This window comes from Elgaria multicarinata, chromosome 8 (genome assembly GCF_023053635.1).
Source record: "Elgaria multicarinata webbii isolate HBS135686 ecotype San Diego chromosome 8, rElgMul1.1.pri, whole genome shotgun sequence".
NCBI lineage: Eukaryota > Metazoa > Chordata > Lepidosauria > Squamata > Anguidae > Elgaria > Elgaria multicarinata.
This window is the reverse complement of record NC_086178.1, coordinates 37,752,431-37,824,519: the sequence shown is the minus strand read 5'-3', so window position 1 is coordinate 37,824,519 and position 72,089 is coordinate 37,752,431. Positions and strand designations below refer to the sequence as shown.

Sequence of the window (72,089 nt, the reverse complement as noted above, 5' to 3'; positions counted from 1 at the left end):
AGTAGTCCAAATGTGATATAACTAAGGCATGTGTTACCCTGGCCAGTCTCCAGGGTAACATAGCACATCAACTAAGATGGGCAAAGGCATACCTGGCTGCCACCTGATCTATGATGGGGGAGAGAGAGAGAGAGAGAGAGAGAGAGAGAGAGAGAGAGAGAGAGAGAGAGAGAGGAGAGCATCTCCTGCATGTGATGACACTGAACACCAAATCTTTGGGTGACCTCTTCCAGCTGATTCATGTAGATAATATGGCTTGAGTGTTGTGAAGGAGCCAAATTTCTTTTCTTACCCAGAAGATCTTGGAATGTTGGGGAAAGGAAATTTCCTCACAATGGGTGTGCTTCCGGGGGGGAGGGGGCTGAATCCCCCACAGGAACACAATAACAATAGCACATTTATTGTGCAATCAACAGGGATTTAGCTTTTCAACTGATCCATATTCTTTGCACATTTGTAAATATTTCATGTGTTATCCTGGCACAAAGTACCCCTGAATATTTAGGATTATGTTCCATCTGCTTTCAGTGAAGAATCTGCTAGAGCAAGTCTATGGTTATGGTAAGATTTGAACTCTGGTTTCAGTTACAATAAAGCAGCCTATCAATTGGATCAAACTCTCAGTGCTCATCTATCATGTTGCAAGAAAACTGATCTTTCACTGAAGGGTTCCTTTGCTATTGTCTGTACACCACAGTGCTGACCATTTCCTTTGAAGATGCTGATAAAACTGGCGGTTTCACTTCACATCAAAGCAGCTGCTGCATTTTCCTCTTTCTTCCTACTGTACAAAATTGCTGCAGCTTTGGGGTCTTTTTCTGAGTCAGGAGCCAAGTTCCCTGCTTACCAGGGAACTGCACTTTGTGGGCTTGTGGGTTCCTGGGGGCAGACGAAAGGGGGAGGTGGTGCCAGTACTGAGGGGAAAAATGTGCCACCCAGCAGGACATTGTTGGAGCCAATGGCAGCCCCGATTAGTTTGGCGGGGTGGTAGGGCCAGAAGAGAGGGACCAGGATGAAAACTTTTCCAAGCAGGCTTCACTCTGGTCCACCTAAAGCCTTTGAAAGAGGGGGCTCAGGAGCACACATCATTGCCATCGCTGACTTCCTCACCCACCCACAGCTGATAGTAACACATCTTGCAGTGGACAGAAGTTAGTCACCGGTTAATGGGGCTGGGAAGGAATTTGACCTGCTCTCCAATTGGACAAGGGGGAGGGTTTTCACCTTCCCCATTGCAAGATTATTTTCCTTGTAAATAAGTTGAGTGATGCAGTTAGGGGATCATGTACAGTTGCGTAGTCTTGTTTGTCACAATTATGTGGGCATGATGGGCATTGGACTGGGACAACTTGGCAGGGGGAATAGGGTTGGACTCCTTGCTCCCCCTTAGTGGGGAACCCCTTAAGGGATCTTGGCGATGTGGCATTAAGATCAGGCCAGCTCGGTGGCTGCGAACCAGAGTGGTAGAAAATGTGTTCGTGCTAGTGGTCTGCACTGTAATGGGCCACTGACCCTGCCATCCACCACCAATGGTCCTGGCAGGCAGTCCAGGAAGGGGAATCGGACAGCAGGTGGGCTCTCTGATAACATGCTCCGTGCCCCATGCCTCCACCAATCCCATTCAGGCAAAATTCAATAAAGTTGTGGCTATTAATAACCCATCCAAGTCTGCATGTTTGGTTTGTTCCTTTCATTCACATGCACATTGTTATTCGGTGAAACTAATGAAGTCTTCCTAGCCGTTCCAACTATAGCTTATTGATAGTATTTTAAGATCTCGAAAAATATTTAACTCTGAAAAAGTTATACTGGTGGCCTGAAGTGTGTATCATTGAAACTTTCCTCTCAGCAGTTAGAATGTTCACGTATATCCTGCGACATCACAGTAGTTCAACTATTAGCCTAAGTACTGTACAGAAAAAAACAAAACTGGGGTCCCATTTGTTATTTTTAATATATGTATAATTTATGTGGTTTTCCAACTTGAAAAGGGTAACTGTTTTGCTCTCTGTACTTTAATTGCTTTAAAATTCCCTGGTATCATAACAAATCCTAAAATCATAAAATGGCAGCTGTTCCTCCAATAGAGGAGCAGGAGTTGTGATGTCAATGGATGGAAATTTCAAAACATTGGTAATATGGCATAGCAGATATCGGGAAAAGGATGTCTTTGTTGTTCAGGTTAAGAGATGTGGGAGGTGGGTGGCATCTTCTGTGCCACTCCTTATATGGAGTAGCTGAGCTAGCAGAATTTCATTAAGTTAGGGTATACAGGGCAGGAGACACTCTTTTAGGTAACCTGACCCCAACAGTAAGGCTTTAAATGTTAATACCACCACTTGTTAATGGTATTAAATGTTAATACCACCACCCTGTGGCTTCACAGGTACAGAGAGAAATGTTTGGTGCCACAGACACCCACTGGCACTGCATTGGGAGACGCAGTCCAATAACACTGGTGTGAAATGTCTTTTGCCTGGATGGTAAACCACTGTGAGCGTTATGCAAGCCGTTCTGCTTCTGAAGGGAAGAACAGACTATAAGTGCTACAACAGCTACTGCCTCTTAATCAGCAGACTCCAGACCCAAAGAAAATTGGAGGCTGAAATCTTCCAAAGAGCTAAAATGGTGACATTAAAAATAATGACCCTCTGACCTCTCTTCAATTAAAAGGCGAAAAAAGCTAACTGTACACTCAAATCAGCCTCCAAACAGTAAATGTCTGTGACCTTGTTCTGTAAGGTGATAGTTCTTTAGTAGACCTAGTGAAAGATGAAGGGGCAGAAATTAAGAAAGTGACATGCTCTCCATCACTTCACTGGAACAGCCACGCTGGTTGAATTTCTTCATAAAATCCAGCTGTTAAAGACAAAGAGCTCTGTAAAAAAAAAGTTGACAATCATCTATATAAAATACAGACCAAAGGCACACACACATCTGTTTCTCAGCACAGATTTCCCTGTCACCTTCCTTCATCCACTCTGCCTTTGATCTCCTTCTGTATTAGCTCCCTACCATTTGGCTCCTCTTTCTAATTTCTAGCAGTCAGTCTCCAATCAATACAGTAGCTCTTTTCCAAGGCCATGTGCAATGTTCTCTATCCTCAGTGAATTCTCCACTTTTTTTTTTACAGAAACTGTGTTGCTTCTGAACATTCTACTGATGAAAGTTTTCTTTCATCTGTTAGAGTGTGTGTGAATATACACAACATGGCAGCAATTCAGCCAGTGGGATAGGGTGGGATCTCTGAGGCAGTCTCTCAGGCCTTCTCTAAATGTGCTATTTATAGCACACTTGTGACTGGCCACTCATGGAAATTTCTCGGTGGATTACATTATGCTGTAAACCTCCAGTGCCTCTCTTGTAATTTAGAAACATTTCTGTGGGTTAATTTGAAACGGAAAAAAAAATCTAGTAACAAAACGACCCCCTTTCCGTTTCAGCATGTAAAGAGGAAATCGCGATATAAGAAGAGGCAGACTACAGCTCCATCTTGTGGCTATATAAATGAAACATATAGAACTCCTGGTTAAAGGGGGAAAAGGGGAGGCGGGAAGGGAAGTGTGTGTAAAGAGAGCACATTGTGATCATGGGACAAAAACAGAAGCAGAAAGCTGTGATAAAGTTGCGGGATTTTCCCTTGCATAGAAGTGCACTCAGTTTCTAGTCATATAAAGAGAGAAGAAGGAAGAGCGAGGCCATTACAAAACCAAATGAATAGAAACACTATGCATGCAGGTTGTAATCCTATACATGTAGATTGTCTTTCCTCCTATCAGACTGCATACAAATAGCTCCCTACTCACCCACCCACCTGCCCCTCCCCCCTCTCTCTCTCTCACACACACATATACATGTAATGTTTGATACTATTTTAATTTTAATGCTTGTGTGTTTCCAGGACAAAGAATTATATTTGAAGATTATGAATTTGTCCAGCCACGTTCAAAGAAACAAATCGGATTTAATACAAACACTAGTAGTTGTGAAGGGAGGCATTTATTTGGTTAATTTTATGTTCATTACTGCTATGAGTATATTAATAATCAAGACGGTGAGACAGAACTCCAGCATGAAGAAAGAAGCCAGATACTTCCTCCTATGCCATCATCTTCTCTGCTCCTCTTTATTCTGTTGCTTTGGCACAGTGTCCAGTACATTACAAGCATTTAAAGTGCAAGCATTGTGGATATGGATCATCTTTGGAGTACAGCTAGCAATTGGGGAATCAGTCCTAGTAACCTTGGCTTTAATGGCACTAAACACCAGCTTAGCAGTTTGCTGGCCTCTGAGATATTTGGCATTCGTCCACTCAGTAAAACACAAAGTTATAGTTAGCATTTGGATTGGGACAATGCTCAAATCTACATGCTTGATCATCATAGAACGTACAGAAGAGAATCCGGAGCACAAATTTGAAGTGGAACCCTCTTGCCCAAGTGTCCTGGGTGGCAATTTTGCCAAAATATCTGGAATTCTAATAATTTCACTTCTTGCAGCTACCATAGCAACTGGTTACTTCTTCCTATGCAGGGAAGGAAAGCTCACTGGTCATTTTAACTGTTCAAACAAGAAAGCCAGAAGAACAATAACTATTCATGTTTTACAAATGAGTCTTCATGTTCTTCCACCCTTAATCATCTTAGCTATTGGAAAGGGAACGGAACACATCGAGATAAAATTTGGAGCTTTTGTTGTTTTCTCATTTGCCCAAAGCTTTAGCCCTGTGGTTTATGGTCTGCGTAACAAAGAACTGCAGGACAAGATATGCATCAGACAAGAAGGAAGTCAATATATAGTAACTACTCAGTAAACAGTAATAAGAACCCATTGCAGCTTCAGAAGACAGGAAGTCCAGCAAATGGAGAGACCACGTCTCAGTGTACAACATGAATGCGTGAAAAGCAACAATCTGTCATTCTGACTCCTTAGGTTTCTAAATAGTGGATCTGAATTAGAAACCTTGAATAAACACAAACTATATCCCATATTAAGCAGTATTTCAACTCATTCAACAGAACTTTCCAAACCTTTATCTTTAAAGACAGATTTCCAACTCCAGAGTTGGAAGCCTTTAATGCTACATTTTTCTCTAAAGGATACAATGGGGTCACCAGTTCCAGACCACAATGTGCACGTCCAATGCCCCATGATTCGGGAGGGCCCCCAAATGTCCCCCTGACAAGTGGCAGCTCCTCCTCCTGCTGACCCACTGCTAAAAAGAAGCACCATGGCAACTGGCTGGCATTTTAAATTAATACTTTTTTTCCTGCTAACTTTGAGTAGCAGCAAGCTGAACCAATCAGACCTTGCCTTTGGAGAGATATAACCAATGAGGGCATCGCAGCAGTGAAAAGACAGCTCCTTTGCTGTTCTGTTGCTCTCATTGGTTTCATGATCACAAAAGCAGTGTCTGATTGGTTCAGCTCATTGCTACTCAAAATTGAGGTGGGGAAAAACCCTTTTGTTTTAAATGGTCTGTTGCAGAACTGCAGCCTCAACTGGGTAGCTGCTGCACTTCTTCCTTTTACCAGTGGGGTGTAGGGAGGGAGGAGAGAAACTAAGCTGAACCAAGCCTCCTCACCCCGTTAAACAAAATCTAGACTGGCTGGGGGAAGGGGACCCTCGCAAGCCTGGCGATGCCTCTGAAAGGATAACTAATGGGAAAGGCAGAAAATGCTTGTGAGCTTTTGTGCACTTGAAAATGTATGCACATTTTATAGGCATTTCTCCTAATATATGCATTTGTGCAAGTACCTTTCTGTAATATATGTCTTTTTGTACACAAATTTCCCTAATCTATGCATTTTTTAATTAGAGAACTCCATCATAAAATTCAGGCTGGTGCAAAACCTGAAGGAGGTGCGAATTAGGATGCTTTGTACGAAAATGCGAACCAAATAAATCTCACCCCCATCCCTAGTCCTATGCATGCCAACAGCTTTGACAGTCTAAACGTTCATGATTTTTTCAGCAGCAGAGGACCAATGTCAAAATAATAAATAAGCAGATGCTTTGTATGTGCATCCAATAGCTAGAGGTACGGTATATTGTGCCTGTAATGGAACAGTCCACTTTCCCTTCTCAACCTGGCTTAGGAACACTAGCTGTGGCTCTCACTCCCTCTGTCCCTCTGTGTGTATGTTGGAGTGAATAAATGGCTGTATGCGCTGCGCTGCCTTGCTGTTTTCATGTGCTATTCTTAATTTTAAAAGTAAGCTGTTTATTTCTGCTGACATGAGAGTAGAACCTACTGGGACATGGAAGCCTGAGTAAGTACTCCACCCCTGGGAGCTACAGGCAATCAGGAAATGTTTTAGAAGGGGGTTTCCAACACAGCACCCTGCAGTTAATGCAGCTGTTTTTCCTCTAGTTTTTGACAATGGAGCAAAGCTACACTTTTTTTTTTACAAGTCTATATGTCAGCGCATTAGCTTAATGACTCATATAATTCTCAAAAAACATAAAAATTGCCTTAAGACAGGGCACCCAACCTTTTGGAGCAAGTTGTTACATTTGTGATTTTGAAAGAGTGTCTCATAAAATGGTTGCCATGAAAAGAGACTTGTCCATTCATAAAATGGCTGCCGTGGTTGGCATGATTGGACACAAAACACTCATTAACTCCAAGGCAAACTTGTGAGACTAAAGGAAGCGTAACTTGCCCAAGAACCTACATATAAGTCAGAGGCAGGGTCTGAACTCCAAAAAAAGAAAGCCAGTCTTTTGATCCCCAATAAAGATGGTTCTGAGGGCTGCCCTTCTCTCTGCAGCATGTCATCTTCCCAGTTAATTAAAAATAGATTAAAAAAATCTTTGAGAGCAAATCCATTCAAGGTTTCAGTTAGAGCCAGGCAGAACTCTAAAGGTACTATCCAAGGTGCTGAACCTATTTTAAGTGGGACTGAGAAAATCTTTCAGGTCCTGTGCTGTAGACTAGTGTCAGCTTTTGCTTCTACTGATGTGCATCCTTCAAAGAGATCTTTAGATGAGCTATTTTGCGTTGTATCCACTTAATATAACATAATAATAATAATAATAATAATAATAATAATAATAATAAAGCCTATTTACTTAGAGATTGACCTTTTTACTTAGAGAACACATTGCTCATGCCCAGTTCCCTTAGACATGTTTCTCTTTGCATCCTAGCCTTACAAGAAAGGGAATTCAACATATACCTTGAGCACCCAATATTTAACAGTTTAGGAGACAATGTGGTGTAGTGGTTTGAGTGTTGGACTTTGGCTTCAGAGATCCATGTTTTCATCCCCACTTGGCCATGAAGCTCACTTTGGGCAGGACACTAATTCTCAGCATAACTTACCTCACAGGGTTGCAGTGAGGATAGAATGGAAAGGAGGAGGACCATGTGAGTCACCTTGAGTTCCTTGCACGAGAAAAATGGCAGGATATGAATGTAATAATAAATATATAAATAATATGTAAATAATGTGCAATGAAGAAAATGTTAAAACATTAGTGGGAAAACCAAAAATAATCATTATTGGAGCCTCAACAAACTAAAACTAGCGTGGGGGTGGGTATGCTAGAGCAGCAAGGTTTAATACTGTGTACTACTAAGCATAACCCATCAGTCCCTTAGTACCACTAAACGCTTTGGGGAAAGTGGCTTATGTGGATTTGGCACGGGAAGTTCCTCCCATCACCAGACTTCATGCATCTTCCATATTCTGAAATCTGCAAAGTGCTCCTGAACTCCCCTTACAGATTACAGCACCTTCTACCACATGATTTATGAAAAATCCTTAAATTCTATGGCTGTATATATTCTCTACTGTACATCCCATTATGTAAAGCTGTTCTCTACTCACGTAAATACCCTTCATTTATGAGTAACCGTCCTGATATTAATAAAAATAAAATAGTCGTCACCGAGAAATTAGCTAGCTGGGGCTTCGCCAAGTTATTAGAGTAGTTCCATATAGTTTTAGGTGGATGTTTTGAGATGTAGTGGTGGGAGAGAGGAAGAACAAGGGCGAGAACCTCACTGGAACACTTTGAAAGAGGGCAACCATATTCCCATTCAGTCAACTGAAAGTGATGCAGTGAGAAAGCAGGGGCACATCCTAACAGATATGGTGTCCCAGGGAGAATAGCTATTCAGTAGTGTGTGTCAAAACATATGGAAGCAAAAGCAGGCATTCACCAAAGATGGCTTAACTCTAAGCATAGAGGGAGCCAGGGCTGCACACAATGCCACCCACCCCCTTCACTCCTGACCTCCCTGAGTTGATGGGAAAGGTCTGCAGTGGAAGGTGTAATTGCGTTTGGCTGAACGCAGGTATAGATTGAGAACCGTGACCAGTCGGGGTTCCCAGCCAAACGGAGCAGTGTCAGGATGTTCAGGCGGATGCGTTTCCCTGGCAGACCTTCTTCATCAACACAGGGAGGTCATGAGTGGAAGGAGCGGGGGAAAAGCACATATCACTTGCAGTTAACCCCTCTGTGGCAAATGTCTTAAGAGGACTATAGTACTGCTATGTTTTGCTATAGCTATAGCTCCAGCTATTGGGCAGTATAGAAATGCAGTAAATAAAATACATCCTTGCTAGGATTCTTATATAACTACAAACATATGAAGCTGCTCCAGCCCTTTAAGAACATGAGAAGAGCTATGCTGGATCAGACTAAGGGTCCTTCCAACCTAGCACTCTGTTCGCACAGTAGCCAGCCACCTGTCGACCAGGGACCCACAAGCAGAACACGAGTGCAACAGCACCCTCCTGCCCATGTTACCCAGCAAGTGGTTTATGGAGGCTGATTTCCTCCGATACTGGAGGTAGCACATAGCCATCAGGATTAGTAGCCATTGATAGCCTTCTCCTCCAAGAATTTGTCTAACCCCTCTTTGAAGCTATCCAAATTGGTCGCGATCGTTACATCCCGTGGTAGTGAATTCCATAGTTTAACTCTGCGCTGTGTGAAGAAGTACTTCCTTTTATCTGTCCTGAATCTCCCACCAATCAGCTTCATGGGATGACCCAGGGTTCTAGTATTATGAGAGAAGGAGAAAAATGTCTCCCTATCCACATTCTCCCCACCACGCATAACTTTGTACATTGTAGTTGCCCTTTTCTTCAACTGAGTCAGACACTGACTCAGTCTGTTGGTCTACCAAGCTCTATATTGCCTACAATACTGAGTGAGTCAGGGCCGGCACTACCATAAGGCCAACTAGGCAGCCACCTACGGCGCAGGCCTCAGAGGGGCGCAGTACTGCCCTCTAAGGGTCACAGTTTTATATAAATTAGCTGTTTTAAGAAAAAACATAATAAGCGGAAAATATAATAGTTCAGAAACTCTTCTTGTACAGCTGAATCAAAGTTGGCAATTGTTTTGGGGGGCGTGCAAGTAGCTTGCCTTGCCTAAGGCGCAAAATAGTTTGGCACCAGCCCTGGTGATAGTCGCTCTTTAAGTTTCAGACTGGGGACTTTTTCCTTATTTGGAGTCACCAGGGATTGAACCTTGGATCTTCTGCTTGCAAAGCATGAGTTCTACCACTGAGCAAAGCATGAGTTCTATCTACCACTGAGTCAAAGGACTTTGCATTGAACCAAATGAACAAAGTACCTTTTTCCAAAATGGCCAAGGAATAGAAAACAACAGGATGTCCAGAGGGACAGGCACTTTGTTTTAATGTGCTGCTTCCTTAACAATGCTTGCCTGTGTATTACCTGTGGCCCAGCCTCTATCATTAGCATGACACAGTAGAGATGAGCTCTGAATGGCTATGCAGGCCTGGTGTTTACGAGACACTGCTTCAGAGGATAATGTTAGCTGTGTGATTATAATCAGAAAAGAGAAGAAAGAAAGACAGAACTATCAGACAGTGGTGGGGTGGAAATTAGACTGAGGACTTCTTTAATCCAGCAAGTTATAGCACACTCATGACTGGCCACTCATGGATGTTCGCGGGTCATTTTGATGACGACGCGAGCCTCCTGCTTGTCTCTCACTCCATTTCCCAGTTTTAGTGTTACAATATGCCTCAGAAAACCCGACTCTTCTGAAATATGTTGAGATTTGTCAGGATTTTCTGCCGTGTGCAGGTGAAGTTGTGCTATAAAATGCCCACTAGAAGGCACTGTCCCATTGAACTGTATGGGCCATATGGTTGCTGTTCTCTTCCCCATGTGATTTTTAGCAACAGTAAGAAAACACGATATCCTCTTGTGCAAAAGTCCTCCGATAAGCATTTAGAGTTTGAATTTGGGTTTGAGTTCAGAATGGAAAAGAATGAGCACTGGAGCAGGCACAAATGAAACAATGCTTTATATTTGATATGGGAGGAACAGCAGCTACAATCAACACAAAATGTTTAACAAATGATATGATAGTAGATTAGAGGGTAGGGTAGGGTAGGGTGGGGTGGGGTGAAACACAGGGATGTATAAACAGAAGAGATTAATATCAGGAAAGGTTTATTGTGGCCTTCTTCAAAAAGGCAGCAAAGTAAAACAACACCTTGATTTTTGTCAGGCAAAAATCTTGATCAAGAATTATTTGAACAGCTCCAAAAGATGACACCATGTTAATATACATTGTTGGTTTTCAAGCATCAGGAGCCATACTAGAGTGACCAGATACAAAAGAAGGCAAGGCTCCTGCAGCCTTAACTGTTGTGATGAAGAGGGAATTTTACCACATGCTGCATGCATACAAAGGACACCTGCTGAAATTCCCTTTTCTATACAGCTGTTAAAGATATAGGAGCCCTGTCCTCCTTTCCATATTGTCACCCTAACTTTGACTCGGCACTCCTTCAAAGAGAGAACACCTTCAAAATAGAGGACCATCCTCTGGCCGCAAGGTAGATGGAGTCAGAGCCCAGATTGACAGATGCAGGGCCAAAATGGGCAGAGATCACAAAGCAGGACAAAGGTCCCCACCCTTGCTATCTACTAATGAACACATTCTCCATATGTGGATCCTTATGAAACACAAAAGGGAGGTATCAGCAGATTCAAGGGAACTTCAAGGTTTGCAAAAGTACAAGATGGTGTCTCTTTAAGTACTGGAGGGGGGATATAAGAGAGGTATATGGCAGCAAGTGCTCAGAGAGCAGCAACCTTAGGAATTTCTAGAGAAAAGAGGCTGCAGGTGTTAGATCAGAGAACACATAGTGACCCCATTTATATGAGCAGGGAGGGAATGGAAAACCATGACGTACGAGCCTCTCAAATGACTGGCAACCACACAGCATCGCAGCATGCCATGGTTTACTTACTTCTCCCCTCTCCTTAGCTAAATTCCCATCCTCCCACTGTCTCTGCTGCTTGTTTGAGTGGCCACCGTGGCAGAAATCGCATCGCACCAACAATTGCAATGTGACAGCAGTCACAGAGTCCACTGGAAGTTGCGGACACTTCAGGCAGTTGTCTCTACAGGCAGCTGCATTTATCAAGAAAGTGTGTATTTAACGATGGAACCCCCATCACATGACATGGTAAGCCAACCCGCAGCCCTTTATTGGCACTTTTCTGATCATGTTTCACAGACAACATGCTAACCCACCATGGATCACTCTCAAACGTGATCCGTCATGGCTTAGTATTTTGCCTGAACCCAGCCAGTAGGTTTTCCTGAAGCAATTTGTTGCTATCGTGCTTACTAATACTAGGCTGTGAAATAATTAGAACAGGTTAGAGTTAATATCTTTATGAGAACCCACTCAATATGGAGTTTAAATTAGGAGAGGAATTACAGGTATATTTTAATGAAAGAGTACTAAAGTTTGAGTTACATGTTTAATTAAATGTATCCCAAAATACCTGTAAGCTGTTTTGCCATCACTTCTTTGCACCGTAGAAACAGGGAGAGACAGACTTAAACACCACAGGTGGCCTCTCAACATCCCTCCCTCTCATCTTCTACCTACACATTTTCCTCCTGTCTTTCTTTTAGTTCTCTTTTGCCCTTCACAATTTCCACCCCTCGTTTCCCCTTTTATTAACCTTCCTTTCTCTCTCTCTCTTTCTCTCTTAAGGGTTTGCTAAAGGCTCATTTCTGAAAGTTATGGGTTAGGGTGACTGGGTGTCCTACTTTACAAAGGGCAGTCTTCTACTTGAAGAGCTATCAAAAGACAGTGCTCTCTTTGAAGGTTCCTTCTAGTTGAAGAGCTGACTGGTCCAAGTCTGGTTTAAAGACAAAGACCTTTAGAAGAAAAAGTAGGAGGGATCTTGAAGTTGCCTGTCAACAGTTAAAACCCAGACAGCAGACTGAGCAGCCACATAGATCACCTTGGGTGTTTTACAATGATGCCTTGCTGCTTGGTTCCCACAAAACCCTGCAGCTTCACAGCTGTGAGGTGGGAATAATAAATCCTGATGGCAGGAGGAAGTGCGTTCTTTGCAGCTGGAAAAGCTGCAGTGCCAGCAGCCATTTTTGAGCCCTTATCAGTCTAAAAGTACAATCCTATGCTTATTTAGGAATTGTAGGACTTTCTCCTGTCTAAACATGCATTGGATTGTGCCTTAAGTTACATACTTGCATTTGGATGTTTTTGGACTCTACAGTTGGAAGTAGCCTCTAAGCAGTAGTGGCCTATTATATGGTGGGCATCGCTGTAATCAGGTTGTGTGGGTGGGGACATCCTATCAGCTGGTCCCATTAGGAGATTCCAAAGCTACTTCATCCTGTAAACTACACCAAGCAGGATATAATGCTTTGAAAACGGTATATGGAGTGTGTCCTGGGCCCCAACAGTTGTCACCACTGTTATAGACCGTTATAAAACAGTAGTGTAGATCCTGCCCAGGAGCGTCAAATGTAATAGTTTATTTATTTATTTATTTATTACATTTTTATACCGCCCAATAGCCAAAGCTCTCTGGGCGGTTCACAAAAATTAAAACCACAATAAAACACCCAACAGGTTAAAAACACAATTACGAAATACAGTATAATACAGTACAGTTGGAAGTACAGTATAATACAGTACAGTTGGAAGACTTTAGGGTCCCCAGTCCAGCGCAAAGCACATCTCCTTCAGTCCACACAATTTTGTCATTTTCAGGGCTAAGAAGAAGCAGACTTAGGACTTCTTTCCATGCCTCTTTTCTACTCTGCCCGCAATATGTTTTCCTGTGTGAAACCTCTTTTGCTGTGTGAAACTTGCAGTGAGCGGTTGGGCTCTGGGAAGCCAAGTTAGAGAAACTGATGTTTATAAAATGTAACGTAGAATTGGAATCACTGGTGAACAGTTATGGGCGAGGCCCTTTCACCTTTGCTGAGGATATGGCCCTCCAAATCATTTGGGTTTTACATCCCAGCAGTAGAAACTGCATGTCCCATACTTGTCACCAGGGGGCCCAGAAACACTGTGATCAAGGGATAGACTGAGGTTGCTAATAGAGTTTGTGCCTCAGATATATTTGGGCCTTGGAGTGACAGCATGCGATCACCCTGCCTGCTGCTCTGACGTTATCAAAACAAGTAGCATATGAAGAACTGTGAATTTATGTGGGCGGTAGTTTGCTGAAGCTCATTAAGTAGAAGATTCGTTAAACAGTGGCTCGTATGGTGTATGTACGATTGCACCAATAAACAAATAATGAAGAAGCCTTATTTGAATCTGTATGGGATGTGTGGGCAATTGTGTGAATCATGTTCCCCCCCCCCCACACACACACATTCAAAGCATGGTCAACCTGGGCTGGATTGCAGCCCCACCTTTTATTCAGAGTCTCTGCTCTCCTGATTTACAGATCTTCCCCTACAGAAGGTTTCCTCTTGCCTTTCCCTTTGTTTGGTCTCTCATTATATTGTTACCCCCCACTTCAATTGTTTATGATGGGAAGTTTTTGTGAACCGCCCAGAGAGCTTCGGCTATTGGGCGGTATAAAAATGTAATAAATAAATAAATAAAGTTTCAGGGGTGCTCCTAGGTTTGGTTCCAATATTACAACATATTGGAATGTTGTAATATTTGCTTTTACTTACAAATATACAGGTAGAGCATTTTTTCATTTTTCATTTATTATATTTCTATACTAAATGGCTCTCTGGGCAGTTTACAAAAATTTAAAACCATTAAAATACATTATACAAACTAGAAAAATATTTACATAAAAATGTATAAATGGAGAGCACACACACACATACACGCAACATATATCTAAAACAATTCTTAAACAATCAAACAAAGACAATCCAGGATCTGATTAAAAACTCATGCTGCCAAATGCCTGAGAGAAGAGGGAAGTTTTAACCTTGTGCTGAAAAGATAACAATGTTGACATGATGCAGGCCTGATTGGGGAGATCATCCCATAATTGGGGGCCAACACAGAGAAGGCCTTTTCCCTTGTTGCCACCCTCTGAGCCTCCCTTGGAGGACTCACCAGGAGGAGGACCTTAGATGCTGAATGCAGCGTACAGATCATTTCATGCTGGCAGAGGGACTCCATCAGGTATTGTGGTCCTGAGCCATGTAAGGCTTTATAGGTCAAAACCAGTACTTTGAATCAGGCTTGGAAACATTCATAGCTGGAGGCACAGCTTAAGCAGACCAATAAGCAGTTCTTCGATCAGATCTCTAGGACAGAAGTGTGCAACCCACATAGCTGCAAGCCTTAACTGCAGGCCAACATGGGGCTAACGTTCTTTCCACCCCCTTCCCCAGTGATCCTGATACAGATTACTCATTTTCTGAGACTGTTACCAGTAAGAAAAGAGCAGTTTGTATCAGGATCATTGTGGGGTGGGTGGATGTTCATGTGTGTGTGTGCATGCATGGCCTTCAGGGCTGAAACATTTGGCAATCCTGCCTGAGGGAGACAGCCAGCCTCCTAAAATCCTTTTATTTTAAAGCAGACATAGGCAATGTGGCACCTGTGCACTCATGGATACATTTCTGGGTGTACGCCAAGGTGCCCTACTCCCTCCCACTTCTTTTTTAAAAATAGCACATTTTCTCATTAGCAGTTGGGACTGCTGTGAAATAAGTTTCTGTTGATGCTAAAAACTGTGGGTTCAAAGGACTTGTTTAATGTGTTGGGTCTCACACCCTACCTGTGCCTTGTACTCAGGCCTTAGCTAGACCTAAGGTTTTTCCCGGGATCGTCCCGGGGTCATCCCTGTTCATGTAAATGACGCACAGGATATCCCAGGAGCAGGCAGGGACGACCCTAGTATAAACCTTAGGTCTAGCTAAGGCCTCAGTCTCTGGGGCCAGTTACATGTCCATGTTATGGTGGTGCTCAGGACAGTTCCTTAAATTGCAAAATGTGCCCATGATCCAAAAAAGTTGCTTACTGTCCTTTAAAGAGTTCAAAACTCAACTTTCTCTGGGCCAGTTCACACGTCACAGTAAGCCATGCTGAAAATAAGCCATGGTGGGTTATTTAATCGATCGCTACCTCCATGCTGCTGCTGATAGGTGTTCAGGCGCTCCCTAGGCTTGTTGTGGCTTGTTCCCCCCTGGGTCCTCCTGCTTGCTCCCAGTATGCATCCCAGGGATCTTTGAGGCACATCTTGTACCCTGGGTGCCTTTTGCAGCTTTGCTACATCAGCAGCCTTTTACTCTTGGGCTGCTGTGTGTGCCGGGTGCATTTCGCCTTAGCTGGCTCCAGATGGAAACTTCTCTGCCATTTCCCCCGCCCCCACCCAATACTTTTCTGAGTAAAAGCAAAGTATTTTATTTTATTTTTGTTACTGGTGCTTCAACCTGGGTCAGTGCAGGGCTTGGCTTGCTATGCCTCCCAGAGAAGCGCTTCGCCATTGCCCGTGTCCGCCCCTCACCCTTCCTGCATTGACAGAAGCCGTATGTATATGTGGTATAACACAAATCAAGTACCTGATGTGGGTTTCCATTTCCAATAATTTATTTGGCTTACATAGCTTAGATACCTTGAATAGGGTCCTACTATGGCGGACAGGTAGTATTCGGCTTATAAGGGATAGTGGTAAGGAAATAATATAAGCCTCACTTGTATGGAAGCCAGCCAAATAAGTCATATAGAGGTGGTGGGTAATAATTGAAGCAACTTACATACTTATAGTGGGGGTGAAATTACTTCTATGGAGTATTCTATCTCTGTACCTTTCTCAGTCTGTCTCTCTCAAACTGCAGTCTATTATTATTTTCAAGCAAAGACATCTTGCCCCCTTCCTCTGCCCAGAGAAAAAGGAGATTCTGGACAGGTCATCTCCACTGCCATCACCTAGCCTTCATGGGCCACTTAGCACCCAAAGAGATACATCACCTGAATATTATGGACTGTTGACAATAGGGTGTCAATAGTCCTGACCACAAATAGGGCATCAACTGAAGGGTGACCATATGGAAAGGACGACAGGGCTCCTGTTCTTTAACAGTTGCACAGAAAAGGGAATTTCAGCTGGTGTCATTTGTATGCATGCTGCACCTGGTGAAATCCCCTTTTCATCACAACAGTTAAAGTTGCAGGATCCCTGCCCTCTTTTGCATCGGGTCAAGGGGACACAGCTCCTACAGCTTTAACTATAGTGATGAAGAGGGTATTTCACCAGGTGCTGCATGAGTATAAATGACACCTGCTGAAATTCCCTTTTCTATACAATTGTTAAAGATACAGGAGCCCTGTCCTCCTTTTCATATGGTCACCCTATCAGAATCCACAATCTTTTGTCAAGTCCCAGATGGGGCCAAGTGCTGCTGCAGAGGAACTCCCAGTGATAGACCTACTCAGAAAAATCTGTTAAGAATTTGTAACAGAAGAGTTGCTTCTTGCCCATTGTTTCTCCATGGCACTTGCTCCTTACAGACATTCTTCATCTGTGTGGGAGGAGCATAGTATTAGGCTCCACCCAAACCTGTACATGTTCATTACAACATCTGCAGAAGCCTGCAGGATGTCAAGAAGTCTCTACAGATTTTCTAAAGAATGTGTGTAAGTTAGTAGAAGGGACCTGACGCTGAACACCATTTGCACGCACGTTCATTGCATGCACACAGAATGCCTGTAAGGGACTGCCATTGTGTCGACAGATAAATATAGATTTCAAAGTGCAAAATATTCCTCCTAGAATTGTTAGTTCTTGGTCATGCTATGTTTATACTATTGTAGGAAGGCACACACACTTAAATAACTGTAGTTTACATTTGTCAAAGAACTGGAAATCTTAAGTGAGAATTTCAGTTCTGTCTCTTTAAAGGTAATTTAAGCGACAAAGTATCGTTTTGAACAAGATGCTAGTGGTGTCTGCCGCCCATGACTTGTATTCTGGGAAGCCACGTATCTTGACAGGTGTGCTGAATTTATTTTCTGTAGCCGTCAACCTTTGAGCCTGCCAAATGAGTTTCAGTACATCTGCTCTAGCGACGCCATCACACTTGATGTGACAGATTCTACAAAGAGGTGTTACTTTTATTTTAATGATTATGTTAATACCCGGCAGAAATCACACTAGATTATAATATTTCATTTGATTGCTTTGAGAAGACCAAGCGGAGCAAAAGGCCTGGGAAGCTACTACCTTGGCTTTCTCTCTGATGTGCAAGCAACTACTGACATGCTGATCAGGGCCCATTCTGAGTGACTGAGGCTGCAAGCCAATATGCACTGTATAGTTTCCATTGAGCTCAGCAGGGCTTACTTCTGAGCAGACATGCATAGAATTGCATTGTTAATATGCAATTCTGGGGATGCAACTTCCTATACATTAGTAAGCCCAACAAGAGTACTGGGCCCTTTAGACAAAAAGTGTATGCTAAAAGACAGAGTAACAAAGGTTCAATTAGAAACAAGGTAACGTAAATTTTAGACATGTTTGACCTGCTCATTTTACTCACATGGTCTCATTAATTTCATTGGGAGGTACTGAGGTTAATGGTGGCTAATGTTATTTTCCTTTATATTCTCTATGTCTTGCAAATCTACTGCTGCTTCTGAGGAAGTCAACAACCTGGTTCATACAATCAAAATAAGCCATTGTGACTTATTTAAATCGTGGCACGTGCTGGGCTGAATTTTCATAATCAGTGCCTGGGCATGGCTTGTTGTGTTATCTGAACTTGTTGGAAGAGGAAACAACCCTCCAATAACCTGATAATAGCCCACAGTGGTGTATTTGGATCATGTGAACTGGCCCAGCTAGTCTGTCGATGACAAACAACTATTGATGGTGCTCCTCATCTTTCAATCAGGCTGCACAAGGTATGGAATGAAGTCTTAAGAACATAAGAAGAGCTATGCGGGGTCAGTTAAAGGACTACCTAGCTCAGTATTCTGTTCCCAGAATGGCCACCTGGATGCCTATGAGAAGCCTACAGCTGGACACAAGTGCAATGCTCCCCCTCCCGCTCATGTTCCCCAGCAACTGGGTATTCTGACAATGGAGGCAATATATTGCCATCATGACTAGTTGTCATTGATTGCCTTATCGTCCATGAATTGAATTTTAAAAGTGAATATCCTTTCATGAGACACAGAAGTACAAGGTAAGAAAGATAACTCTCCACATTTGGGGAGAGGTTTGTGGTCTATGTAGGGTGAAATAGTGGAGCCTGGTACATTGGTGGTGCAGCCAATGGCAGCTGGCTCCTAGGCAGATGCTGACACTAACATGTTCCTTGCTACCTACCAACATGACAAGTCTAATGGACTGGAGGAAGACTACTTTGTCTGTTGCCTTGGGACATTTTGTTGTCTGAAGTGAAGGAAAAGATGGTCCCGTCCCCCCACCATTCCACATACAGAAGCCAACTAGACTTGCATTTGACTCTCACTGGTGACAGGACAGTATCCTCCACTACACCTGAAGGCAGTAGGCTAGCCTAGGAGGTACAGGGCAGACCAAATGGTACACACATTTCCAAGAGCATATTGCCGTTCCCCGCCTCCCCCCAGCATCTGCCACCTGAGACAGATGCCTCAGTCTACCTAATGATAGGGCCATTGGAATTGGAAGATAATAGTGGACATATATAGGGGTAGGGTGCAGTGATGGTGGAATGTAGTGATGTGGGTTATCCAGAAAATTTGGAAAACTTTCCAAGGCCCTAAATTGATTGGGATCTGATTTAGCATGCTTGATGTACAGTATATTTAGGGGGAGAGAATCAATTAAGCACACCTAATGTGATTTAAATATTATATTCAAAGCTTTACTTGAACATTTTCTTATTGCAGTACTTGTAAATATATCAAGACAAGGCAACTTTAATTGTTTAAATTTAAGGCGATCGGGGTGGGAATAAAAGCACTCAATTGTACAAGCCTATACATGTTTAGACAGAAAGAAGTCCTACAACTCCCAGCATTCCCCAGCCAGGATTACACCCTGTAACTGGTAATTTATCGATTTATCAGAGTCCTCCCCCCTCCCCCTCCCTCTGAGTGCCCCTGGTCAGTAACAGTAGGCCAGTAGCAACCAAGGAGAGGGACTTTTTAGCGCTGGTGCCTATTTGTTGAATGCTTCTTCCTGGTTGGTATTGAAACTATTCATGGTGTTATTAATTCATTTTATGAAACAACATATTTTATATAAATACTTTTATTGTATTTTAACAAGTAACCATACATAGAACAATAAAACGAACATGGTGATGGCACAAGGGTTTAGAGACAAATTCGTTCATTGAGTGGTATTATAAAGATTTCCAATATATCTTTGAAGAGGGTTGTACTGATGCTTAGTTACCCAAAGCTGCCCTTCAGAGTATGTCATGTGTGCTTCTTCTTCATTTTTCTTTTTAAGTTCTTGCTGCTCTGAGTCATTTTCTGGAAGTTCAACATTCCATAGTAGAGTATACCCGCATTCAATTGTGTGTGTTTTCCAAAATTTGGCTACAACCTGTCTAGCAGCTGTAAATATAAATGACAACAGCTTATGGGACAGGTCTGCATTTGTAATATCAAATGTAGAGAGAAAAGGCATTTTTGCATTACAAGATATTTGGGATTTCAAGATTTTGTTGTAGGACTTCATGCTTTGAATAAACTAATCTCTGTGGGTTTTTCCTACCACTGCAGACTCTCATCACAATTTTATGGCAATTTGTTCAGTGTACCAGTTCTATTGTACTACATCAGCCTTCCCCAACCAGGCATCCTCCAGATATTTTGGACTTCAATACCCATCAGCCATAGCCAACATGATCAGTGGACAAGAGTTGTAGTCCAAAACATCTGGAGTGCACTAGGTTGGGAAAGGCTGTACTATAAATATGGTTTACAGGTGGCAAGTACCATCCAAGGGTTGTTTTTAGTTAATTCTCTTGTATTCTCGATGAAACTGAAAATATTTTGGGGGTTGTTGTTTTTTTACACCAGGTTGCCTCTCAATCAACTGATGAAACAATGTAGTTTTAGAAACTGCCCCATTTAACTATTGAATGTATTCATGATTTTTAGAAATCGAACATTTGCCATGAGAGTGATATTTTCTGGAAAGTCTCCAAGTATATAAAGTGTTCCACCCCACATTACTGGCTCCATGGGCTCAAAGTTGAAATAATGCTCATTTGCAGGGCTGGCATGAATGGTAGGCATAGTTGGGGACTTGTTGAGGGCCCAGTAAGGGCCCCAATGAAACCAGCCCCCCACCCGGAGTTGCTCATCCTCTTCAGCATTGCAGCCATTCTTCACCTGCCTCTCATTTTGGCCCAGACAACAGTGGTGGCGAGAAGGAGGAGCAGTAGATGCTACTGCCTCCTTGCTCACTGGCTCTCCACCTGTCAAGCAAGGGGCAGCAATGATAAGGCAATGAGGAGCAAGAGCAGCTGCTGACAATGGCAGTGAGAAGGGAGGGGTTCCTCTGAGGGAGGGGTTCCTCTGTGGGTGTCTTGCCCATGGGCCCTCAAAAACCTGGAGTCTATAGTGATTGATTGTGTCTCAGTGGAAGACTGGTGCATTGCACTAAATAAGGGAAGGGACCATGGCTCAGTGGTAGAGCACATCCTTTACATTCAGAAGGTCCAAGAGTCAATCCCTGCCATCTCCAGTTAAAGCAGGGGTGAGAAACTTGTGACCCTCCAGATGTTTTGCTGTACAACTCTCATCATTCCTCACCATGGGCTATGTTGACTAGGGCTAATTGGGGATATAGGCCAAATCATCTGGAGGACCACAAATTGCCCATCCCTGAATTAAAGGATAACAATGACATGGGAGGCCTCTGCTTGTGACCTTGCAGAGCTGCTGCCAGTAAGAGTAAAATGCCATCTTTTGATGTCGGCCCTGGAAGTAGACAATTCTGGGCTAAATGGACAAATAGACTGTCCTGGTATAAGGCAACTTCCTGTCTTCTATAATGATCTTAATCCCTTGCAAACTGGATGGATTGGATCCAGGTTTAGTCATGCCTAAAGTAGATCCATTGAAATCTAACCCAAGTCCCATTGATTTCAATGGGTCTACTCTAAGTAGGACAAAATCTAGATACAACCTGCTGAATTGTACCATTACTGTGTCAAATGGCCAAGGACAAAAACCTGTGTTGTAGTTAAATATAGCCCATGAATATGTGGGCTCTGCTGCTGTAAGCAGACAATAGCGCTGCCATACATTAACGTAACCACATACACAACCACATTTTTCTCATATCAGTACAAACTTCTCATAATTCTAATACGCTGGAGTTTTTCCACTGACCTTTAGAATGTGTTTCCTAGTTATAAAATTATGTCCTGCAGTAAGTCTGTGACTGTCAACATAGCCCTGAGAAAAGAATATTTATTTTGTAATAATACAATTGTGTCACATCTGTTTTGGAGCCAAGCCTCTGTTATTCTCTATTGCTTCTGTTGTTGTTTGACGGATGCTGGTTTCTGAAATCTTTTAATTCCGAAGCTATAAAACTTGATGACACAGTGTACAAAAGCTAAAAAAAATGTCTTAAAGAGAAAAAAAGACAAAGAAATGTAGTGTCCAATCCTACGTATGTGTGCTCTACAGGATTGCAGCATATACCCATTTATTTGGGAACAATTCCCACTGAACTAAATGGGATTTACTTCTGTGTAGACATGTATAGGGTTGTGCTGTGATCCTTTTGCCCTATAAACCATGGGACCAATGATGTGAGAAGCTGGACTCTGTTGATTTGGAGTCTATTAAAGATTTATTTTCATCACACTCTTTTGTTATTTAAGTGGAATTGTCCTTAATTTACAATATAGGTTGCAAGCAATGCCTACTCATAGCTAGTCCATGAATAAATGTGTTGAGAATGCAGCCATATTTACTGTTAAGCATTCCTTTGGGGAGGAAGGAATTTTTATCAAAACACATTTCCTCACTTAATTAATCACTCATAAATGGCATAGATACATCAGGCATAATGTAAGATTATGTAGATTTGTAGCATTCATGAAAAATATGCATGCTCTTTTACAGCATTCCAGCAACTCTTAATTTTGTTGGTGGTGGAGTGAAGAAAGGAGAGGATGTGGTGAAGAATAAGTAAACCAAACATAACATATTGTAAAGGGAAAGGATTTAATCCTTATATGGGCAGGTAGGTTTTGCATTTCTGTTTTCCCTTTAACTAACACTTCAGTCTTAAGGGAATGCAGCATTGGCCATAGCAAGCTGTTCTATTCTTCCCTAATATTTCCCCTTGGGGAAATGCTGGCATTGAATATAAAGCAAGATATGTACACATTTTAAGCATTAAAATGTTTCTAATACATCTTCTTGTTCTCTTTTACTCCACCGTACACATTTAATGCAATTTAAGTTTCTTTTAGGTAAAAAGAGACATTTGTTTCAAAACCCTCTGCTTTATTTTTATTTATTTCAAAAATCTAATTCCCCACAATTGCTTTCTCACAGCCTCTGTAGAGAATAGTGGCGATTTCCTTTATGCAGTGAAAGGAGAGAACGCGTTATTAATTTGAAAAGCAAAAGCGATGGCCGTTTAGAGGAGCTGCATTATATGTGTGTGTGTGTGTGTGCGTGTGTTCATTTAGATTCGGATCATTAAAATTGACTTGAGTGCCTGCATTGACCTCCATGATGTCAGCATGTCACTGTGCAACCGTAGCTAAGAAAAGCCTCTGAGGGAAAAACATTAACAACAACCCAAGAGCAGCAAAACGAAAAAGAAAAAAGGAAGAACGAAGCATCGCATCTCTTCCTTAACACAAGATGTGCACATACAGCATGTTGCAGCTTGTAATTGGAACTGTGGTCGTGTCTGGGCTTTCAGTCTGATTTGACAATCCTCCTTTCATTCCCTTGCTTTGACAATGCGTACATATCTATGTATGCAACTTAAGTCATCTTAGCATTATTTAGGTCACTATGTTTAGGAGCCGTCTTTATGGCCGTTTGCTGCTGGGTGTGTAGAGCCATGCAGAGGACTGCGGCAGAAGAGTTTCTAACCGGCACCCATTTTACGAGCTCTTAAGGATGGACAAGCATTTTGTAATGTAATCTGTACAGCAAAATAGCTTCCGTTTATGCCTTGGAGATATATTTAGCACTAACCTTGCTTGTGGTTAAGCAGGGTGCAACACAGATGGAAACAGCTGATTCTGCAGCCAGACCCTGTGCGCTTGCGATTCTGTCAATATGCTCAGCTTTTCGATAATCCAGTGCAGAATTAGGCATGGAGCAATGGTGCTTTTGTCTTTTCCCATGCTTAATAACATCATCAGCGACAACAACAGCGGCAGCAACATCAATAAAAGCAAACTACGTGGGTTAAGAAAATAAGAAAACACAGCAATAGTGTCACATATCTAGGATCTAATACGTACTATATGAAATCTTCTTTCGTCAAGAAGATATTTCTGCAGACATTCTTTCCATCTCTCCCTCCAGCTAGGAGAAGGAAGCCTTCTGATTTTCTTAGTAGAAGGAGGCAGCCCTTGGGCATTTTTGCTACAGAATCCGAAATACTTAAGACTGTCTTATCGAAGGACATGAAGCTTTGCTGAACAGTGCACAATAATGATTCATCTTGCATCATCAATTGATGACATTTTTTTGTTCTTTGTTCCCTCCCACCCCGTTTCTCTAAGACTCGGTAGCAGATTTGCAATGTCACTTAACAACATTAATGCTGCGTTTAAGGTGAGCAGCTCCCTTGCCTTTCTTCTTACCAGATCTGTGCTGCCGTAGTGTGTGTCATTCTGCTGCAAGCCTAAAATGGCAGGCAGGATTAATGTTGCTTGTGCTGTGTGCATGCTGTAGATACAGAATTCATTATACCATGCCTAGTCTTTCAAACGGGAGTATGTAAATGGTCTGTGTGCCATACCATGTCGTAGGGAAGACTTTGGGCTTCCTGATCGACATAGCTATTTAAGCAGCCACCTTTCGAGTTCGAGTTCATTTTCAGCATAAGAGAGTCGTTAGTTCGTCGTCGCATTCTAAAACTAGGATTAGCTCAATTTTTTATTTTATTTTTAAAATTAAGCGAACTCTTCTTCCAGGTGGTGTCACTCTAATTCCTCTCGCTTTTGCTGCTATTTAAATAATGGATGTTGTATTGTTAATTAATGGCAATATCAAATTAAACCCCTTGAAACTGACATATTTATTATGCAGGCACGTCCAATCTATTTTTAACTCTTACGCAGTCTGTGCATGGTGTACGATGGGCTTTGGTTGCTGAGTTTTTCTTTTCAGCAGGGACAGCACTAGGCTGATTGTCAGCAAATGTGAGAAGTGGCCTTTGCAGTGGTCATCTTCAAGCCTTGAACCATCAAAAGGGGGGGAGGAAACCCTTGTGCTGCAGCTTAGGAAAAACACAAAACCCAACCACCTTGGATGAGGACATCTCCTCCCCACACTCCGCCACACTTCTCTCCTCCCCATTGATAACTTCAGTGTTCTTGATCGCAGTCCATTCAAGCAAGCTGCTTTTGAAAAGAGCCTCTATTTTTATTTTTATTTTTTGAGATGACCAAGACTCCAGTATCTCTTCATCACTTTAAATTCCAATAGCTGGGAGCCCTGCCATGCCAAGACTTCATTAAGACCTATACACAGGTAGGTGGGGATTTGCATGTTTTTCCCGATTCTTGTTCCATGGTGCAAGGAGGTGAAATACAAATTGAAACTATAGCTGGGAACTGTTAAACAAGTTCACTTATCTTCTACTTCTTTTTTTAAAGGATCCATTTCTAAATTCTGTAATTCTGCATAGTAGTGGATTTTTCCTGTGTGAAAAAAAAATGTATTCTCAAATTGAAAATATCACGTCTGCTAGATAATCAGGGCGTGGCACCGCTTATGCAACAAAAGATATTTTTTTAAAGCACAATGTCCTAGAGAACTTTGTCGTCAACTATGAAAAGAAATAGACTGTTTGCTGAGATAGAAAGGTATAAGTTGTGGACATAGCTATGAAAAAATTAAAAATATTTTAATTCTGCCCTTGGGAGCGGTCTCTTGGCGTTTGCTATGGAAAATTATTCAACATTCATTGTCCTTTTATAAAGATCGCTGAGGTAAAGTAAGGATGTGTTTTATTATAGCAATATATACCTTTTAAGGTGTCAAGTATTTTAAGGACAGGAAGACCTAAAGATATTCCTGTCATCTTGACCTGAATATGAATTAGGATATGGCTTATTTCAAAATAGTTAACAAATTACAATCAAGCAGGTAGAGATATACTAGTTAACTGTGAGTTATTTTTTACATCATTATTGCATGGACATAGAGTAGATTCTAACATACAATTGCTTCTTGTTAATATTGGGCCAAAACCTGTTTCCTTGGCAACCAGATCCTGTTAAAGGATGCAATAGCAGAGATGCAAAGGTACTTATTATTGTTTAATGCCACAATGCAAGTGATGATCTCATAATATTACTGCATAGCTATAATTTCTTAAAAGATGTGTGGCTTTAGCACTGGAACATGAATTCCTTTCTCTCACCTTGAATTGATTACTCCATGCAATGCAACTGTATATCTTTCTCACAAAAACAGACCCCTCCCCACTGTATGAAGTGGTTCATAGCAACACACAAGTAGTACATATATGTGTATTTAAAGCACCAGTTCCATCTCATTATTGTACAGGCATACCTAGAATTATACCTAGAATTATAGACTGCTGAAATTTATAAACATGTTCAAACCTTTCCTTCTTCCATCGTTTCATTTAGCAGTACTTAGATACTTATTTTTAGCTGACAGAACCTAATTTAATCTGTCAGTTTAACCAATCTGAACATCTCCTAAAATGACAGGAGGGAGGTGGGATTGAGATGATCCAATATGCGGTTTCATGCAAGTTTGAATTTACAAGATTTAGTGAAAAACAGTTCACCTGATATTTCTATAAAAATATTAAAGGTTGATATGCATTTCACAAACTTCTTTAAAACATGGATTCTTCCTCTCTGACTGAAGCACATCTCATTGGAAAGATATTTTTCAGCATGGTAGCCATTTTATTTTCACATCTTGGACTCCAAAACTACTAAAGATGATGTATGGATCGCGATCAACAATAGATCTACAGGCTCAATGGAAATATTAAACATATAGTTCCATTGGCCATTTAAGTTACTGAAATAATAAAGCAATCTTGCAGATACAATGCTAATTTTCTCTTGTTTCTAGAGATCATTAGTTCAGTAACCCCCAATAAATACAATATTTCTGTTCTAGAAGGTGGCTGATAACATTTGTTTTAGAATGATGTCATAGAATAGGCATATTTAATCCAAAATGATATTTGATAAATGCACTACAATCAGAGGGTTTCCTGTTCCATTTTTAGAAAGTTTCTTCAAACGATATTTTTTTTCAGGATGGTACTGATTTCAATACCTGTAGCTGAATAGTTTTGATTATTTATTTTGGGAGATGCATCTTAAATGTGATAGCTTATTTATGCTATCACAAATATTATTTATTTCATGCGTGGAGTTTTCCTTTTTACAAAATGTGGCTCGTTCCAAAAGTGCTGTATGTTTTAGAAACTTTTATTAAGCTTTTATACAGTACAGGATGGAAATGATGATTTACAAAATACAGCTCTCCTGGTCTTTCCATTTGCTTCCATCAATATGTTTCAGCATGGCTGGTTTTGGCCCCTTACGTTCTGACGCACTGAAGAGACTCTCTCTCTCTCTCTCTCTCTCTCTCTCTCATTATGAATTCATAACTTGTTTTGGGGAAAATGCATCAAACATTTTTAGACAGGAATTGCTCCTGCATTGTAAGAAATTGTCAACTTACTTGTGTGTTGTAAGGATTTTAATGATCAAAGTGTACCCCAAGTTCAATAATTTACATGATTGCTAACTGGGTGTGCCATAGGTCAGTGACAGAGGGGGAAAATACATTTGTTGTTTTGGGCTATGGAATTTTGGAATGTATGTCAATAAGCACTGAAGGTTTTCATATCAGAAATGCTACCAGCTAATTATCTTCCATCAGTTCATCCTTTCTTCCTCGGCCATTTTGGCATATGAAAATGAATGGCAGCCAATAGATCACTGGAATGCATTATTTTCTCCAATTAGCAGTAGAAATACATTGGATTTCCAAATGGCCATTAGAATGCATTAAAGCAAGGTTGGTCGGTTGCTAACACAGTGGTCTTCAGGGACCATCCCCAAATGGCCAAATAGAAAATTAACTCTGCCTTATTGAATGGCCTTTTCTTTTCTTTTTTTGCATTCCCTGTAATGAATTGTTTTGTCGTTGTGAGACAGAGTGATAGAGACCGTAATACATGTTTTGTTTGTACTTTTTAAAAAAATAGAGAACAGTAATTCTCAGGAAAGAGTTTTGAGTGGTATTCTGCTTTTTTATTGGCTGATACCCACAAAACAGGGACAGAAACACCTGCCAAATTTCTCTTTTCTGCTACTAAGACTTATGAAGGGTTTTCATTAGTTAGTTTGCTCTTTTCTTGTTTTAATTCATATTCCCCCCCTTTTTATTTATTAATGCATCTAGATTTTAACCTTGTGTAAAAGAATCAATCTTTTTGATGCTTTGTCATCTATTGAACGGATATGTGACCATAGAATAAATCAATCTTTATCTAGTGCCTTCCTGAATGGTCACTGAAATACTTTGAGTGGTTGGCAGAGACCAAACAATAATCTGTATGAAACACCAGGCAGTCCACTATCAGTCACAGGCACAAAGAGAGAGCTCCTCAAAGAGTAGTTGAGACCTTCCCTCCATCATCATATAGGGAGTACTTAGAATTCATGTAGTGCACTTCCTGGGTATTATTTATTATTTCAGTAACCCATATCCAGTATTATTCTCCCAAGATTACAAATTTCCAGTGGTGCGAGAGGAATGAGATTGAGAGAATATGCCAACCATAAACTCATCAACTCAGGCTGTAGCTGAGGTGATAGTTGAACTGAGAACTTCCTATATCTATATTGGGCAACAATCCAGCACAAAGCTCTGTAGATCTCAGAACAAAACCATACATAAGTTTGTCCTTTCAAATATCTATTGAAATGCAATGGGGCAAGTTGGTAATAACATTATGGGTTTCCTATCAGATTTCTATGAGTAGGGCTATGAGTGTAGTTTGCTTTGTGGCAATACCTAACCAGTTTTGACAAAGGAATGTTGATTGCCTATATTTTTCAGGAGACATGTCTCCATGGGAACTAAAATGGTCAATGAGGCTAGGTGATGGTCAGAGGAAATTGCTCATCAGGTTTCCCCCCTCCATCGCCAAGCACTGGGTGCTTCCAGACAAGGCCTTTATCACACCATTGCACTGCCTCAGTCACAGTATTCACAGTCCAGATATTATTGTCTTCTACTCATAACCCTCCTGTTTTTTCTTACCACAGAAAATCTGTTAAAGAGGAAAAGATGGAATAGCTGTGCAATGCCTTCTAAGTGGTAGCACTTAGAGCCCTCTATCTGGAAGCACCCAAGTTGTCTGTGTGGAAAAACAAAAGAAAACAATAGACTGCAGTTTGAGTCAGACAGACGAAGAGACACAGAGAGCTGAGTTTGGGCTCTGTGGACATCTTAGGATGCTAGCTGTCCGCCTGGAGACCTGAGCAGTGGACTTCGGCAATCATCTGGAGAGTTTAAGCTGTGCCTCAAGCTATGCTCCAGCTGTGTATTTGTAAATAAATACAAATATTTCAAAACACCATTAAGCCTCCAGAGACCTCCTTCCAAAGGAAAACAAACCCAGGTAAGTCCCATATCCCTGAAATTTCTCATCACTTGCAGAAGTGAAAAGTATGGAAGGATAATAAGAATTGGTGTAAAGCACAATTAACCTGTTGAATACAGATCCCACACCTTCAACTGCATAAAGATCTGCTGGATGTCTGAATCACCACTACAATGTATTAGGACAACTTGGATCCTACTAAATTGCCTGTGGTTTTTGGTGCCTGACATATTAAATAATTGCGCTAGTGGGTAATTTGCCCACGGCTCTTTGGAAGGATGCTTCCTACTGATGATTACTCAGTAAATCCACCCACCCCAATGCATTCCAATGGGTGTTCAGAAGGGCAAGCACTGTAAGGCTTTATTCTGATGGCTGCAGAGCAGTGTGAAGGCTTGCAACTCATCCCCATATATTTATAAGACCATTGAGAAGAAGACATCTATATGGAAAGTCTTCAGCTGAAGTCTTAGCTCAGCCACAAACTCAACCATAGTCTTCCCACACTCTCAATCCATAATACTGGGGAAATTATCCTGGCCAGTTTGTCTGTGTGAACCCAGGAAGACATGGTCAGTACTACCCATGTGGTGGAAGAAGGAAGTGATGGTGGCTGTAAATGATGTTTCATACAGATCTACCTGCAATCTCAGTGTATTTCAATAACATTTCAGAAGGACACTACTTTTTCAAAAACAGGCCCACCCCTCCCACAATGCCTGGCTTTGATGAAGGACTCTCTAAGAGCCAGGCATTTGGGCCAAGCTGGCTCTCTGAAAAGCCAGGCTGGGCACATTTTATGGCTGACACAGCTCTTTCAAGAGCTGCCTGCCCTCTATATTGTCCTAAGAGGATTCCCGGGGCCAACCAGAGGGCAGGTAGCTGCCCTGGAGAGCCTTGCTAGTTGCTCTCCCCTTTGGCATTTGCCACAGTGGGACACCAGCTGCCACAGCTTTCCAAAGCACCCAGTGCAGTGCCACCCTGCTGGAGTGTGGCTGGAGGAGGGACCATCTTGGTAAGGAGGGGTAGCATGCAATCCTTCACTACTGTTGCTGCTCTACTTGCCTGATGAGGGCTGTCCCTGCTATAAGAAATAGTTAGCTGGGAAGCAAACACATGTGAAGGGATATTGAATGAACCAGTGCTAGAGTTGGAAAAGAGACAGGATGTAGAAAAGGGAATGACCTACATGAGCCTTCCCCAATGAGATGCCCTCCAGATGTATTGGACTACAATCTTCATTACCCCCAGCCGGCACGTCCAGTAATGAGAATGCAACATACCTGGAGGGGACCAGGGCCAGATCTACACCAAGTAGGATACAGCACTATGAAAACGGTAAGAAAGCGGTATATGATTTGTGTCAATGGTCCCCAACAGTTGTCAGTGCACTTCAATACCACTATAAAGCAGTAGTGTGGCTCCTGCCTCTTATATACTGTTTTCATACCGCTTTCATGGTGCTATAACCTGCTTGGCTTAGATCTGGCCCTGGTTGGAAAAGGCTGGACAAGAATTTTTAATAAAGATTAATTTCCAATAGGTTCCAAGAAAACTACAGAGGCATGGACAAGAATATAGTCCACAATGTACTTTCAAAGTAAGGAAATACAAATCTGTCCATTTCTCTCTCATTTTTACAACCAGTTTGTGCCAAATTTTGAGAATTTGTTAAAAATTCATACATACTTTTGGTGCACATTTCTCCCAATATATGCAATTTTGTCTAATATAATACATTTTGTTTTATATTGTATTTTGTAATATACACATTTTTGCAAGCAATTTTCCTAATATAATACATGTTTGACAATTATTTTCACAAATATATACATTTTTGTGTGCACTTTTATACATTTTGTTTACTGGAGAGCTCCACTGAAAAATTCAGAGAAGTATGAATTTCGAAGGATAACTGTGTTTTGGTTCGCACCTTGATTCGAAAGTGTGAAATTAGGTGAGTTCGCATTAAAATGTGAACTGAATGTATTTCTCCCCCATCCTTACTTTGAACAACACATTCGCCTGGCTTCTGTATCTGCTTTCAGTAGATTTGGAGAATCTTGTCCATATAAAACTCCCCGTTTCTAAAATGGCCAAATGTTTCTCTGCCTCCTTCAATTATTCATGTAAAACAAGGCTATAATCAATACATATATTCAAGTCAAACTCAAACATTCATCCTGGAATAACTTACAATTTTGACCCTTCCAGCAGGATTGCATCATCTTAAATCCAGGTCAAATGGTAAGTAAGTAAAAGAAGTTTATTTGTGTAGCCAGAGCCATTACAAACATATATACAATCAAATAAAACAGAATAATCAAATAGTCAAATGGTTTAATTCAGAGGCACACCAGTCATATTGCTATGAGGTCTACTTTTACTTTCTTTTATTAACTCAAGATGGTTGCAGCATCATATTAACTACAGAAACATTTTTGGTCACATTTTAATTAAGGCCGTTGGATCCCAACCTTGGGTCCACAGATATTGGGCCTGTTCAGATGACACTCTAAGCCATGCTTAGACTGCTAACCCTTTTACAGCAAATGGTTAATGAATTAGTTTAAACCGTGGTTATGTAGCCACCATGGTTAGGAATGTTTCACACAACATGCTAAATCATGGTTCACATGACGTGCTAAGCCATAAAGTTTAGCTCAAAATGCTTAGCCACTGTGACTTAGCATGTTATCTGAAGAGGGTCACTGTTGGACTATAACTCCCACCATCTCGGACTTTATGGAAGCTGTAATCCAACAACATTTGGGGACTCAATGTCAGGAACCACTGGATTAAAGGAATTTTAGCCAATTATTTTATGAGTTTTAGTTGGTTAATCAATTGATGAATCAGTCTGCATAAATTTGCATGTGAGAAAAACCAAATTAGGCTAAAAATAAATAAATGCAAAGGTTGTTGGTTTTATTACATTTTTAATTCCACCTATACTCGAAGGAGCTCAGAGTAGCGCATGAGCCCATGTGCCATAGCAGACATAATAGTACCGGCATTCCACCTTCTTTCTCACACAGGAAGCGATGCCCTTTTTAAGATGGCCATTTGCAATTTTTAGAAATGGTGCTATTAAAATAAGTTTAGAATATTTAAAACCTGCTAATATTTTCAACCAAAACATGTTATATGTGATTAACCAAAGTAATCAATGAAGTCAAAGTTGTGGCCCTCCAGATGTCATTGGACAACACTCAACAACCCTGACTATTGACCCTACTGGCCGGGGCTCATGGGAATTGAAGTTTAGTTCAGGTTATCCACTCCTGAACTAAATTTCACAGCCCTGCTTGCAACCCATTGTCTGCATAACCTCCATAGCATGCTTTCTTTTCTCTCTTTCAGCATCATCGTCGGGTGATCTGCACCCCATCTTGGTCAACCCCTAGATACGTTTTCTCTCTGCACCTCATAGCACGAGCTGTCTTCTCTCCCTCACGTCTGTCATGCCCCTTTTCCTCTGTTTCATCACCTCTTGGATCCTCTGCAGTGCTGTTATCCCTCCTTTCTATTTCCTGACATCGTTCTGCTTCACCATTTCTCTCTTTTCTCTTTTTCACCTCTTTTTCTCTCTGTTGCACACTTGCCAACTGACAAAAAAAAATTATTTTGAGAAGGACAGAGTCTTCTATTTACATGCATAGATTATACTGGAACCATCCCCAAACTGCCTCACACAACTATAGGTTTGTTTTCACAGCATTAAAAGTGGTCTTGTAACGGCAATGTCAACTGTCATGGAGGCTTCTTTCCCCATGCAAAAATATATCTTTGGAGGGAGGGAGGAGAGATTTTCATTGGGACTGCAGTGGAGGGATAGGGGAGAAGAAATAAACTCCCCCTTCCTGCCTACTATGATCCCAAACCTGCTCACATCACCATCCCCCGTAGCCATTTACTTTTGTTTAAAGACCCACATTAATTACTTCCATGAAATTAATATCGTATGTATTTTGGCCACTAAGGCTTTTCAAGCCAATATTTCACAGATAGAAAATGATACCAGTCGGCTGCTCTTCACTGCTTTCTTGATTTTTTTGATTGAAGTAAGTTAGGAAACCGAAACTATAAATGTTGTTTTGATAGGGGCTTCTTTTTGTAGTTAATAGTTTCCAGCTGCTATTCATTATAGCATGTTCGTGGGCTACTGCCTTACACGGTTGTCAGGAAGGGAGCCAGCTCTATTTCTTGCTGTCCAGGCGATAGTTCCGGGGCATTTCCTGCTTCAGAAAGGGATCCAGGCAGCTCTGCTCTTTCCTTGTTTTGGTGACAGAAAAAGAATCTATTTGCCCTCAGACACCCCTGAGTAGCTGAGCTTATTTATGGCATTTCTATACCACCCAATAGCTGAAGCTCTCTGGACAATTCACAAAAAATGGGATATGCAGCAAAACCCTTCCAACACAGCAAAAACTGGCTACTCGTCCCTACAGCCATGATGAGCAACTCTCAGGGATAGCCCATGACATTTTTCTGTCTGATGAAGAATAGTAGATCATGACCTCCCCCAGTCAATGTGCATAGTACCCAAGGTTGACCGTTATTTTGGCAAATCCCACAAGCACCTCTTCCTAGAAATAGAAATACAATAATAATACTCAAAATAACTAACAATTTGCTGCCTTTATGATACCCGGAAGCAGCTACATGAGGTGGCCCCCTCAATCTGCCTCCTAATGGTAGAGCTAGCATAATCCCTTCTACTCAGTAGAGAGAAGTTACTTGGTTATATAGAAGGAGGAGTATTAGAACATGAGAGTAAAGTTCTTCCTGCTTTAGGTAAGTTCAACCTCACTGCTGTTTGAGAAGGGTACTCGTGTATGCTGCTGAGGTTATACACAGATACAGCAGGGGTGGACAACCTCAGGGGATCCAGCAGATAATTTCTATCCCCTAGAATTGCCTGGGGACAGCAAAGCACTCAGTGGTTTCCTGCCAAATTTCAATGTTGTGATGCAACAGAAGTCGAAAAGGGCCCAATTTAGCAAGTTTTAAAAGGAATTTTTGCCCTTTTCAGCCTCCATTGTGTCACACCACCAAAAGTCGGTAGCGAACAACCAATTACTTTGCTGCCCGTACTAAAGACCAGTGGCACATGCAGCTTGTTAGCCACCTTCTGCCTACCCATTGTACAGGGAGGGTCATGGCAGGGGACTGTTCAAGGAAGAGACTGGTCTAAGATCACTGAAAGTCAATAAACTGGACAGAGTGTTGGAGTTGATTTGAGAAGGCTTGGATTCAAATGCCTGCTCAGATAAGAAATGAGCTGGATGACTTTGGGAAGAATACTTTCTCTGCTGAACCCAGTTTGCAGGGCTGTTGTGAGGAGGGAAATGGGATATTCTTATTCATGCTGCCTTGAGCACTTTGGAGGAAGAGTAGAATACAAATATGATAATAAGGACAATGACAAAACATATTCAAAGCAGCTGGCCGCTTCCTGGAAGTAAGTGGTAAATAATTATGAAAAGCAATTACGGCAAGTTACAAATAATTCACTTTCTAAATGCCCCCAAAATATAAATTAAAAGCTTCTGATTGAAACTAAAATTCATTTGCTTCTTTGTCATCTGGCATTTATTAATAATTAGGCACTACATTGAAGGTTCATTTATAAGTAATTGTTTCACTTTAAGTTTGCAGCTGAAGTGAATGCCCCAAAAGGGAATTTTTGCACTCTGTGACTGGAATCAGTAGATATTTTCAAGCACTTAGTTGAGTTTCAGTTCATTTTAGCAAGATCTGCATGTATTGATCGGTCAAAGACATAAAATCCTTGTAAATAGGATTGTAAGACTGATTTGTAAACTCACTGAAAGCTGTTTACTTTTGATACTTGTCAACAGATGATTTGGGATGCAGACTAGTCACTTGAAGAAACTGGTTCCATTCTGGTATAATGAGAAAACATTATTTCCTGATTTAAAAAATGAACCTTGGATCTATGCATTTCACTTTCCCTAACTCCTCTTTTGCAGCCATAAGGAAGAGTTGGTTTTGATTCAACCACAATTTCCTGTGATGTATAAATGAAGAATTCTGGTTTGTTTAAAAGTTTAAACTACAGTTAGTGAAAACAAACCAGAATCAAACCATGGTTTCAGATACTGGTTTGTTTCCAACCACAGTTTGATTCTGAATGCATGGTTTGATTCTGCTTCATTTTCACTAACTGTAGTTTAAATTGCTTCATCTCCCCAAGTTTGGACATCACAGGGAGCTGTGATTAATATAAATCAGAAAGCGGAAGCTTTGACCTCTTCCTCACAGGCATGAAAGAAAATGAAAGGGGAGGGAGTAGTATGCTAGCTTGAGGCTCAATGTGACATCCTCATAGCATGAAACCATGGTCTCCTATTGTGTCTGAACTAGGGTGACCAACTGTCAGGATTTCCCCGGATTTGTCCTGGTTTTTGTTCTTTCCATGGTGTCAGGGGGGATTTTCTATAATTTTCAATAATGTCCTGGAATGACACACCTTCCTCTTTAAGGCTGCCATTAGCATGGCAGGAGGGAGTGACATGCTTTCTTGAGGCACATCATTCCCCCACCCCGAGCTCCAATTGAGGTCTTAAAGGGGAAAGTGGGTCATTCGTGGACATTATAGAAAAGGCCCCAATTGGAGTGGATGGTGGTGGTGCAGAATGAAATCCTTTCCCCTCCTCCACTCCAATCGGGTTCTTTAAGGTGGCGGGGGAATAACGTACTTTCTGCAGGACTCAGAAAGCTGCTTCCCCCCACACACACTAGGTGTCCTCTTTTTTGGTTTCCCAAATATGGTCACCCTAGTCTGAACTGAACAGCCCAGGAAGAGAATGCAATAAATAAATAAATAAATTGTTGTTGTGTTGTGAACTTTGAATTGTTCATGGTAAACAACCCATAGTTAAACCTTAATGCAGCATTCACATGTAACAACAACCCACAATTCAACAATCCACGATGCAACAACAACTCATACCCAATCGGTGTTCTGGGTTACCATTACATACTGTTTAGATAATACTATTATACTCGATAGCTTAGTCTGCTGTTTAAGCACAAGAAGCAACTGGCAATGCTCAAAGAATAAAACAGATGTCAGTCTTAGGTTAAGCTAAAAATCGTTGGTATACTATCATGAAGTTATATCAAGATATAACAGTAGTGGGGGGGGGGACATGGCTGCAAACTGGAAACCTAAATCCTAACTTTTTTTGAAATAATGACCATAAGCAACTATTCATGTTTTTAGCTAGAATTAATGTGAACCATTGCACGTTCCCTTAGCAACCACATAGCAATAAAAGGAAAATTAACAAAGCTGCAGATGTGCACAGGTGCACACATATTAGCCAGCAGCATGCATTTCCATAGGATGGGCTGATGATAATGCATGGCAAGTGGGACATTTGCTGAGAGGAAGGATTACAAGAAAGTATCCAGGACAGGATTTTAAATTCTCAAAGGAATTGGCCCTATAGGTTTCTTAATGAATACCAGATACATGTAGCTTGCTTAAAGCCCTGATCATGGAAAGTCCTGAGCTCCTCTCCCTCTCATTGTTCAGAGCCTTGAAAGCCATTGGTGCCGAGGCCTGACACTTACCAAGCTTTTCTATATATTGTAGGGATATGCATGGATATCGGGGTGGTGTCTTACAGCTATACTTCTCTAGATAGGATAGCATTAGAAGGTTTTCTGCTTCACATTCACCCATTTTCATTTCAGCCATGCTTCCCTATGAAGAGCGGCCCAGGCATTCCATCAATTCTGAAACATAAAGCTATAAAATACACCTAAAATATAGACTATTTATAATTGAGTACTGCCATATTGTTAGGAAAATATAAAAACAATTCCAAAAGTGTGCAGCAGTTTTAGTAAAATATGGAAAAACATGTTGAAAACATTTTCCAAAGTTGTGCCTTCCTTTATTGGCTGACAGTGGAAACGCTTCAAGTTATTTTAGCAGAATGCAGCATATTGACATGTGCTCCCACTTCCCAAGATGCTGGCGCCCTTCAGCTAATTTTCTGCCTTTGCTGTTGGATTAGCTCTGGGTGGTTTTAACCCTTAAACACCCAGAGTTCTGAGGTTCATACATCACGACAACAACCCAGGAAAGGGATGTTCCTGTGTTGTTTCAGAAAACGTAAGTGGGCAGGAATCAGTGTGATTACTTACATGTGCTCACAAACAACCCATGGTTTGTTAACCATGGGTTGTTTGATTGTGCAAATTGGCCCATAGAAGCGCAGAGAATTAGCTGAAGGCTGATAGCATCTTGGGTTTCATGGATCTGAATTGGGGCAGTGAATCTACTGCTTGCTAGGCATGCTGTGCTGTTTCCAGCCAAAAGGAAACCAAATTCTGCTAGTACTAACCCTGGAGTGTCTTACCGCTAGAGGAAGTGGGGAGCGCATATCAAGATGCTGCATTCTGCTAACCTAAAAATAACTGGATGACCAGCCACTGTCAGTGAATAAAGGAAGGCACTGCTGCACACTTTTGAAAATTGTTTTTCATATGTATTGCTTTGCAAGGGTGGAGGGAACAATCTTTGACTTCATCCTTTTGAATATGCGAAAAGAATTCCAGGAGCGAGCAGATAGATTGAACGTCATCAAATGCATATGGAAGAAATAAGGACTCCCAGAATATGAAATGGGAGATGGACAGAAAAATACATTCTTGCAACTCAGTAGGTTTCCAGACAATTGAAACTGTTATTTCTAGTTGAGAGAGGAAACCAAGAAGAGGCAGAGAGAGAGAGAACAGGCAGGCAGCCATGGCAAGAGCAGCGGCAGCAAGACCAGGGCGTTCTGCTGCTCAACTGTGGTCCTTCTATTGAGGCATAGTCCCTGGTAGATACCCAGTGATGCTGACCCTTGACACCAGCTGTGAACCTATGTAACCCTAACATACTGTCTCTGCATGGAGGATTGTAATTGCAAGCTCTTCTGGAAGCCAGTCTTCTGGGCTGAAAAGCAGTGCATGAATTAAACAAATTAAAGGATGGAGGATAAGGCTATTGGTGGCTACTAGTCATGATGGATATATATTACCTTCAATATCAAGGTCTGGATACCTCTGAATATCACTTGCTAGAGAACACAAGCAGGAGGAGGCTATTGAGGGCTTCCCATGGGCATCTGAGTGGCTACTCGGAACAGAATGCAGGACTAGATAGACCTTTGGTCTGATCCAGCACAGCTCTTATCTTCTAATGTTCTTAATGTAGACCGGGCAACTTAGGCTTTGGACACAATGCCATGCAAAGGTAGGTGCACTTAAGCGCAATGAAATGAATGTGCTAAGACTGAGGCCTTTACTTGCTGCTTTTGTTTAAAATTTACCAGGTGAGATGCTTGGGTGCTTCCAGATGAGGCTTCAATTGTACAATTGCCCAGCTGCATTCACAAACTTTTAAGTGTGGGTGGGTGGGGTGGGGTACAGACAATGTCATCCTTCACTTGGAAGCCTCCTAAGCTTTCCCAAAGTTTTTTCCGTCTTTCTTGCTGCCCACAAAAAAAATCTATTTAGGAGGAAAGGATGGAATAGCTACAATGGCCTGGCTCATATGATCACAGGAATGTGCCGGCAGCCATTGTGAATATTCAAGCCATTGTGGGCAGTTGCTGTGGCTTATCATGATGTCTGAACCCAGTGCAGGGTGGGTTGTTGCCCTTGTTAACAAACCGCCCACAAACCAAAAAAACAGCCCATGGATTGTGGATTGCTTGTTAACAATGGTAACAAGCAACCCACAACCCTGCCCCATTTCACACATCATGAGAAACAGTACTGACCAACCGCCACAGCTTTAATATTCACAGTGGCTGCTGCCACGTGTCACAATTCACTGCATCTTAAATAAGCCACTGTGAGTTCCGGCAATGGTGTGAACCAGCCCAGTGTCTTTTGCGTGTTCCTGCTGAGAGCCATCCATCTGGAAGCACCGTAAATGTTAAAAAAAAAAATCAACAAAAGAGAAGGAGCAATGACAGTGCATAAATGCAAATTCATAATTGTAGTTGAGGGCAAAAAACTTTGCAAAGATGGAAATAATACTGAAACCTCTTCAGCAGAGAGAGCAAGATGTATGTTCAGCAGTGGCCCTTTAAACCATGTGGATTAAAAAAATTTTGCCCTGTATTTGGCTGTATATTAGTTAACACAGTTGTTTGACTTCCTTCTTCATAATTGGAGGGTGGGGTGAGGGACAACGCAGAGCTGTTTTGTTGAGGTATATTTATCTGAGCCTGCTTAATCATTTCATTTTAACTGAGGAATTTCCTTTGCTTCGTGTTAAAACATAAAAACCTTATGCTGGTGACTTGGCAGAATCATTTCATTTTGATGCAGATTTACATGTAACCCAACGTAATGGCCTGGTTTGCAAGTAATGACAACCCAGAGTATGGCTCATTGTTGATTCGTGGGTTGTTCTTGAATCATGGGTTTTCATTATTATGAAACCCCTGTATTATGCTTTAACTATGGATTGTTAACCATGAACAATCCAGGAAGAAAACCCCTGGTTTGTTGTTGGGTTGTGAACTTTGGCTTGTTTGTGATTTGCACATAACAATAACCCATAATTCAGCAACAATCCATAATTCAATGAAAATTCATAGTCAACCCATACTCTGGATTGTCATTACGTTTCAACCAGGTTTTTGTCCTTAGCAGTAGCCAGCAAGAGGTTGTTAGAAGCACAGAAGGTGGTCATAATATTGCTGTGATGATCTGCTGTTTGCTTCCAGCAGTCGGAGGTAGATTGCCACTAATCAAGAAGGCTTCATTTGATTTGTCATAGCTAATATCCATTGATTGGCCTAACTTCCATGAATTTGACTACTCCCTTAAAAAAAAAACATGTGTGATAATGATTTTAATAAGATCAATATGCATCGTGTGATGAAGTATATATTTTTTGTTTTCCCCAAATCAATTTCATTGGCTGAACCCAAGTTCTAGCATTGTATAGGAGAAGGTGGCAGGTATGTTTCATTTTTATTCCCTCTGCACCGTACATAATCTTGCAAATCTTTATCCATTGATCCCTCCAGTTAGAAATTATATAACAAAAGTATAACAAGGTACAGCCATTCCAAGATTGCCTTGAAGAGATTTTATTCTTTCCTTTCTATATGAGATGATGTGCAGTCATCAAGTGAAGCTCAGCCTTTGTTTATTCTTTGTTATTTCAAAGTGTAAATGCATTGGACATACCAGTGGCAAAACCTATGGTGGTTGGTGAGTTATGGTTGAACTGAACATACAAAAACTGGGAAGTCATTTTATCAATCATAACACCATTCCCCTTTCAACCACAACACACTTTGAGTAAAGAGACGAGCACATGTATGGCAAGTGAGGAAGGGCAGGAGCCCATTGGGATGCACACATGACTGTTGAACCACAGGGCTCTGGGACCTATCAGTCAGCAGCCTGATTGCTTGGACCTGTGAGATACTGTGCGGCTGGTTACTGGATACATCAAGGGGCGGGGGGAGGAGAGATACAGCATTTCCTCCTATTCCTGAGGTATGTAAAGGATACAAAGCATACTGCATTAATTGCCGAATCATAGAATAGTAGAGTTGGAAGGGGCCTACAAGGCCATCGAGTCCAACCCTCTGCTCAATGCAAGAATCCACCCTAAAGCATCCCTGACAGATATGCCTCTTGAATGCCCACAACCTCCCTAGGTAACTGGTTCCATTGTCGTACTGGCCACAAGCAAACAATCCAGAGACAATCAAAATCAAAGTATTCTCACAAAAACAGATGACTTGCAACTGAAGCATCTGTATGCCAACCCGCAATGTAAATAAAACTGTAGATAAGGCCCTTCTCTGAGGTTTTGTCTGTTAAATACCAGCCATGGCTGAAATCTTGTACAGCTATGTTATCAACTCATTCTAGAGTAATTTATTTTTTTTCGAGTTACAGTTATGGTAAATTTCTGATGAAGACCTAAATGGTTGAAATGCATTTGGGACAGGTTAATATGTACTAGCATAGCCTATAGTATTATTATTGTATTGGAAACTAGCATTATCACCATGTATGTGGACTGTCTAATTTTTATATGTTCTCATATACATATATACAAATACTTTTTATTCTTTGTATTATAGATTAGTCATTTTTTTAAAAAATCTGTTTTATGGTAGCTTCATTTTTATCTTTATTTACAAACTCTCTTCAACCCATTTTGCTTTTTTTGTCATTACACATCAGCCAGCACTCACCTGCTTACTTGCAGGTGACATCGTGCCCAGATGTGGCTGTTAGCCCAAGATGAAATGCTACTGCCACTGTGGTGAACAATGTGCCTGGGGTGGGGTGGGGGGTCTGTCGGTGGGGGCTACAGGCTGGGAACAGTGGTTTGGAGAGGAGCTCACACTGGGTGGGGCTCGTGCTACAGATGGTTGCCTGGCTTTGGGGCTCAGGACGTGGGTGGGGGTCTGGGGGAGAGCTTGGAGGGGCTTCCAGTCTGGGAAGGCAGTTGGAGGCGATGTCTGGGGGGCGCTGTACCTAGGACTCTGAATTGGGAGCTCATGCCTGGGTCTGCAGAGTGGGGGCTCAGGTGGGGAAATGTCTGGGGTGGGGTGATATCTGAGATGGGGGTGATGTCTGGGTAGGAGCTCTCGGGCATGAGGTGGATGGCCCAGTATAGCAGTGCTAGTTTATGGGGTTTTGTGGAGGGAGGGCGTGCCTGGCTTCTGAACCCCTGCCCCCAGGCATCACCCCCTGCAGTACTCACCACACAGACCCAGGCACGAGCTCCCCCAACTGCTCTCTGGAACCCCACCCACAACCTGGATCCCCACCTAGACTGACAGATGCTCACCTCCAGCATGAGCTTTCACCTCTAATTCCCTACCCCAGACACTAGGGTGACCGTACTTTGGAAACCAAAAAGGAAGGCAACATGGCTGCCCCAAGGGCGTGTGCCCACCAACATGTCCAGCCCCCAAAGGGGTGTGCTCACCAACATGTCCAGCCCCCAAGGGGGTGTGCCCACCCAAACATGGCCTTGGTCACATGTCTGATTTCACAGCACACAATTAAGACAAACCTGTTCCACATGACATCTTAATGTTAAAAACACTGGAATAAAGAATAAGTGAGACATTCAGTGTATCTTAAATTAACTTCACTCATTCCTACTTTTGTAGGTTATGCTGTACTTCGGAGCTTTTGCTATACTCTGTGAGATAGTCTCTCCTTCCAGCTACCAGATAGGGAATTTCTTTCTGCATGGTCCCCTCCATGCTGCGAACAGCTGTAAGCTGGCCAGTGCAGATGGGTGAGAATTTTGTTTCAGTTTGATTTTGATTTTTTTTAAAAAATTACATACTTATGTATAGTACTTATGTACTGCTTTTTTTAAAAAAAATCTCATTCTTCATATCTGGAATGGAAAGAACTTGAGGTTTTAAAAATTTAAATGTGGGAGAAAGCGAAACCGACTATTTCACAGCTGTCATGCTTCCTTATCTAGGTTTGCTTCCATTCCAAAGTCTTCAAAAGCACATGCATGTATATTTGCGTTGTGTATGATTTTCTTCCTTGCTGTGAAATTCAGTTGGGTGGAATGCAAGATAGCTTTGTATTTTCTCTGCTGTGAGACCCTATAGCCAAATCTTTTTCCCCTCAAATATTAGTAAGTGGAGACATTCTGATAATAATAACTTGGATGCTGCTGGATACCTTCTTTGGGCCAGGGTCTGATTCTTATCTTTCCCTTGTGAATGGAAGAGAGCAGCCATTATACACCATTGTCTATTCATAACATCATTATGAAAGGCTGCAACAGTACTGAATATGAGGCTCTTAGGATTGTCCACAAAGCACAATGGTAGCTGAGCAGTTTGCCCTCTCATGAATAATTAAATTACTTCAGGGCAAAGAATCAAGCTGCATAAAAATGTCCCTGTATTCCTTATGTCCTTGCTCTTGAATATAGTGGATTTTCAAACATCAACAAATAATGGAGAATCAAGTGCAAATGCATGCTACAGGAAAAGTAGAATCTCTCCAACCCCTGACTCTAAATGAGCTGTTAATCTGCTGTATCCACTTTCGGTTTTGATTGCAGAATTGAGATCTGAGCACTACATGAAGAGCATTTCCTTTCCTGCTTTTCTGCTACATAACCTCTAGGTGGCACTGTGGTATAGCATAATAGTCCAAATACCCAAGTAGGGAAAGTGTTTTCTTTCACTTTCAGAAATAATACCGCATTCTCCCTGCTTTAAAAACACCCGCCCCCCAAAAAATTCACTTTGAAAACAGATGCAAAACTGGAGGGTCATGATGTTGTGTAAAGAACCCATAAACAACCATGAGTAGGGAATGACGAGTGCACAATAAATGCTTCATGTTGAAAAGCTCTGTATGCCGGCATATGACATTCTCTGTAGTTCCAGGGGGTCCAAAGGATTCTATGGGATACCATGAAAGTGGACCAGAGGCAGCACTCTTAAAGCAGATGCAGGTTTGAGTACAGTGCTGCTTCTTGCTGCTCTACTATTGCTTGCTCTTGGCATCAGTGTGAGGATGCCAGTTTATTCCTCACACAGCACTGGGACTCTACCAGCTGATCTTATGATGTGCTATGTCTGTGAAACCCAGCCTTCCCCAACCTGGTGCCCTCCAGATGTATTAGATCCCAACTCCTATCATCCCAAGCCAGTGCATGCTATAGTCATCATGGGTGGGGTGATGGGAATTGTAGTCCAACACATTTGAATGGCATCTTGGGAAAGCTGCTGTATTTATTGAAATTCAGGTTTTTCTCTGTATAATGAGTCAAATGAGGCTTTACTTATATATATTTATACTAAAGGAGAGTTTGCATTTTGATGTTTGCACTTTCAGATACCCACCTTTAGGCCAGATTTTGGGAATTTCTAGGTTGCTTTATGTCTACAGTGGCACTCTGTATGTTTCACTGGATGCTTGACGCTGGAGATGAACAGCAGGGGTGAGCTATTGCCTTCATTCCTGCTTGGTGAGTCTCCCAAAGGTGTTTCCCAGAGTGCAGAATAGGGCAACTAAAATGATCAAGGGGCTGGAGCATCTCCCCTTTGAAGGATGGTTAAAACAGCTGGGATAAAACAGCCTATGTAAACCAGTTGCTGGGGAACATGGGCAGGAGGGTGCTATTGCACTCATGTCCTGCTTGTGAGTTTTTGGTCAACTCGGTGGACCCTTGGTCTTATCCAGCATGTCTATTCTTCTTATCTGTTTGGTCACTGTGGGAGGCAGGATGCTTGGATGCTAGACAAGATGGACTTCAGCCTGATGCAGTAGGGATCTTCTGATGTTCATATGGAGTGTGAATTTCAGTAGCACTGTTTATCATGGACAACATTACAGGTCCTATCTCCTCACCTATAAGCCAGTCTTCAATCTGGTGTAGTAGTGATGGTGTTAGACTCTAACCACTCAGAAGACCAGCATTCTAGTCACTACTCAGTCATTAAGCTTACTGGGTGACTTTGGGTCAGTCACTGACTCTCAGCCTAACCTACCTCACAGGGTTGTTGTGAAGATAAAATGGAGAGGAGGAGAAGGAGGATCATGTATCCCTCCTTGGGCTCCTGGGGAAAAAGGCAGGATATAAATGTCACATTTTTTAAAAAAAAACAACCTAGTGATATTTTAAAATTCCAGTTACCTTAAAATAGTATTCAGGATTGTGTGCACATACAACAGACACTGAGCCAATTTTAGGACTTATAGGTTGCTAATGTGAAGGGTGCAGCAATGTGTGGGGCCTACCGCTCTGCTCCCCAAAATTAAAACAAGTCTGAAATAAAGAAATGACAGCAGAGCACAAAAACAAAGACTGAAAGCAAATGAGACCATTTAGTCAGATTGGAAATGAGTGAGCATCAGAACTCAGCTACTTTGATAACTGCATGCAGGTTCCTCAGCACAAGGAACAATATGGCTTGTAACTTTTCAATCACTGGTCTGTGGACAAAGAGATAATGCATTAACACAGACTATACTTTTGTATGGCAAACCACAATGCTATAGTAGTTGGAACAAATGTATGAGAAACACTCTTGACTGAACAGATAGAAATTCCCTCTAAAGGAAATCCTGTCATTTTTTCCTGTATAATATTGCCAGGATTCAATCATTTTTGTCTGTCTCTTCTGCCAAGACTCTTGTTCATGCATTGGTTATTTCTCGGTTGGGCTACTGCAACCTTCTTCTCTCTGGCCTTCCTTCTTCTCACATCAGTTCGTTGGTTTCTGTTCACCACTCTGCTGCTAAGATCATCTTCTTGGCTCGCCGCTCTGACCATGTTACTCCACTTCTGAAATCTCTTCATTGGCTTCCAATTCACTTCAGAATCCAATATAAACTTCTCCTGTTGACCTACAAAGCTTTTCACTGTCTAGCTCCTTCCTATCTTTCCTCTCTCATCTCACACTATTGCCCTGCTCGTGCTCTTCGCTCCTCTAATGCCATGTTTCTCACCTGCCCAAGGGTCTCTACTTCCCTTGCTCGGCTTCGTCCATTTTCTTCTGCTGCCCCTTACACCTGGAACGCTCTTCCAGAACATTTGAGAACTACAAGTTCAATCGCAGCTTTTAAAGCTCAGCTAAAAACTTTTCTTTTTTCTAAAGCTTTTAAAACTTGATTTTGTTCTGACTTTTATACTGTTAGTTTTACTCTACCCTGTGCCTGTTTGGTGCATCTTCCCCTCCTTATTGTTTTATTATGATTTTATTAGAATGTAAGCCTATGTGGCAGGGTTTTGCTATTTTATTGTTTTACTCTGTACAGCACCATGTACATTGATGGTGCTATATAAATAAATAATAATGTCACCTGCTACAGCTGAAGGGTGCTATGCCGTCCCCAATTGGTGCTGCCTGTAGAAATGCTTTCCCACCATCCACACATTCAGTTGGTGTGAGAAAATGTGCTACGTATGTACATCAATATGTCTGAAGAGCTTTTCCCCCACACTGGCCAATCATGCAGATATCAGGGTCACATTGCTGCAGTGCACAGGTGTGGGGATGTAGCTAGCATGCACCATGGCCCTGAAACCCCCCTTATGTGTTCTTTCAGTGTGGGGAGGGAGTTATGTGAACTTCCTCAAATACTATACCCTTTGGTAGCAACTCATAACTTTGTTCATGTGGTATTGCACGCAATGTCATTTGCAGGTATGTAAATTGCAGAATTGGTATATGTATGCAAAGTAAGCCTTTGACTGCTTAAGAACATAAGAAGTGCCAGGCTGGATCAGACCAAGGGTCCATCTAGTCCAGCACTTTGTACACACAGTGGCCAACCAGCCGTCAGCCAGGGACCAACAAAGCAGGGCATGGTGCAACAGCACCCTCCCACCCATGTTCCTCAGCAACTGGTGCACACAGGCTTACTGCCTCAGATACTGGAGAAAGCACACAATGGCATAACTAATGGATTTTTTATAAAAAACACAAAAAAACCTCCAGGTAGACAAACACAGGGCATGATCCAGTCAAAAACACATTACAGCCCTGTTGATTTCAATTTCCCATTGATTTAAGCAGGTGCTTGATTTTTCTATTGAAATCAATGGGACTCCAAAGTACTTGACTGGGTCATGCTCCATGTAGAATAAATACATAGCAAATTCTAAAAGTTAAAGTCCTACTTCTCCAGGACTTGTAGGCTTGGCTGTGTTATTCCCTGTGCATTGTAAATGCACAGCAGGGTTAATTATGGATTATATGTCTCTTAGGACTGCATTATTAGAGAGGTATAAACACGTTTAAAAAATCAGCCCCTTTAGGGGGTGCTGGTTTGATGCTCGTCCTTAGAACTCTGTGCCTCTCACTACAGGGGAATTGAGGTGTGATCACTCTTAGACTATCTGCAAAGCTATTTCATGTTTCAAGAGATAATGCCAATGTCTCAGCCAATCGCAGAACAACAGCTGTTTTTTTACAGTTGCTGACACACAGTCCCATGATGTTTGTTATGACATGAGCACTATGCAAATTCATACACCCGGATTTGCTACTGTGCTATCAAGCCATTACCCACATGCCCACAATAAATATGGTTACCATGGCTTCTCATTTCAATCTAGGATTTTTTTTTCCAATTAAAAAACAATTATTCTAGCCACACGAACTGCAGAACGGTATATTGCTGATACTAATTTGTTGGTAATTTTGGCAAATGGAAGTAAATTGCTATATCTGACACTGATATATGGCCTCAGGTCTAAATCATGACTAGAAAGCAAATATTTAACATCTAAATGTTAAATAACTGAAACATGGTAACATTTTCAGGCGGCACAACACAAATTCAATAAATAAAAGATACTGATATTAATAGTAAAAAATGAAAAGTGTGGTTTGTTAATCACAAACTGCGAATAGGTAATTTTATCAGCCTATTTATGAATGGTTCATTCATATTACTGAAACATGTTAGCTACTTTTGCTTCCATTAGTTTGGTGCAGTCTTCTTTGCATGTAGCTCCATCTTGTGGTCATACAGGCAAGATAAACAGAATGTATCTATGAGATAAGGACAGATAGAGGATGGACTGCATAAAGTATTACAGAGGTTCATGGAATACATTCCATTTCAAGAGAATTCAGAACATGCATCAATCTAGTATTTAGGCTGCTGTGGAAGTCCACTCAACACAGTTTTGTCAAACATACAATCTTCTTCTCCAGGTCCAACTCAGGGGGAACCTATTTTTCCACTTCGTAGCCAAGAGGCTGTGTGCAGTATTGATCGCCTGGCCCTTGTGTCCTTCACAAAGTCACTCCTTTTTACCTTTTTCAGGAGTACCCCAAAATTGGGGGGGGGGGTGCATATAAAAAATTTAATCAGCATGCAAGTTCTAGACGATGGAGCAACCCACCTGAAGCAATCTCAAACTCAGATTTTTTAAAAAGCTCACATGAAAATTCATACACACTTTTGTTGTACACAATTTTACCTGATATACATATTTTTGCAAACATTTCCCCTAATATAATGCATTTTAACATGATTTTCGCTGATATGCATATTTTGGGGTTCAATTTCCCCTAATATATGCCTTTTTGTATGCAATTTATTTGACTAAGAACTTCATGCCAAAATCTGGAGAAGTACACATTATGAAGGATAACTGAGTTTCAGTGCATGTTTTGGTTCAAAAGTGCAAAATTAGTTAAATATCTCCCCCATCCCATGTGCATTGTGCTTTATAAAGTTGCATAAGCAAGGACATATCCATTTATTTGCCTTTTGGATCTGATATTATTTCTGATAAAAATAATCAAAGTGATGTCCTAAAGGAACAGAATGAAGAACTAAAAACACAAACATTACTGCTATAATCCTATACTCACCTGAGAATAAGCTCTACTGAACACTGAGCAAACATGTTCAGGATTGTACTGTAAATATCTTTAAAACTCAAAATTGAAACATTTTTTTTTCCAAAGGTTTTGTGCCTTGAAAAGATTGCAATCTAAATTTAGGCAGAGAGTGAGGTAAACAAGGGAAGGATGGGAGCAAAAGCAGTTACAGTTGTATGGCGGCTAGACCTAATACTTTTGTTTGATATCAAAATTTACATAGACAATAGAGCAGCAAATTCATTATTATTATTATTATTATTATTAATAATAATAATAATAATATATTACCTGTCCCACTTCATGGGGATAATATGAGACAATGAGTGACATCTTGAATCACCAAAATCAATGGTATTTAGCCATCAACTTCAATATTTTAATTCACAAACTATCTTAAACTAGTCATATCTCTATCAGTCATGCATTGAAAAGGTTTATAGAGTGGCTTCCAGATCAGGGCCATCCCAAGAAACTTTTCTGCCTGAAACAAAGGACAAGATGGCACCCCCTCCCATTCCATGTTCAAAATCTGCCTGGACAGGCAAATTAATCTGTCTTCAACACGAGTGATGAGGTGATGTCCTCCTCTGAACCTGAAGGCAGCAGGCTAACTTAACCAGTGCAGAGTAGGTTGCAAGGTACACAGCTGTCTCTCTCAGCTGTCTCTCTCTGCTGCCTCCCAGTTTCTGCTGCCTGGGGAAATGGACTCACCGTGCCTAATGGTAGGACCAGTTCTGTTTCAGATCAATTAAAAAAAAACCCACCAAGACAGACACCGCCCTCAGGCTTACAATTCAGTAACTTAATAATAGCTCTTCTTAATATAATGAATGTCAAGATCTCCATACATATGTGGGAAAACTTCACCATTAAATTTCCTTGGAAAAATTGATACCCGAGGTAAATTTTTGATTTGGTATCTGTAGTTAAAATGTATGTGAATGTGGTTTGCTTTCATAACAGCTTATGCTGAGTTTCTTAACTGACCCCAGAATAGTTGTTTTAAATGGATAGTCTGTTTTTGTTTTTTATGGTTTTAAATTTTGTATATTTCTTTTTAATGTTCACTATTTTTAACTTTTGTAAACCACCCAGAAAGCTTTGGCTGTGGGGTGCTATATTAATGTAAATAATAATAATAATTAATAATAATAATAATAATAATAATAATAATGTCTGAGGGATCTGCTATTGGTCACATAACTGAAGTATGTTTAGCTTTTCCTTTTATTAGGGAATAATAATGGATTGGATCCAAAGAAGTATATGTAGAATTCTGTTTGTGTAGTGGGGCTTTCCCATTGGCCCCTTCTGTTGCAGTCCCTCAACTAGCACCTCTACAAAAAGCTACTCCTGAGGTTTGGGAAACCCTCTGGAACAGTGTGAAATATGGGGGTTCCAGGAAGTGTGCCAGTAATAGATTTCAGCCAACATTATTTCACTATTTTCTCTTAAAAGAAGGGGGATGCTGCTTTGGGTTTATTATTATTATTATTATTTATTTATATAGCACCATCAGTGTACATGGTGCTGTACAGAGTAAAACAGTAAATAGCAAGACCCTGCCGCATAGGCTTACAATCTAATAAAATCATAGTAAAACAATAAGGAGGGGAAGAGAATGCAAGCAGGTACAGGGTAGGGTAAGCAGGCACAGGGTAGGGTAAAACTAACAGTAGAAAGTAACAGTAGAAGTCTGCACAACATCAAGTTTTAAAAGCTTTAGGAAAAAGAAAAGTTTTTAGTTGAGCTTTAAAAGCTGCGGTTGAACTTGTAGTTCTCAAATGTTCTGGAAGAGCGTTCCAGGCGTAAGGGGCAGCAGAAGAGAATGGACGAAGCCGAGCAAGGGAAGTAGAGGCCCTTGGGCAGGCGAGAAACATGGCATCAGAGGAGCGAAGAGCACGAGCAGGGCAATAGTGTGAGATGAGAGAGGAGAGATAGGAAGGAGCTAGACCGTGAAAAGCTTTGAAGGTTAACAGGAGAAGTTTATATTGGATTCTGTAGTGAATTGGAAGCCAACGAAGAGAAATAAGAATTATTCTAAGCTTACACACATTGTTCTGTAATCTAAGGAAATAAGTATGAGCATGTTTGTGGTTTAATAAAAGGAAGTGGGGTAAAATGGTACAACAGCAGAGCTTGATATTCTAAAGAGATGTTTTAGCATCTCTTTCATAAGGCATAGCATTTGGAGGCTATGCTCAGTCATTTCTCGAACTGTTCCAAGTTTAACACACTGGTAACAGAATGATCACTAATCATGTTACTAAACTTTCTAAGGGCACAATCCTATGCATGTTTGGACAGAAAAAAATCTTACAACTCCAAGCATTCCCCAGCTAGTATGTATGTATGCATAGGATTGTGCCCTAACTATAATTTACTTAGGACCCAACTAGACATGTCAGTGTTTACTACTGAAAAATATAGCAGATAAACACAACATGAGAACAATAGCTTGTAGTTCCAGTTACTCTCAAGAAAACATTATGGCAAAGTAATTTTGCAAAATTAAGGAGACATTCACATGCCTCTTCCTAAAATAGCATTTGTCTCTAAGGTTATGCGCCAATATTGAGCTAAAAATAACTACCAAGAAAATAATCCTTCCTGTTCATTTATTACAAGTTGTTCATTAGCCTGACTAAAGATTTATTAGTCTTGGTATACTTAGGAACAGTATGTCAGGTCAAACCATCAGTCCTCTGAAAACAATTGTAGCTCTGTTGCATTGCCTGCAGGGTGGGAGGACAGAAAAGGAATCAATCCAGTAAATTTTGTTACTTCAGATTTTAGGAGGCAAGGTTGACAGCATGTATTTCTGGACTCAAAAAATAACTATCAATAGCTGCAGTTGTGAAATCCACTTTGGACGTCAGATGCTTGTGTTTCTAATTCCATATCACATGAGCACGGGTGACGTAATCTCAGACCTTGTATATGGGAAGCAGAGTTGCTAATGCAGTATTATCTGTACGATTGTGCCACTCACCTGAAGCAGAGTTCTTGCCAGTAGCCTTTATGCTGAAGATATTTTCTTGTACGTCAAGCTCCAGACTTATGTAGGTTTTTATATATGGGTCCAAAAGACAGAACTCTGTTAACTAGTGCAGATTTCAGGTCAGTATCCTTCTGATTTATGTAAACTAACATTTCCTTTTCTGCCTTTGTATAAACTGTTAATATCTGTGTCTTCTGGGCACAAACTGGGAGGTTTAGCTTACAAGCAGACATATATTTGACTAGCTCCACCTTCTTATATACATGTAATGGCTGACATTCTCATTCAGAAACCACCATCTACAAAATCTAATTCATTTGCTGTCAGGATCAAGGCTGTTCTCACTAGTGTGGGGAAAACAGTTTGGGGGTGGGTGGGTCAATCAGACTCAGAATCTGAAGGAGGACCAGGAATTTACCAGCTAACACAGGAAGGGGGAAGGAGACTCTCCAAGACTCTTCAAGAGTCAAGGATGAATCTTCTGACAAGCTTCTCAGCAAGAATGCAGACGGCTCAGAGATCATTTCCCCCCCCCACACACACACTCCTGAGAACTCAGCCTCTGCCTGAGGGGGAGGGAACATCAGAGTTGACAGATCCCAGAGTCCGCTGCAGGGTCAACTGGTCAGAGGTGGGAGGTGGTGGGAGGCGGTTCCTTAGAGTAGCGGCTCGTAAGAAGCTCCTCCTGAAAGACCCTCCCTGAACTAAAGTGCCTGCTGGACTGTAGGAAACAGTCCTGCTTTAGTTGAAGGCAACTGCATAGCTTTGTTAGCCAAATTAAGCTTAGAGGATAGCTCCTAGCATTCTCAGTCCCTTCAGGGGTAAAGAGATGTTTATTTGTTGAATAAAGCTTTGTGGATTACACAGCAGACGCCTTTATTGTCTCGCATCAGTGGGAGGGCTTGGATTCGCCAGAGTTACTTTTTATACATGTAGCTACTATTTTCATATTTCAGAGCATTTCATTACCTAATAAAGGTATTATAAATTCTTAATCGGCAATACACATGTTCCGCAAGAATAACTTTGTAATGTTATCATTGTAAAATGCTATCTGACTCTGACATTTTCAACAGTGGTTAGCTGTACTTCACAGACAATCTTAAGATCTATGTTTGCTGACCTTTGCCAAAAACATCACAATGAATACTGAGGATATTGGGGGTGGAGCAATAATTTTCATAGTTTTATATTTAATAGTTAACATCTTTATACTTTATATTTATCTCATTTTATAAATAGCATCTAACAGTACTTCTTATACTTATTTATAAATAACAGCTAATATTTAACCCTTACTTTTAAACCACAGTTGTTTGTATCCTTCTTCCAATGGGTAAATTCTATCCTGGATGCAGTTTTCACTCCAGATTTTATACAGAAAGTCTACAGTGTAGTCCTTCTAGGAGATTGTTTTTGTCCCAGCCAGTAGAAAGTATTAGAATTTTTTTTTAAAAAAAAATCCCATTGATACAAAATTGCCCTACAAGGAAGCCAAATGGCATTTCTTTCTTCTGCAACCACACATAATGGTTTTGTTTGGGAGACATTTTATTATCCCAAAATACATTTGAATGTGACTTGGGGTAGTAAAATACCCACAAACTATTTGTTTCTTTCTTTGTTTCTTTCTTTTTTATTAAAATATTTATATACAGTGTTTTTGTTCTTGGAACTGCCAATCTCATTTTCCAGGATCTGACCTAAGAGTTGCTACCATCTTCCATTATCACTTTCTGAATGCATTTCCCCCAACAAAATAGAATTTCAGTCTCTCCAGCTGCAATCCTATATACCTTTATATGAGAGTAAGTCTCATTCAGCTCAGTGGCATTTAGGCACCTCTACAGCATGGCGTCCATCTGCCACACCATAGAGGTGCGGAAATGTTATTGTATGGGCGGCTCACATCGCACCAGCCCTGCTCCCATCTCTTTCACCTGCCTTCCTACCAGTGGCTCACATTACCAAATGTCCCCCTATTTCTTTCCATTAAAAAAAAAAAAGACAGAGAGAACAACAAGAAGGGGGGGTGTTTGTGTCCCTCGCCTGTCCAGCTGATGGTGACCAATCAGGGGTCAGCATCAGCTGGGACACGCCTCTGCTGCAACTTCAAAGCAAGGAGACAAGACGTGCCGTCATTGCCTCACTCCAACTGGGAAAAGTACACAACCTTTTAAAATCGGAGCATGAGGGGAATGCCCTGGGAAGGCTCCACGATGGTGGCTGCACCGTATAACTCACCTGCCACCACTGGAGATCCACCTAGTGGCAAACACTAGGTTCTTAACTGAACTCCCTCATTTTGCATAGTTCTTTTTATGGCTTCTTTTAACAATCCTGTGGCTTTTGATGACTCGTCTGTTTCAGTTTCCTCACCAGGACATTGAGGCCTTTAATTAGTGTTAGCTGGGACATCGTTGGACTCGTTTTTGGGGTTCTGGAGTTGTGGACAAGAAGAAAGCCCACAATACCTGGATTTTGTGTGAACAAAAACAATGGATCACAAACACTGAAATGGTTTTCCTCTGCTTTGGTAGGAAGAGGGAGAGACTAAGAAAAGCTGACAATGACGGCCCATCAGTTTAAAAATCTGATGGCTTATGGTGTACAGGTAGAGTGCCCATCTCTTCTCTTCTCCTTTTACTTAGCAACCCATGATTGGCTCCTTCCTAGGTTTCTGTGTGACGTCCGAGCCTGGACCACTTTGGTTTAAGCAAAGGGGTGGTTATTTGCTGGGTTGACTCTTGTTACTTCTTTCTGATATATTTAGCTACATGCCTGTTGCTTTCTCCCAGAATGGAGAAGCAGGCAATTTTATTCTCTGAATATTCATAGTTAAGTTTTTCTTTCTTCACTACAACCTCCCCCCCCCCCCGCCCGATGCATAAGGTATGCTTACACCTCCTTAAAGGAGGAACTATTTCTCTTTTCATCTATGCTGCTTAACCTTTATGACAGGCCTCCAGACCAAGGCAGTCCTATGTTGCTTCCGTTGCACTGTACTTTTCAAATATTGATTTTCTAAGTAGTCTTTAAAAAAAAAAATCTTTTATTTCCTTGGTTTTTCTCAACTTTTATGGATAGTACCTAAGGATTTTTAACACTTATTGAATTCTTGCCTGGAGATTCTTTTTAAACACGTTTTGGAACTTTTTATCTGCATACCATCTAAGAATCCTGAACTCCCCATTAGAGTGGTAGATATCCATTTCTCTTATTCTAAATTCTCAAAGACAGCTGGACTGAAGACAGTGTATTAGACCCAGCTAATGTTTTATTTTATATCCCATTTGACATCCATTATGCCTGACTTAGTAAATGCAATTAGTTTTTATATTTAGTCTTTAATCATTGCCTTTATGATAGCCCCATTGAAACTGCTTCACTTATTATGCTTTAGGGTACAATCCTATTGGGCAGAGGCTGATGGGGATCTTATGCAGAGCAGGACTATCTTCGCCTTTGCACACAACACACCATTCTGCATTTTAGCTAGATGGCGTTTTTGCCCATCTAGCTGAAGTGTCACAGAGTGAGAGGGAAGGAGGGCTGGGGAAGTGTGGGGAAAGTTCAAATCCATGCTTTGCGACCTCGGAGAGGCAGCCAACCAATGTGGTTATCTCTGTGCTGGGCTGTGCAGGGCGAGCTCAGACTCTTGGGGTTGGGGTTGGAGTGCTGTCTCCAACCTCAGATCCAGGAATCCAAAGTATCCTAATCCCCTCCCCCCAAGCAAATTAAAATAGAGGCAACAAAGAGCTCATCTTTCAATTGGAACAGGGCAATTCAGAGCTTATGAGTATCAAGGATGGTTCCAATAGGAATGCATCCGTTATTCTTGCTGATTTAGAAAATATGTTCGTTTCCAATGCCTGATCATTCATAGTTACATCTGTAACTATGGATATTTCCCGATTCCAGAAAAAAATATTCAAACGTTTTCTAAATCTCTAGGAAATTTTATTTTTGAAGCTCTGGCTCTTGTAGTTTGGCTCCATTGGATTCAAGCCACCAACAGCTGCTTTGTGTGATTGCATAGGAAGAGAGCTTTGTGCAAAATGTTTCAGTTTATGATAAGCTTAGATCAGGAGTCAAAAATTCTTTATCTATTCACAGCCTCTTTGCAACAGCATAGAAATATCCTTCTGGTGGTATCCTATCACTTTCCTCTTGGAAGAGCCACTTTTCAAATAGAGAATGTAGTTCAATTTTCATATGAATTAAGATGGTACTTTCTGATAAAGACAAAAGCAATTCAACCAGTACCTAAGTTTAGGTACTTCAGGAATTGCACTTATACTTAAACTTCTACTGAATTTAACATATTTGGGGTGAGAATAGTTTAAAGACAGTCTACGTTCTTGAGGAAATCTTAAAATGTAATTTTGCTCTGCCTTCTAATGTAATGTAAAATTACTATATTTATATAGGGAAATGATTCTTATATTAATAAAAAATGATGTACGATGGAGCCAATCAATATTATTTTGTCTTGTACAGGAACTACCTATCAAGTATTGTTCTCTCCAATGGAAGTTTCTCAGCTGTTGGCTGTTTGTGCTTCATGCAGTCTTTCCTTAGCACAATATTCAGTCGCAGGATCAGGCCTTCTATGGGATAGAAGGGCAGGCAGGATCATATTCTAGATGGAGATGAGTAAGGGGCAAAATCAAAGCAGGCCAGGAGGCAGAGCTGGAGAACAGGATGAAGCCCAAATCAACTTGGGCAAAGTTGCTCCCAGAGTCCCAAATCAACATTTGTCAGCCTGCTGGGAGAAACAAATGCAAAGGCAAGAAGATTAGTGAAGGTAGGCAGGAGCAAATGCAGACATAGATAGGGAGGAAAGCAGATGGAAACAAGGCCATGGTATATTCACAGAGCAAATAGACTTAACGGAGAATATCAAAGACAAGAATGAGGAAGTGGAAATGTACATGAAGTACAGCAGGGGTAAACATAATCTGTCAGGAAGTTCTCCAGACATATATCTGGACCCTAATTTCACCACTCACCAGTCATAAGCTTTTGGGGGCTCTGCCCCCCTCTTCTCAGTTTAAAGAGTCATTGGAGGAGTGATTTATTAGGATTGAAGGAAGCACTTTTCCTCCAACCCTTCCCATTGCAGTGTCTCTTAAGGCTTCTCTACAATAAAAAAAAAACCCACGCTGCCTTACCGTGGCTTTCTGCATCTCCTTTCTTTCTGAGAAGTGATCTGTGCCATTATATGGGCAGCCACATGGTTTGAAATTGAATACTACTTCTGCCTGCTTGCTCCATGTGTTCAATTCACTTTAATGAGACAGAGCCATCTAGTGGTGGAATTATAGCGCAACTCCAAGATTACACACTGGGAGGTGGTGCAATTTCCTGGATATTCCCATATTATCTCTGAGGTTTTTAAACCCGCAATTTCCAGGGGACAGCACGGGAGGGTCTCTGGATGTTGTCAACATCATGTAATAAACCCACAAACTTCTGTGAGTGGCCAATCACAACCGAGCTATAAATCACTCATTTAGAGAAGCTCTTAAAATAAAAAATAGAACTCAAACATTATTTTTTCTGCATAACTTGGGAATCATCTGAGTATGCAGAAGTTGTTACCTTTTCCATAGCTGGCCTGTCAATGAACTGCTGATAGACATAGAATCTCAAAATTCTCTATATGATAAATTAAAAAAATGCTCCTTAAAGCTTAGATAATGCAATTATTTATATAAACATCCGTGTCTAAAAGAAACAAAAAGTACTGAGATTTTACTGAGCAAGACATAATATTGCTATTTGATCCTGTTAACTTTTTTTAAAATCTCTTTTATTTTAAACAGATGACCATCATGTCCCATTCCAAGGATCTCAAAGATGATTTCCACAGTGACACAGTCCTCTCCGTCTTAAATGAACAACGCATTCGGGGTGTTCTATGCGATGTCACGATAATTGTGGAGGACACCAAATTTAAAGCTCATAGCAATGTCCTGGCTGCTTCGAGCCTTTATTTCAAAAATATATTTTGGAGTCGGGCGATCTGTATTTCTGGACATGTGCTGGAACTCGATGACCTCAAGGCTGAAGTGTTCACAGAAATACTTAATTATATCTACAGCTCTACAATCATCGTTAAAAGACAGGAGAGTGTTTTAGACCTTGCAGCTGCAGGGAAAAAACTGGGAATATCATTTCTGGAAGATCTTTCAGAAAAGAGCTTTTCAAATTCTCCTTGTCTGTACTCATTCTGCAATACTGAAAGAGGTGAAGTGAAAGAAGAAAAAAGACAAGAAGACTCGGCCATCACAAATGGCCCAAGAATCACAAATGCATACTCAATTTTTGAATCTGAGAATAGTAATAATTTGTTTTCTCCACTTGACCTGAGAGCAAATTTTAAAAAATTGCCTGAAACAAATAAAGCTTCCAATATTGCTCTGGACAGGAATGGTGCTTGCAAAGATGTTGAACGAGTCAGTACATTAGCTGAACATTCCTATGCAGTTACTACAGGTTGTGATGCTTTTCAACAAAATTCATTTTATCACGAAAGTAATCCATTTTGTAAAATGGGTGAAGATAGTTCTGAAGTTGTCCAATCAATACCTCTAGTCGAATCAGTAATGCAAACGTATAGTACAGCAAAGGCTATTTTTAACTCCCAGGTCACTGATGCGCCTACAGTGAAGATATCAACCAACAAAGGAAGCAGTGCAGAAGGTCACCAAAACATAGAAAATGATCACACCATTTCTTTCCAAAAATCCAACCCAAATACTGGCAATGTTCTCCCTTCTAAGGAAGATGAAAATAAATCTGATCATATTTCTGGATCAATAGTCGCAGTCATTCCACATGTTTATAACTGTAACTGTTGTGCTAAATCATTCAATGATGGAACTCAATTCAGCACTCATCTTCAGCTTCACTCACAACCTCAAGAACCTTTTGTTTGCAAATACTGTAGCAAACAATTTGAAAGTACTTCTGGACTAGAGACACATGAGCAAGTATGTAGGGAATTGGACAGTTTGTGTGTTCGAAGTGAAAATGAACAGAGTTGTTTAGATAAATTTGCTACTTCAAATGGAAAAACTGGCACCTCCTATATAAACCCAGAACCCACATTGACTGAAAATGAGCTTACTGATTTTCCTGTCACAAACTGCTCAATGCCAGAAACAGACCACTTTGTTAAAGTTGTAGACGGACAGATACTTTATACGTGCACCGTTTGCAAACGTACCTATGTTACTTTGTCTAGCCTCCGAAGACATTCAAATGTTCATTCGTGGAGAAGAACTTACCCTTGCCATTACTGCAACAAAGTATTCGCTTTAGCAGAATACCGTACCAGACATGAAATCTGGCACACAGGAGAAAGGCGATACCAGTGTATCTTCTGCCTTGAGACTTTTATGACATATTACATACTCAAAAACCACCAGAAATCTTTCCATGCAATTGACCACCGGCTTGGAGTAAATAAGAAAACTGCTAATGGCAGCTTGAAACCAAGTGTATATCCTTACAAACTTTATAGGCTTTTGCCTATGAAATGCAAAAGGCCACCATATAAAAGCTATGGAAACCCTTCCTTTGAAAGCATACAAGAAAGCATACAAGTTAATGAAGTCCCTTCTAGTACCTGTATTATTCAGAATACTGTCACTTCTGAGCTGCCATCACTAGATTTTCCACACAAGATGTTGTCAAACACAACGATTTCGTTGGATACATCTTCATGTAGTGATGCAACAGCAGTACCTGTGAACCCTCCAAATATTTCTTCATGGGAAGCTGGTTCATCAGAAGCAGACCTTAAAAGTGATACTTATGCTCCTGGAAGACCATTGTCTTCCACTGAACCTAACTCTGGTCCTCTGGAATATGATTCCTTTCTTCAAACAATTAGCAGTAGCAATGCCAGTGAAAACTCAACCTCCGTTATTAATTATAACAAAGCATCCTCTGTGATAGTGCATAGTAGTAGAGTTTCATCTGTAATAATGCACAGCAATGCTGTCAATGCCATAGGAAGTAATAGCAACATAGGAACCTCAGATATTACAACCAGCCAAGTAGCAAGCGATGACCGCATACATGGGTCAGATGGTAGCAAAAGCAATGTGAGAACAAGAAGCAATAAGGAAAAGAAGAAAATATCACTATACGATAGAGAAGAAACATCAGAAGAGTTAAAGTATGTGGCAAATACAGGGATGTCTTCTAACACACCTACAGATACTTTTGAACCTTCAAGTAAGACTGAAACCTACATTGCAAAACCTGCATTACCGGGAACATCTGCTGATAGTAATGTTGCTCCTCTTTGTCAAATCACAGTTAAAATTGGGAATGAAGCTATTGTGAAGAGACATATTTTGGGGTCCAAACTGTTTTACAAAAAAGGCAGAAGATCTAAATATGAATCCAAAGAAGATCATACAGTTCAGGTTTCAGAACGGGAGAAAAGAGAAAGAAGCATGTCTCGAGTTTGTCGATCAGACTACATTGAACTCAATGAAATGTGTGATGATGTAAGTGACCATGACTCCAACGATAAACCATGGCGGCCGTATTACAATTACAAACCAAAAAAGAAATCTAAACAGCTAAGGAAAATGAGAAAGGCAAAATGGAGAGAAAAGTACAAGACCAGAGATCCCAGCAGAGAAAGTGGAAAGACGTTTGTCACAAATTATGCACTCAGGAACCTCCCTGGAGAAAAGAGCCAAGAAGATGATGGGAATATGCCAAATCTTCATTGTGAGCTCTGTGAAAGGGAGAACTCTTCTGCTGAAGAAACCCAGGATCATTTACACTGGGACACACCAACATCAGAGCCTTACGCTTGTGAGTTATGCCCAAAGCAGTTCCAGAGTCCATCTGCTCTAAGGATGCATATGCGATGTCATACAGGAGAGAAACCCTACCCTTGCAAAACCTGCGGAAAGAGCTTTGCAGTCTCAGGCAACTTACAGAAGCATGAACGCACCCACCTAGCTGTCAAGGATTTTGTCTGCCAGTATTGTAGCAAGGCATTCACTCTAAACGAAACACTCAAAATTCACGAGAGAATTCATACAGGGGAAAAGCGTTACCACTGTCAGTTTTGCTTTCAGAGTTTCTTATATCTTTCTACCAAACGGAACCATGAGCAAAGACATCAGCGTGAGCAGAGTGGGAAAGGGTTTGCGTGTTTTCAGTGCCCCAAGGTTTGCAAGACAGCAGCTGCTCTGGGAATGCATCAGAAGAAGCATTTATTCAAAAAACCCAAGCAAGAGGATAGAAAAGACAATTTGTTTAAGGAAAGCACTAAGCCATTTATAAGTCAACATTTCATCAATTCAGAGGGACAGCAAACAACTAAACTGTTACAAACTCAAAATGTAATTAATGCAGATGGGCATGAAGCAAGTAACATTCAATAACACACATCAGGGATTGGAGTTTGAGTAAGAAAAACGTTCAGTGGATTAAAGAACATAGAAAGAAGAGTGAACTTAAGTCACGGGTGGGGGAATGTCCAGACTTATGGAAGTACTAAAACGTGAGGTGTTGCTTTGCATATAAATATTTATTACATGAAAAAAATGTGCCATAAAAAACAAAAATGGGAATTGTATAGAATTTCTCATGTAGCATGATGGCTTGATAGAAGTTGAAGCAGACATTTATGTCCCACGGAACAAAGTCTACAGTTAAAAGGAGGCAAACAAGAATATGGCTAACTGAAACCTTTTAAAATGATATTATAAGTAATTCACTGTTAAACTGGATTATAACTAGTTTGTAAAGAGTCTGAAGCATTCTGGACAAAATAAAGATAAAATATATAGATTCAGAGTATAATAATATTAAAGAATTTATAGTAGAGATAAAAGAAACTATACCCTGTATTCCTAACTGGAATGTAATTTTAATTTGTTCAGAATTCAACACTTTAATTTGGAAATTAAATTTAGCCATAGTCTAATGTGTATGCTGTACAGCATCTGGTAAAGATTACAAAAATGACATTTGAAAAAGTACATCCAACTATTCTAGAGTCTGAATATGCTGTTAGAGAACAGACTTAGGAATGATAATCATAACAATTATAATAATTAAAAAAGATATTAAGACTGTACTACAGTGTATCATAGGCTCCCCACACTAGCGCTGTCAAGTACATAGCTTGATCAACAACTGAGTTGCTTAAATATTTACAGCGGGCCTGTTCAGACAACACGCTAAGCCATGGTTAGGCCACTAACCCTTTTGCAGCAAATGGGTAGTGAGCGTGTTTAAACCATGGTTACGTAGCCCCCATAATTAGGAATGGTTCACATGACACACTCAGTCATGGTTCACATGACATGTTAAGCCATAATGTTTAGCTCAAAATGCTTAACCACCATGGCTTAGCGTGTCATCTGAACAGGGTCAGCCATAGCTGCACACACAGAAGTAGATAACTGATACAAAGTTGAACAGAGCTCTCTTTCCTCTCTTGCCCTCCTGGTCCTTGGCCATGCATTTGCTGTAGCATTCACGCCATAACTTTCCATGGGAAGTCCATACTAGTCTCCATGTGTACTACAGCCATTTCTGGCCCACAAATTACTTGCCATTCACGTAGGACTAATCTGCAAGGGACTGAGGGAGGAAAGGGATGGCTAGATGTGCAGATGGGACTTACACACAGGCCTACCACTGAAAGTTACAACTGGCACATTACAGTGTGTGTGCCTCTGTGCATACATGTCTAAGGACCAGACAAGGAAGATGATTCTATTAAGCCTTTTGCCAGGGCTGAGCAATATGTGGGCCTCCAGATGTTTTAGCCTAAAACACCCATGATCCCTCCCCATTGGCTATGCCGGTTAATGCTGATGAGGGCTGTAGGACAAAACTACTATAGTGCCACAAGTTGCCCATCACTGGCCTATACTGATCTCCTTCTAGATACACAGCTGCACCGATGGGGGTGAGGTTTAGTTTCTGTCCTTAGATTTAATCCAAGGCCAATATTCTTAAATACTTGACTTTTCTCGGCCGTTCAGGTTGACCATCTTTGGGTTATACCTGTATAGTCATCAAGTGCATATATGCATAGTCATCATATGATCATGATTATACAGTTGCTAGTTTACTCTTGATACGAGTTGTATATCATAAGCAGTCCGTATCTTCCAACATAGTTTCAATCACTGTCTCCCAGACTACGCAATTCCCAAAAATCTTAGTGGTGTACTATGACACAGACCTATTTTACTAGTTTGCAGAAACAACATGGTCCATTCCTAATGCCAAGGATTTATAGAGCTGTCATGAAAGGCTTAATCATTGGGTTTTATTTTAATCTCTTCATTTGCTTTATTTTGTTGGGCACCTTCTCTCTCCTTTAATGTTTTGTTACCAATGAAAAGTTTGATTTCTTGTAGAAATGCATTCTTGCCCCCATGGGTGACTCAAGACTTCGTAAAATCCTTGATATGTCTGAACTCTGTTGGACCCTACAAATCTTAATTTTTAGAGCTCTTCTGTAAACTTTTTTGCTGTCCTTACGGAAGTCTAAATGCTTAAGTAAATGCCTACACTGTCTAAATGGCTCCAAATTGCCAGCGTAACACCAGGAAAAGATAGGCTAGTCTTCTGGCTCCCATATAATGGAATTAATGCCCCCTCACAGTCTTTAGACATCTCAGTTTTGGGGCTTCTTCATACTCATCTTACCCCCCTTATTGAATTGAAAGGCTGTTTGGGATAAATCTTGCTCACATCAGCCCTTTATATCGCAGTAGTGAACTTTCTGACTAGCACCCCAGTCCTAACTTTGGCATATGTTTTATTATACCATGGTCCTGTTCAGACATGCTAAACCATGCTGCTTATCCACAAAATGGTTAATGGAATGCATTAAGGCTAATGCATTCTGTTAACCATTTTGTAGTTAAGCAGCATGATTTAGCGTGTTGTCTGAACGGGGCCCATGAGTATGCTTTAGGGAACATCCATAATACTTCATCTGACACTGACCTTGTATGTCCATGTTTATACATTATTTAAAATAAATATCCTTGGTTGCAGTAAGCAAATAAGGATAGTATACTTATATTAAATTTATCTGGTTGTTGTTTTGCAAGAAAATAAATATCCCACAACTGATATCAGTATTGAAAGAAGTTAATTGTATACTGAGAACATCTCGGGGTTGTTTAGCAGCTTTGGTTTGAGTCCCTTTCAATTAGAAAATATAGTCTCACTTTAGTGAGGTATTTCAAATAAAGAAATTATGACATTTTCTAAAATGACGTGTATGTTAATGATTATAGACCAAAGCCAATAATGTGTAATATTTATACATAGCGATACTTTTACAAGTATTTTCTATAATTATGTAATTCATATGGAAAATAATAGCTTCTGTTATGTTTGAGGGCTTTGTATATTTTCATAAAACACAATAACTTTGTAATTCTGTCTGCTCGCTTCAATTTATAGAAAAGCAGTTTTAAGATGGCAATGTCATGTTTATAAATCATTATTGAAATTTATTATATCAGCATAATGGGTAAAGTATTACTGACCAAATTAGAATTAAAACAAGTCTAAATCATGGTACATATTGTTAAGGACAGTGGTTTGCTACATAATGGCATATGTATTTTGTTTTTGTTTTGTTTTTAAAAAACGATTAAAATCTGGTGTTCAGAACTATGAAAAGCATCTTAATTTGTAATATTAATGACTATAACGAGTTTCATTCATTAAAATAACCCACCTTTATTTTTAAATGGATTTTTTCATAGACATGTTTATTTTAACCTCTCCTGCATAATGTAGTTAGCCAAATATCCTGAAATTTGTCACTCTGAGGGAAGTACATTCAAGATAATGATTTATTCTGGCGCTTTGAAAAGCGAGATAATAATTTAGTGCCCCGAATCCTATGATTTTTAAAATTTTGTTTAGATTTACACTAATTTAATATTAAAATCCCACATGCTTAATGGTGTGGCCACACAATAACTTACCTTTCAAATCTTGGGGAATGGGGACTAAATGATGTTCACAACATGCTGACTAGTGAATATTTTTGGGAAGACTTTCATTTGGGTGGATGTGGAAACACTGTGCTATAATATTTGAGGGATTAGAAGTGCAGAGAGAGAGAAAACACAGAAGCTAGAATCCAAAATGAGATGGGAGGCATTGCAGGAACTATGTCAGAAAGAGGGAAGGATATTTAGTGAGAACTGGGTAATTATGGATAGGTGGGTCTGACGTGGCTTCAGGGGCCAATGCTTAGAGCAGGTTTAGGCTTACAGTGCGGAGGATGGGGGGAGCCAAATCCTGACCCAGCAGCATTCCATCTGGTCTCCAGGAGAGCTTCTAATCCAAAAAACATCACCCCAAGCTGCAACATGGGCAAAGGGATCTTTCAACAACGAAGGTCCTCCTCCGGCTGACTACTCCAAGGGAAGCTCAGAGGATGGCAACAAGGGAGAGGGCCTTCTCTGTGGTGGCCCCCCAATTATGGAACAATCTCCCCAATGAGGCCCGCTTGGTGCCAACATTGTTATTTTTTCGGCGCCAAGTCAAGATTTCTCTTTTCTCCCAGGCATTTAACAGCATATGTTGAGTTTTAACTGATTCTAGAACTAACTTTGGTCTGGCTGAGAGTTTAAAAATTGTTTTAAATGTTAGCTGTTTTTGTTTTTAAGTTTTGTGTATTGATTTTTAATGTTCAGACTTTTAATCTTTGTAAATCACCCAGAGAGCTTCAGCTATGGGGCGGTATATAAATGTAATAAATAAATAAAAAATCCCCCCTTCCCTGCAGTATAAATTGCAAGGGAGGCTTTGGTAGAGCCTTATGCTTATTATATACATCAGTCTGCACCTGCCAAGTGAGCAATAGCTAAGTTGTCCACAGAACGGCTATTGTCAAAAGTGGGGGGGGGGGAGAGGGGGAAATCAGCACGATACAGTCGCAGAAAGAGAGACCAGCTCTGGTGCTAAAAAACAATATTTTCTTTAATGAATTCTTCTTTAATTAGCTCGACACATTTCAGATAAAACCCTTCTTCAGGAGCTGAAGAAAAACAATTAAAATAAGTAACAACAACTAAAAAGTCCTGAGCTTTTTTCTTTCAAGCATCCCCGCCGAGAACTGCACTCTCAAAATCTCAGCTGAAGACTCTTTTGTCATTGTTACGTATTTTAACTTCTGTTTTCCTTCAGCTCCTGAAGAATTTTATCTGAAATGTGTCAAGCTAATTAAAGAAAAATATATTAAAGATTTTTTTTTATTAGCACCAGAGCTTGTCTCTCTTTCTGCGTCTATTGTCAAAAAGCCTTTGTCACTGTTCATGGTTAAGGAGAGGAAGCTAAAACAACAACAACACACATTTCCTGCGTCTCTACTTCTTTGGTGGAGCCAGCGTTTCTGCCCCTCCAGCCCTTGCTAGTTGAAAACATGACCTCTATTAAAAAAATAAACTATGAGTTTGGAGTTTAGACTAATCCCCATTAACTAAGGCAGCGGCTCCCAAACTTTTTCAGGTCACCGCCCCCTTGGTTCCACAAACTCATGCCCAGCGCCCCCCTACCCTACCCTATAAAAATCATTATTCAGAATAGTGGTTTTCAACTACCCACTAAGGAAGAGAATAACAATAAAATTCAAAGGAAAGGAAAGGAAAGGAACCTCTCGTGCAAGCACTGAGTCATTACTGACTCTTGGAGGGACGCCAGCTTTCGTTGATGTTTTCTTGGCAGGCCTTATAGCGGGGTGGTTTGCCATTGCCTTCCCCGGCCGTTATTACTTTTCCTCCAGCTAACTGGGTTCTCATTTTACCGACCTCGGGAGGATGGAAGGCTGAGTCGACCCAAGCCGGCTGTCTGAAACCAGCTTCCGCTGGGATCGAACTCAAGCCGTAGGGAGAGTTTCAGCTGCAGAAACTGCTGCTTTACTGCTCTGCGCCACACGAGGCTCTAAAATTCAAACCAGTAACAATTAATTGAATACTTTATTCAAAATCCAAAGCACCCACCGGAGGCTTGCCAAGGGAGGGAGGGAAAAGAGAGCAAACGCCTCTGTTTTGCAGCCAGCGTGGCGGGGCACACCAACCAGGGTATGTCTCTTCATTAGCGTTTTGGTGCTTTTGAAACATTTCAATTCACCATTAAAAGGACTCTTCTTAAACGGTATTAATACATGTGTGGATTCTTCCCCTATATGGCTTAGGACCAAACTACCTTCTCCCATAAAAATGTCCCTGGGTTTTAAGACCTTCTGGAGAGGCGCTTCTCAGAAAAGACCACCTCAAGCGCCCCCCTGCCACCCCTTTCCTCTTAATGCCCCCCTATGCAATCCCACCGCCCCCAATGGGGTGGTACCACCCACTTTGGGAACCACTGAACTAAAGGTTTAAGAGAGACACACACACACATTCCCATCTCATAAGAACAGAAGAGCCATGCTGCATCAGACCAAGGGTCCATCTAGTCCAACACCCTGTTCATACAGTGGCAGGACATGGGTGCAACACCCTCCCACCCATGTTCCCCAGCAATTGGTGTATATAAGCCTCTGATACTGGCGTAGTGATGGATGAACCATGCCTTCGGAGGCACAATCAAAGTGTGCATCTGCATGGCAGTATGGCACATGGTGGTCATAATGTTTGAAAGCCAACATGCATCCATCTCTGTACCACACATTCCTGGTGACAAATGGTGGTGGAAGGGAAACACTGCAAGTGACAACATAGATGCTTCACCACCATATAAAATTTATACTATAAACAGAGAAATATTTTAAATATGGGTGATTGCTGAAGATCAGCAACCTTGTCGAACAAATGGATTATCCACCAGTTGCTGGGGAACACAACCAAGTATGTGCTATTGCACTCATGTCCTACTTGTAGGCAGCTGGTTGGTCACAGTGGGAGTAGACCACTGGACTAGATAGACCTTGAGTCTGATCCAGCATGGTTCTTCTAGCATTCTTAAATGCTTTTGACTTGAATGGCTAAAATAATGTTGTGCATGCCAAGGGTTTCCTCACCAAACAGCACAATGACAAATGAAGATGATTACATGGTCACGGGTTTAAGAAACAAAGGATTTATGAATGCTGAATAATTGCTTTACTGGGGAAAGATAAGTGTAGGATAATTTAAAACTGGTAGCTAGGAGATGGGTTCAAATCTCAAATAATTGTGTAGGGAAGGAGATGTCGGTAATTACTGCCAAAGATTGTACCTGATGAACATCCACATTTATGGTATCAATGAGGTCCCAAAGAACTTCGCTGTTGGCATCTGTGATTATTAGCTGTGGGGAAAGGGCTTACACTCTTGCATGCAAGAACACATTCATACCAAAAATGGCTACCAATGTTTAGCGCAAGGAGCAATGGGTGGAAATTTCATTAATAATGGCTTTCTGAGCAGTCAAGAGCAGACCCATGTACAGAAGATTACAGCAGACCAGCCTGGATGTTAGTATGGCATGAAGAACTGTGACCACATTTGCCTTATTCAGAAAAGAGCATAGCCGTCACCCATGTAGGCATGCCAGCCGCAGTTGTGAAAAAGCTCTTTTGGGGACAAATGGGATGTGAGTTTATTCATTTCTTTAGCCCTGGAATTCATCATCATCATCATCATTATTATTATTAAAAACGGATGCAAGAACCCGATAAGGTAGATTGGGATCATGGCATGGGGGGGGGGGGGCACTTTAGTTTTTTCCTTCTGTTACAGTCCTGCTCTGAATCAGACATCAGCTATTTATAATGGGAGAAAAACTTCCATTGACATCAATGAGATCTTTCCTTCCACAGCAAATTCCTAGTGTGACTCACATATCCAGTCCATGCCACCCCTTCGATTGAGAATACTACAGGGAGGATGTACTAAAGCCCTCTCCCACACACAAGATCATGATCCAGCCTGGAGTGGACACACCAGCTATTTGTTTAAAAAATCATGCATGCCAGGGCTAAAGACATGAATAGCACCACAACTAGTTTGACCTTTCACCACTACTGTCATTGAGCACCCAGGAGTTATAAAATTCCTTGGAGGCTAAATATTTTCTTGAATGGGAGTGCTCATCCAGCCTTTTGTTTGTTCTTTAAGTGACAGATTCCAGGAAGGCTACCTTCACCCTGCCTCATCATTTCTAAGACTTTTGCTTTTATTTGGTTTATTACATTCTTGAAGGCTATGCGGTCCCAACTCCAGAGTACACATTCACCCTGTGTGTGTTTTTAAGTGAGCAAACAGCAGTATGGATATTCCCTTAAGAATCTATTGTGCTTGGAGCAAATATCATACTATTGTCTTTGCACTGGAATTTGGGGGATCATTGCGCAAAGGATATAAGGTATTTGAAGCATGAATTCCTGGTTTTCTAGGTAAGCCCCTAAATGTAGTATGGTTATCAGATGTATTCAATTGCTTCACCTCCTCCATTCTAGATTAACCTCTTGTCTCTGTATTGTGGCTGTCATTTCATCTGGGAATAGGGGGTAGCCAGTAAAAACAATATTAATGTACCTTAAATATACATACATGATTTATGCATATCGCTTATGCACAAATCCTCTTGCTCACCTATGCATGGGAGCAATAATTATAGAAGAAATTACATTGGCTGTTACTATGTACAAAGAGTACGTGTTACTGAGATTTCCTCTGTTCCCATGAAAGCTAGGCACTTATTTTAAGTTCTCTGACATTTTGAAGAACAGGACAGAAACTGCAGAGGAGGAGCAGTACATGGTGTCATGGCATACCAGCTGTTTCTGATCCTTTGACAGTTGGCAAATGAAGAAAATAGGATACAAATTTTGTTCTGTAAGAAATATTGTATGCAGTTAGTTAATTTTTGTGCCTGCCTCATGGAGCTTCATCAGGTACAATCCTGGCAGCAACCTGTTCACTCACAATGCTTCACTCTACATAGCGTGAATTATGGTTTGTTTTCTTCTGTAGCGAGAGACAGAAGATGACTGGGGAGATTTGAGGAGAAAGAGGCAGAACCTACTATAGAAGGGAGACAGAATCAGGCTGGCCAGCATACAGTATATTTCGGTTTTATGTTTTAAACATTTAAAAATTTTATATTTTAACATGTTGTATTTAGGGGGTTTAACTATTGTGAACCACCCAGAGAGCCTTGGTTATTGGGCCATGTAGAAATGTAGTAAGTAAATAAATAAATACAGCACACATAGATATGGAATGAAAATAAATGGTAAAGATCCAGGACGAAATGCAGCTTGCTGTTTAAGAGGGATGCAGAGGAAGTCACATGGTTTGCACAATCACCGCAGCCCACCATGGCTTACTAGCCACAGTGGGTTGTGGCCCCATGGGCACCAAGTGAACAATCCAAGCCCCCACAGCTTCCCGTTACATGCAAACCCAATGAAAGTAGGTTTTGGGGGTGCCTGACAAGCCACACAGAACCCATGTTCACACATAACAGCAAGGTACAGTGAGCTCGCACTGTATTGTACATGGCAGCTGCTGCAGCAAAAGTCTCATGGGGAAATTCCTCCATGGTGGCTTCTTGTTACCTGCGAACTGGGCTATTATGTGGTCCATCCATAGTTAAACCTTTTAAACGGCCATTTTCAGTGGGAAAGATCAGTACATACTTAATATTTCTCACTGAAATCAAAGGGACATTGGGGCTATTTTAAAACGCATTTGAAAACTCATCTGTTTTCCATAGCTTTTGGTATTTTAGCCTGATTTACTGTTCTCATTGTTATGATTATTCCTTTATTTCTGTTTTGTGTAACCCCTTCCCCCTCTTCATATGTTTTAATGTGATTTTAGACTGTAAGCCTCTAGGCAGGGTATTGCTGTTTTATTTGTATATTCTGTACAGCACCAAGTACATTGTTGGTGCTATATAAATAAATAAGTAATAATATTTTTTTATCCACCCTTACTAGGGTGTAAGTGTATTTCCAGATGAGGCTTTTATTGTGCAATTGCCCTACATCAAACATGGAATGTTACAGGGTTCCAGAAGATCTTATATTTGCAACCCTCCCCTATTTTTCCACTGCTTTCCCCATTTTTTTTATTATCACTAAAAAAATCTGCTAAGAGAGGAAAGACCAAATGGTGGTACAATGCCCTCTGATTAGGAGTTGTCCATCTGGAAGTTACATTGAACTCCATTGGACTTAAATTTGAATAAATATGCATAGGATCATTTTGTAACACAGTAAGGGGCCTACCTTGGCTGATTCATGCCTAACATTGGAAAACCCCTCCCGATTTAGATTTCAGGGCACTGTGCAACACAAAATAAATATAATAGGACACAAAGGAAAGCTAAAATGAGAAGATAAAACATTTAAACAGACTAAGATTTACTTGAATTAAAATATATCAAATAACTGAGTAAATAAAAATGTTTTATTAATAATAGGAATACTGGAAACATCTTTGGGGAGGCATTCTATAACTGAAGTGCCACTGCCCCTTACTAAGAAGGGAAGATTATCTATTCCTAAGAAGGGAATTTGGGGTGCAATCCTATGAATGCTTAGACAGAAAATCACCCTACAACTGTCTAAACATGCATAGGATTGCATTCTGGGAGGTTCTGCAATGATAGAATATAGAGAATAATTCAGTAAGATTCTACGCCTTAAGTTACATAAGCTGGGGACTGTCCTGACGATGGCACATTGGCGCCGTGAGCCCTCAAATTCCTGTATTTGTGCTTCTTTGCATTGTCCCCACATGAAGGAGGTGGGAGCTTATATCAAAGGGAGGGTGGGAGCCGCTCTTCCACATCTTCTTGAGCTGGAAGGGAGCTCTGGGGCAACCAACCAGGGTAAGATCTGTCTGTGCCACAGGAAAATGGGGATTGGTGAAACCCTTTTTGCTCGGTGCTCCTGTCCACCACCACCCTGCCAGCAACACCCTCCCTCAAGGCCTGTGCGCAGGCAATGAGCGGGACATGTCCACCGGGCAAGGGATGGACCTTCAGCCAATCAGAGAGCGATCAAACAGGGCTCCACCGGCCCTGTTTGTTCATTGTTGCAGCCACGGGACACGTAGTTGTTCCAGTGGTCGTTTGGCCTGCCTCCTCCTCCCTGTCCCAGCTGATGACAACCAATCAGGGGTCACCATTAGTTGGAACATGCCTCAGCTATAAGACCGGAGCAAGGCGACAGATGGCAAATGTATGTTGGCGCCTAGCTCACAGCAAAATGTTGAGGTAAGTCTCCGAAATTTTTAAACTAGAGCTTCGAGGGAATGCCCTGAGATGGCTCCGTGATAGCTGCTGCATCATATAAATGAAACAGTGTCACTGTGGATCCATCCCGGGGCTTTCCTCGTCAAGACAAGCCCCTATACATTGCATTTGGTTTCATCAACTTTTCCTTGCTATAATTGCACAGTAGAAGTTACATAAGCAATACATTTGTTTTGATACATTTTCCTTGCTATAAAATAGTAGTGAGATTGTACAAATGTATTAGTGCTAACTGGATATGGTTGCAATCCTTTCCACCCTTTCCTGGATGTAACCAGTGAGACTTACTTCTGAGTAGACATATATAGGATTATG

The 72,089-nt window shown here is 41.0% G+C and overlaps 1 protein-coding gene across 1 annotated transcript; it reads left to right on the top strand.

The window, feature by feature from the left end:
- Positions 1-28,783: 28,783 nt before the first annotated feature.
- Positions 28,784-61,070, top strand: ZBTB38 (zinc finger and BTB domain containing 38). Its single transcript, XM_063132164.1, has 2 exons — positions 28,784-29,105; positions 57,323-61,070. The coding sequence occupies exon 2, from the start codon at positions 57,323-57,325 to the stop codon at positions 60,914-60,916; it is 3,594 nt and encodes a 1,197-aa protein (XP_062988234.1). The 5' UTR covers positions 28,784-29,105; the 3' UTR covers positions 60,917-61,070.
- Positions 61,071-72,089: the final 11,019 nt, after the last annotated feature.

Excerpts from the sequence above, each read along its gene's own strand:
- ZBTB38 (XM_063132164.1), top strand. The coding sequence starts at position 57,323 with ATGACCATCATGTCCCATTCCAAGGATCTCAAAGATGATTTCCACAGT.